Source organism: Palaemon carinicauda, unplaced genomic scaffold (genome assembly GCF_036898095.1).
Source record: "Palaemon carinicauda isolate YSFRI2023 unplaced genomic scaffold, ASM3689809v2 scaffold175, whole genome shotgun sequence".
In the NCBI taxonomy this organism is placed as follows: domain Eukaryota; kingdom Metazoa; phylum Arthropoda; class Malacostraca; order Decapoda; family Palaemonidae; genus Palaemon; species Palaemon carinicauda.
The window spans coordinates 7,501-67,500 of NW_027169314.1; the positions used below are offsets into that span (position 1 = coordinate 7,501).

At 37.6% G+C, this 60,000-nt stretch overlaps 1 protein-coding gene across 2 annotated transcripts; it reads right to left on the reverse strand.

Moving 5' to 3' along the window:
• Positions 1–35,828: 35,828 nt before the first annotated feature.
• Positions 35,829–52,758, reverse strand: Cipc (Clock interacting protein circadian). 2 transcript variants are annotated; one of them, XR_011042780.1, is made up of 5 exons: positions 52,236–52,758; positions 41,421–41,792; positions 40,227–40,415; positions 39,561–39,871; positions 35,829–39,500 (listed from the first exon to the last, which is right to left on the reverse strand). XR_011042780.1 is itself a non-coding variant. In XM_068368231.1 (4 exons), the coding sequence occupies exons 1-4, from the start codon at positions 52,308–52,310 to the stop codon at positions 39,620–39,622; spliced, it is 888 nt and encodes a 295-aa protein (XP_068224332.1). In that variant the 5' UTR covers positions 52,311–52,758; the 3' UTR covers positions 35,829–39,619. The 2 variants fall into 2 exon arrangements, 1 of the variants encoding a protein (XP_068224332.1); XM_068368231.1 differs by having other exon boundaries at positions 35,829–39,871.
• Positions 52,759–60,000: the final 7,242 nt, after the last annotated feature.

The following is a 60,000-nucleotide window of genomic DNA, read 5'->3' on the forward strand; positions in this document are numbered from 1 at the left end:
TATCCCATAGAAAGCTATAGAAAGCCATAGGATGGCACCAATAGCTGTAGTATATTCTAAGTGCCTTGATCACGCCACAGAGCAGTAAATGGCCATTACTTCAGATTTTACCAATACACTTGGCAACTATCCAGTGACTGGATTCGTAGGAGTCCTGGAAGGATGACCGTGACCCTGAGGGGGATAAGGAGGGGGGCCATACCCCATAGAAAGCTATAGAAAGCCTTAGGATAGCATCAATAGCTGTAGTATACTCTAAGAGCCTTGATCAATCCAGAGAACAGAGAATGATCATCCCTTAAGATTTAACCAATATACTTGGCGACTTTCCAGTGACTGGATACGTGGGAGTCCTGGAAAGGATCGGCGTGACCCAGAGGAGGATATGGAAGGGGGGGGGGTATAGGGAAAAAAGAGAGAAGGACGTATCCTAACCTAAAGGGATAGGAACGGGGTCACGGTTGCATATACTGTACTATGTCCTATGGAAGCGAATGGCAAATCTGGAATATGGAAAGGCTGAGAAAAATAAGATCAATACAAATGTTAGACCAAAGAGTACACAAAGAAAGGAAGGAGAGAGAGAGAGAGAGAGAGAGAGAGAGAGAGAGAGCCAGGGGTATTGATCCATACAACGCTGCCAAACATTCACCTCACTCGGCCACGTCCTTGGGCCAAAAACTTTTGAATCTGGATTCAGTCAGTCCGGATGCAGAACGGAGAATGAGGGGGAGGGGGGGAAGGAAGACAATTTAAACAGGAGTTATTACATGCTACATCGGCAACGGATCACTTAATATAAATGTAAAACACCGCAATAGAGCAAAACGTATTCCATAGGTTCCATCGCAGCTCGTTCCAGAAGTTTTCCAGTGGCTGGAAGACCTCCATGGCTCAACCAGGGCTTCCTCCCAACCCCCCTTTCCCCATAGACTTTACCATAGGGTCACCCCTATATGCGGGACATCTATGGCTTCCCTCTTATTCTTAATCCTTAAACACATTTCTTCGTAGTCTTGTCGATTCATTTGGCCTCTCTCTCTCTCTCTCTCTCTCTCTCTCTCTCTCTCTCTCACATAAATCTAGCTAAGGATAATGCAAAACCCGACCAACTAGAGCCCTAGTTGGAAAAGCAGGATGCTATAACCCCAAGGGCTCCAACAGGGAAAAATAGCCCAGTGAGGTAAAATATGGAAAATAAACATATGAGAAATAATAAAAATGCAAAAATACAAAACTATAATAAAATCCATAAATACGCCAATTACTAGATTTCGAGCATAGCAACTATATGAACGAGGAGCATACCCATCTGCCATATCTTCAAGACTGCTCAAAGGCCTCTTCTATATTCTATCAACTCGAGAACCTTCAACAATGATACGTCAGTCCAGAGTCAGTCCATATATCGATTCATCGTACATTTAAAGTAAAAGTTATCTAACAATAGACACGATCTACCAAATCGATCGACAGATTGATTTGAACCGCGTCGAAAAGAGAGAGAGAGAGAGAGAGAGAGAGAGAGAGAGAGAGAATTGTTTTGATTTTGAAAAATCAATATTAACTTAAATGTAAAGAAGGAAATTTATCTAAAGAAATACAAAATTTAATGAGAGAGAGAGAGAGAGAGAGAGAGAGAGAGAGGGAGGGAGCGCTTACTGCATTACTAAAGATAATAAGACCTCAAGCATGAGCCGGGATTCGTGATAGCCAATTTACCTGCAATGGGGAATGCAGACGATATGGACTTATTGTATACATGAATATGTAATGAGGAACTCTCTCTCTCTCTCTCTCTCTCTCTCTCTCTCTCTCTCTCTTTGGATTTATGAATTTTGGGTATGTAACGTGGAGTTGGGGTCCGTGAGGCTATTCAATGCACAGGTGTAAATGAGGAAAAAACATAAAGCAATAAAGATGAAAGCCATAAGAGGTAAAGGGAGAGAGAGAGAGAGAGAGAGAGAGAGAGAGAGAGTCCAGGAAAATGTATACCATCTTATTATAACTAAAGACTGGAAAGTCTCTATTGGATTTTCCCTACCTCGAACGGATTGAAGCCATCTAAAGGATTCTCTCTCTCTCTCTCTCTCTCTCTCTCTCTCTCTCTCTCTCTCCCTAAACTCCCTAATTAACTGTTGCATATCAGAGTCACTATCAAGACCCCCTCCTCCACCCACCTCCCAGCTGATGATGATGAGGGCAACTTGATCCAGGCCTAAGTTCCTGCAAACTTAAACATCCACCCCACAACCCTGATCACTCAACTTACTTTCTGACATATGGTAAAAGTAGCCGATTCTTTACATAGTTGGAATCTGGGTTTGACTTTGGGTGAGAGAGAGAGAGAGAGAGAGAGAGAGAGAGAGAGATTTTCAACCCTAACATTGACTTCAGCTGTCACACTTCAAACTTCAAATGATTCCAGTTTGATATTTTGGCTTCAAAACTTCAGTATTTTTTTTTTTTTTTTAGAGAGAGAGAGAGAGAGAGAGAGAGAGAGAGAGAGAGAGGGGATGTGTTTCCATCGCACATTGACTTCAGCTCTCAAACTTCAAATGATTCCATTTTCAGCCTCGGAGTGGCTCCGGCTTCATTTGATATTTTGGCTCCAAAACTTCAGCATTTTTAGAGAGAGAGAGAGAGAGAGAGAGAGAGAGAGAGAGATATTTTCTACCCTCACATTGACTTCAGCTCTCAAACTTCAATTCTGACTTCAAACGATTCCAGTTTCAGCTTCAGATTGGCTCTGGATACATTTGACATTTTGGCTCCAAAACTTCAGCATTTTCAGCTGTAATTTTTGAGAGAGAGAGAGAGAGAGAGAGAGAGAGAGAGAGAGAGATACTAACTTCAACTTCGAATAATTCCAGTTTCAGCTTCGAGTTGTCTCCGGCTCCAATTGCTATTTTGACTCCAAAACTTCAGCATTTTCAGCTGTAATTTTTGAGAGAGAGAGAGAGAGAGAGAGAGAGAGAGAGAGAGAGAGAGACTAACTTCAACTTCGAATAATTCCAGTTTCAGCTTCGAGTTGTCTCCGGCTCCAATTGTTATTTTGACTCCAAAACTTCAGCATTTTCAGCTGTAATTTTTGAGAGAGAGAGAGAGAGAGAGAGAGAGAGAGAGAGAGACTAACTTCAACTTCGAATAATTCCAGTTTCAGCTTCGAGTTGTCTCCGGCTCCAATTGTTATTTTGACTCCAAAACTTCAGCATTTTCAGCTGTAATTTTTGAGAGAGAGAGAGAGAGAGAGAGAGAGAGAGAGAGAGAGAGACTAACTTCAACTTCGAATAATTCCAGTTTCAGCTTCGAGTTGTCTCCGGCTCCAATTGTTATTTTGACTCCAAAACTTCAGCATTTTCAGCTGTAATTTTTGAGAGAGAGAGAGAGAGAGAGAGAGAGAGAGAGAGAGAGAGACTAACTTCAACTTCGAATAATTCCAGTTTCAGCTTCGAGTTGTCTCCGGCTCCATTTGTTATTTTGGCTTCAAAACTTCAGCATTTTTTTCTAGAGAGAGAGAGAGAGAGAGAGAGAGAGAGAGAGAGATACACTCATATCCATATGAGGTAAATTTAAACCAAAAAATCGAAAGGAATGTATAAGAATAATAAATTTCTGACAAAATAGCAATGAGTCATTTGCCATTTTAGTGACCTTTTCCAGCCTATCCAACGTCATTTTACCACCCTTGACCTTAGCCTATTTATGAGGGAACTTTTCTCAGCGCAAATTCCGAAGTGATAACATTCCTTGATGGTGAGATAACATTTTTGATGGTGAGATAACATTTTTTATGATAAGACAACATTCCTTGATGGTGAGATAAAATTTTTGATGGTGAGATAACATTTTTTATGATAAGACAACATTCCTTGATGGTGAGATAAAATTTTTTATGATAAGACAACATTCCATGATGGTAAGATAACATTTTTGATGGTGAAATAACATTTTTTTATGGTGAGATAACAATATTTGTGATGAGATGACATTTTTTATGGAGAAAATTTTTTTTTTGATGGTGAGATAACAATGTTGATGGTGAGATAACATTTTTAAAGGTGATAACATTTTATGAGGGTGAGATAACAGTTTTGATGAGATAACCTTTCTTGATAGCGAAACAAAAAAAAAATGAGGGCGAGGTAATACAGTATCTTCAACGTGAAGATAAATTAACATCATAATGAAATGAATTCAATTGAGATAATTCATCTTTATGGTGACCAAAATAATTAATTGTGTTTGGGCGGCTTATGGTAGACCCTTGTTCCCCGCCCCCCCCCCCCCACCCCCCACCCACCCCCAGCCCCTAGACCGGCTAATGAAATAAATCTGTCCCTATAGTAAAATCAATCGTACAACGAGCCCTAGCAGTCTGGTGTGAGCAGCAATGTGCTGTAATGAAGCTAGAGAGTTTATTAAAAAACAAAATACATAAATTTATTAGAATATTAGAAATAAGTTAATTTCATTCATTTTAAATACAATTTGAATTATTAATTTAACCGTGTAGTTAATAACAGGTCAAACAACAAACAAACAAATAACTCAAATAAGGCAATTTTATAAAATTTAAATGGAAGTTTGAATTAGAAATTTAAGGATATAGTTAATAACAGAATATGATAAAAATAGACTTCATTTGCATATGATTGCATGCAATTTAAATTAATCCACATTTGCATGTGCCAAAAGCATTCGTGCAAGCATTGAAATCACCCTAACCACATTAAAAACAACCTAAAGTGCTTTAATTACCGTACAGTAAACACCAAAAGTCACACCATATATTTGAAGGAAAGTCCCACCCCTTTTCCTGACCCCTTACCTCTGACAAATTCGGCCAGGCTTCCATGACCTCCATGAGGTTCTTGGCCTCGCCACTCCTATGCAGCAGGAGGACTCCTGCCAGGAGTAGGAGTTTCCTAGACATTTCTGTCTTTCCAAAGATAAAGCCTGAGAGAGACAGACAGAAGCGACCTATGCGTTCTCTCACCGCCACCGTCTCATCACAAACTGCCGGGGATAGAGCGAGGAGTTAGCTCTCACTCTCACACACTCTCTCTCTACGTTCGATCGAGTGTACGAGAGACCCAGGACTCTCTTGTGCTATCTGGGTGAGGCTAAAGGATCTGGCTCTACCACGAGACAGTACAGAGTTCCTGACTGTAAGCGTTTCATGCATATTACTGAGTATTGAGCGGCTAGGGTTAGGCTAAAGGATTTGGCTCTACCACGAGACAGTATTATTATTATTATTATTATTATTATTATTATTATTATTATTAAATGCTAAGCTACAACCCTAGTTTAAAAAGTAGGATGCTATAAGCCCAGGGGCCCCAACAGGGAAAATAGCCCAGTGAGGAAAGGAAACAAGGTAAAATAAAATATTTCAAGAAGAGTAAATACGTTGAAATAAATATTCCTAAATAAACTATAAAAAACTTTAACAAAACAAGAGAAAGAGCAATTAGATAGAATAGTGTGCCTGAGTGTACCCTCAAGCAAGAGAACTCTAACCCAAGACAGTGGAAGACCATGGTACAGAGGCTGTGGCACTACCCAAGATTAGAGAACAGTGGTTTAATTTTAGAGTGTCCTTCTCCTAGAAGAGCTGCTTACCATAGCTAAAGAGCCTCTTCTACCCTTACAGAGGTCTTGACTGTAATTCTTGCATATTACTGATAATTGAGTGGACGGGGTTAGGCTATAGATTTAGTTTTTGCATGAGACAGAACAGAGTTCTTGATTATCGAGTTGTCACGAGTTTAGGGTTATTTTTAGCTGATAGGGAAGATGGGAATAGCAGGAATAGAACAGGCTACTTGTTCTATTGTTCATTCCATCGATTGATCTTAATAGATAGATTTTATCAATATAACTGGTAGAATGATTAACTTTAAAAAAATAAATTTATCCAAAAAATAAACAGATGTCCATTTATGAAAAAATGAGGTATTAAAAAAAATCCCCTAAAAATAAATGTTAATTTATAAAAAAAAAATGTCAATTTATGAAGAACAGAAATAAAAAAGTTTTTTCCTAAAAATAAATGTTAATTTAAAAAAAAAAAAAAGGAAATAATCTATTAAAAAATCCCTAAAAACAAATATCAATTCATGAAAACAGAAAAAAATGCATCAAAAAATTTCATAAAAATTTTAAATTCTCAAAACAAAAGAAATAAGGCATTTAAATACAATAGATCACAAATAGATAAAACATAGATTAAATAGCAAAACTGAATAGACATTATAGCTAAATACTGAATAGATATATTGCAATATTTTCAATAGGGAAACCAAGTATGACCTTCAAAGTGCCAATATACTAATGCTATAAGAAACTATATGTACACTCAACTTTCCTTATATTACAATATATGCCACATTAACAATATCAACAAATTTTTAAGGTCACTATCAAACAGACTTTTAAGGTCACTATCCAGAAGACTTCTATGTTCACTATCAAACACTGATAAAATAATTATCAACCGGACTTCTAGGGTCATCCAAACAAACTTCTAAGGTCAGTATCAAACAGACCTTAAAGGTCGCTATCAAACAAACTTCTAAGGTCATTATCAAACAGGCTTCTCAGTAAGGACACTAACAAATAAAGTTCTAAGCAAGGTCTGTATCTAACAGACCTTAAAGGTTACTATCAAACAAACTTTGGAGGTCAATATCAAACAGATATTAAAGGTCACTATCAAACAAACTTTGGAGGTCAATATCAAACAGACATTAAAGGTCACTATCAAACAAACTTTGGAGGTCAATATCAAACAGACATTAAAGGTCATTATCAAACCAACTTCTAAGGTCACAATCAAACCAACTTCTAAGGTCATTATCAAACAGACCTTTAAGGACACTGTCAATAGGCTTCTAAGGTCAGTATCAACCATACTTTTAAGGTCACTATCAAACCAACTTCTAAGGTCACTATCAAACAAGTTTCTAAGGTCATTATCAAACAGACCTTTAAGGACACTGTCAAATAGGCTTCTAAGGTCAGTATCAACCATACTTCTAATGTCACTATTAAATAAGCTTCTAAGGTCCCTATCAAACAGACCTTGAAGATCACTACCCAAAGACTTCTCATGTCACTATCAAACTTCTAAGGCCACTATCAAAAAAGACTTCTAACGTCACTATCAAACAAACTTCTAAGGTCACTATCAAAGAAACTTCTAAGGCCACTACCAAAAAGACTTCTAATGTCACTATCAAACAAACTTATAAGGTCACTATCAAAGAAACTTCTAAGGCCACTCCCAAAAAGACTTCCAACGTCACTATCAAACCTCTAAGGTCACTATCAAGAGAAAACACCCTGATTTACCAAATGACCTCATGAACAGCCCCCCCTCCCCCCCCCCCCCCCCCCCCCTCGGACGGTCTCACAGGCGTCCTAGCCACGTGTCGATATTTTCCGGCTTTCATCTGATCACATATTTAGAAGTAACGATTTTCTTAGACAGAGAATGGGAGAAAACGTATGAGGAAGGACGGACTTTTCTATATGAGGAATTGAATTGTTTTCTTGCATGTAGTGGGTTTTTTATGTTGTATGATTATGTTGTAAAGTTAAAAATTAAAATAGTTTAATTGTTTAAACTGTGTGCATATACAAACACACACACACACACACCACACATATATATATATATATATATATAAACATATATCATACATATATATATGTATATATATATATATATATACAGTATATATATATATATATATATACAGTATATATATATAATATATATATATTTATATATATATACAGTATATATAAATATATATATATATACACACACATATATATATATATATATATGGGTGTGTTTAGGCCTGGAAAACCCAGGCCTACATGGCTGGATACTATGAAGCGTGAAGTGGGAGATGATGAATGGAGAAGTATTGATTTAAAAGTTCAAGATAAAAGACGACTGGCAAAATCTAACCGAGGCCCTTTGCGTCCATGGTGATGATGTGTGTGCGTGTGTGTTCGGACAAACCCCACACATGGATAAAGACAGGTCTGAGGCCTTTGTCCTGCACTGGACTAGAAACTTGCATTTGTTGTCGTTGTTGTTGTTGTGTATATATATATATATATATATATATATCATCTTTTCTAGAAAATTTAACTTTGAATAAATAAAATAAATATACAATAGAAATTAAAACATAAAAACAAATAAAAAACACAACAAAAACAAACCAGAAAAAAATATATATATAAAAAAAATACCTTTAAAGAACACATGAATAAAATATACCTTTGGAGACCAGCACTGACCACCCCTCCCCCCCTCCCCCCCCCCCATTTCCCAAAGGGAATTAAAGACTATTCACATGACCTTTCTTTGACCTTCTCTCTACCTTTGGGGGGCGTGTCATGGTACCGAGACCTTAGTGTTTTATTCTATGCATTTTCCCTCTGGGTGAGGAATACATGAATGCATTGGTTAGGGTGTGTTAATAGCGTGGGTTAATTGTGTATTTAATGTGTTTATATAAATACAAGTACATAGTATATATGTATGTGTATATATGTATATATATATATATTATATATAAATAAATCAAAATACAGGTATAAGTTCGAATCCTGAACCAGGCACTTACTTTAAACAAGTCCTCGTTAAATATGATATTTCAAAGGTAGAGAGAATTTGGTAATAAATACTGTGTGTGTATGTATGTATATATATATATATATATATATATAAATATATATATATATATATATATATTTGTATGTATGTATGCATATATATAACATACATACATATATATATATACATATATATATATATATATATATATAAATGAAATCCCACTGCAGAACAAAGTCCTCATATATATCCTAAATCATGTCTGGTGGTCATGGATATTTTCTATGCCACTCCGGCTAACAGCGGATTGGTGAAAGTGGGAGACTATGGTCTGATCGCTCACAACAAACCAACCTAGTATGGGTGTACCTGAGTAGTACAGCTTTGCTAATCATGGCTGTAGGCAAACCCTTTTACTACGTTGAGGTATCCCTATTCAGAAAAGTATATATATATATATATATACTGCATACACACACGCACACACACACACATTTATATATATATATATATATATATACACAACTCTACGAATGTAATTCCCAAGGTAGAATGAATTTTACATAAGCTACCATATACTGTAGAGAGAGAGAGAGAGAGAGAGAGAGAGAGAGAGAGTTCCAGACAATGCACTAATTTTACTTGTTAAAACTCTACGGGTTTTGCACACCGCCATTGCCTGCAGTTCACTCGTACAATTTATTTCGTTCGCAAATAAAAAGCCGGCAGATCGTTTCCCTATATCCCTAGCCATGATTTTAAATAGCATTATTAATAGTAATATAACAACAACTATATAATGAAATGGCCCCCTCCCACATTCAGCGATCTACTTTGAATTCGCAGATGAACCACCACGTGCAGGAAACTTACATTACAATTTCTGAGTTCAGATGCACTGCATAATAAAATCATCTATAAACCTATTTATATGACAACAGCACCTTCATTCATATAGTAGTATAAGGATTACTAGTACTGAATATATATATATATATATATATATATACCGCCATCTCTACTCCAATGCAGGACAAAACCCTCAGACATGTCCTTATTCATATCTAGGGGGTTGGTCAGTTTTCCTCCCCACGCTGATCATTCCGGATTGGTGATGATGCAACACTATGGGCTGATCACTCACAGCAAACCAACCTAGTACGGGTGGCCCTGACTAGCACAGCTTTGCTGATCATGGCGATGCACAAGGTATCCCGACTCAGAAAGTGTATATATTATATATATATATATACATTGACCCTCCTCTCCGTGGAAAAGGAATATTGATGTGTATTGGTCGATACATGGTTATTGACTTTATTCCCTTCAGTTTTTGTTATAGCCGTTTTTACAAAAGTATATTAAACCATTAGTTTATGGTTATAAGCAGGGTACTATATCTAATATTATATGCTTTTAATGACATAAAAACACACACACACACACACACACATATATATATTATTTAGTATATATATATATATATATATATAGGCCTATTTATACATATGGGGCCTCTACAGTATACATAAATGTATATATGCATATATAGGTCTACAAATAAACATATATAGCCCATATATACATATGTGTCCAATACTTTATGTATATAGCATATATTGGTCTATAGATAACATATACAGCCTATATGATAACGACTAAATATACAGTGTGCATATATATATATATATATATATATGCCTGCTCATTTTTTCCTAATTCTGAACATTCTTTGCATTCAGATCTTCCCCATACTAGGCCTATAGTCCACCATACTCCACCTAGTACTAGGCAAGTTGTTATTTCTAAGAATATCCCATTTTCTTACATAAGGTTCAATACAAAACAGTATTTTACTAATTTAAATTCAACGGTGACTCTCTCTCTCTCTCTCTCTCTCCTCTCTCTCTCTCTCTCTCTCTCAGAATGTAAATTTTAACATACAATAGCCACTAGACATGCTCCGGGTACTAGATTTGACAAGACTAACAAACATACGAACATATACACACTCAAAATGCCTTTATCGGTTTTACCTTAAACAAACAAACAAACGTAAAACATCTTATAATTGGATACTGACAACAGGAAATATCGTCACCCTTCAATTTCTCCAACAAAATCAAATACCTTTCAGCTACACGCTCAAAATATATAACAATAACCCCCATAGGCCTATGAATACGGGTGTAATTAAAACTGAAAGAGCGTGAGAACAATAGGAGCATGGCAAGGGCTGTCAACCTACGTCAAAACAATGGCTATTTCGTAAGAAGGAGCGTATGTGAGCGTGTGTGGCTTGGTCTTCCTGTGTATTGAAATGCATTGAAGTCACCTGTGCGGAGCATATTAGGAAGTAAACAGCGCCTATTTAACGTATTTGAAACGTTTTTAATATCCTAATCTAAAAGAACGTTTTACTATAACGTAAACAAGCAATTTCATCTTCACGAAAACGTTTCCTTTGATACGTTTCTCGCCCCCTTAAAGAAAACATTTCTTCTCGAAACTTACCTCTGATAACATTGGCATCTCTTCCATGACCTCCAGGATGGTCTTGCCCTGGGCATGACTGCTGTACAGGAGGAGGACGCCCAACAGAAGGAGCTTTTGCGACATTTTGGCCTGGAGAATTTGTTTGTAAAAAATAATTTACACCAACGAATCGAAAAATGGGGGGTGGGAAACAAGACAGACAGACGAGTCGCTACTACCTTCACCTACACCGTCTCATCACAAACTGCGCTACAAACTCCCTCCTGCTCTCCCAGTGGCCAGCCTCGTCCCCACCCAAAGGGGCGTGGATGCCAGACGCCGCTGGAAATGTCTTTTCAACTTTAATATTTCCGATTCGATCGCGCTGCGGAAATCTAACCTACTTATTAGAAATCACTACTTACGTATTTATATAAATATAAATACACAAATACGTTTAAACGCCAAATACACTCGGTTAGTTAACCGTTAAAGAAGCATTTACGTTGCCCTGGAATGACGTCATGGGTGATTACGTCACTCTTGTTAGCCAATAATCGTACCCTGTATGACCGCAGCCCTGTGACGTCATGAATGACTAATAGAAAACGGAGACAAAAAAGTGTATGGAATACTAATCCATATAACAATAAAACAATCGATTTCATTAACCTTATAATATTTAAGAGCCACAACTATGGAACGAAATTTTGTTGATCCATTTATCAAACGAAATATTGTGTAAACATTTACGTATATATGTAAAACAGTCAATTTAAGTATACCACATGTCTCTTGGATAATCATATATATATATATATATATAATCACATGTCTTTTGGATAATGCATATATATATATATATATATATATGTATATATATATATATATATATTATATATATATATATATATGTATATAATATATATATATATATATATATACATATATAAATACACACACACACACACACACACATATATATATATATATATATGGGCGGAAAGTATTTTGTTTAAGACATTTAAAAAAATCGTTTTATCTGTTTAAAAGGTTTAAAGGCAACGGACAGTGACAATGCCTTAGAGACTGATCATCGCCCAAGCCCACTCTCCATCGAACTAGGACCAGGGAGGGCCAGGCAATGGCTGCTGATGACTCAACAGAAATAGACCTATAGGTATGCCAAGCCACCAATCCCTGGCTCACAAGGATGGTGAGGTTGAAGACTCTAAAAGAAACTAAAATTAACGAAAAGTTGTTTCAAACTTAGAAATTTAAAAAGTTTATTAAGTTTAACTTTACTGTGAATATTCAAAGTAATATTAAACTAAATAAAAATCTATACTAATCTATAAATTTTACTTTTAAAAAACTATTATAGAATTTGAAACACTAAAAACGATATAAATGCAAAAAAAAAATCTTATTTAATTTCCAAAAATTTCTAAAAACAAAAAAGCAAGACTGGTTTAAAGGCCGCTCATGAATGGCAAAGGCAAGGGACAGTGAAAATTCCCTATCAGGACAATGCCCTAGAAATTGACCTTATATACATATGATCAGCGCCCAAGACCCCTCTCCACCCAATCTAGGACCAAGGAGGGCAAGGCAAAGGCTGCTGATGACTCACCAGGTAGACATATAGGCTTCCCCAAAACCTCCCATCCTTAACTCATAAGAATGGTGAGGTTGCAGACACTGCAAGAAACTATTGACTCTGAGCGGGACTCGAACCCCAGTCTGGCGGTCGCCAGGCAGGTGACGTTACCAATAGTCTATGGATATTTTAGAATTTCCCGTAAATTATAAATGTGAAAATATATATATACATATATATATATATATATATATATATATATATTTATATATAACATGATAAAGATACAAAGTATTAATCCATTGGAAAATTATAAAGAAAAAAGAAAGAAAAAAATATGACAATGAAAAACTTGAAAAATTACCAGAATAAAAAAAAATTTTAATGATTAAGATATAAATCATCAAAAAAATAAAAACAAAAAAAGAAAATCTCATGTTTGTCTTAAAACAACGACCTATCTGATTAATCCATGAAAATAAAACTTATAAAAAATCAATAATATTTAATAATAAAAACAACTTATGAAAAATTACCAGAATAAAAATAAAATAGATAAAAATCATACTATAATTAAAAAAGATGAAACTGCCTTAAAACAATATCATCCTGAAATTGTCTTAAAACAACATCCTGAAATTGTCTTAAAACATCATCCTGAAATTGTTTTAAAATAACTTCCTGAAATTGTCTTAAAACAACGACATCCTGAAATTGTCTTAAAACGACATCTCGACATAGGCTTAAAACAACGACATTCCGAAATATTCTTAAAACAACATCCCAAAATTGTCTTAAAAGTCCTGAAATTATCTTAAAACAATGACATCCTGAAATTGTCTTAAAATGCATCCTGATATTGTCTTAAAACAGCATCATCTAGAAATTGTCTTGAAACATCATTATCCTGAAAATGTCTTAAAACAACAACATCCGGAAATTGTTTTAAAACAACATCCTGTAATTGTCTTAAAATAACAACATCCTGAATTTGTCTTAAAAACAACATCCTGAATTTGTCTTAAAATGACATCTTGAAATTGTCTTGAAACAACAACATCTAGAAATTTTCTTAATACAACAATACTAAAATTGTCTTAAAACAACATCCTGAAATTGTCTTGAAACAATGACATCCTTTAATTTGTTTCAAAACAACATCCTGAAATTGTCTTAAAACAACAACATCCTGAATTTGTCTTAAAAACATCCTGAAATTGTCTTAAAATTACGACATCTTGAATTTATCTTAAAATGACGACATCTTGGAATTGTCTTAAAACAACAACATCCAGAAATTGTCTTAATACAACAATACTAAAATTGTCTTAAAACAACATCCTGAAATTGTCTCAAAACAACGACATCCTTAAATTGGCTTACAACAACATCATCTGGAAATCGTCTTAAAACAACAATATCCTGAAATTGTCTTAAAACAACATCTTGAAATTGTCTTAAAACAACATCTTGAAATTGTCTTAAAACAATAACTTCCTGAAATTGTCTTAAAACAACATCCTGAAATTGTCTTGAAACAATGACATCCTTTAATTTGTTTCAAAACAACATGCTGAAATTGTCTTAAAAGAACATCCTGCAATTGTCTTGAAACAATGGCATCCTTAATTTGTTTCAAAACAACATCCTGAAATTGTCTTAGAACAACATCTTGAAATTGTCTTAAAACAACAACATCCGCGCCTTCGTCCAGGAAACCAATTAAATAAACGAATCCAATAATGCAACTAGTCACGAACTAGTCACTGCGGTTCACTGACCAGCAGCTGTTGGTTCCAGCGTTCCAGCATTCCAGGATTCCAGCATTCCCTTTTTACCAGGAATGGAATCGATATGAGACGTCTGGCTGAGGTCAAAATTGACTTGTCTGGAGTCTGTGGTAGAAAATTGCATTAAAGTTTAAAGGTCTCTCGTGAGTGGCAGTGGCAAGGGACAGGGCAATGCTCTAGAGACTGACCAGAGACTGGTTATATATACATAATGATCAGCATCCAAGACCCATTCTCCATCTACGTTAGGACCAGGGAGTGCCAGGCAATGGACAGTGACAGTGGCCTAGAGACTGACCATATATACATATAATCAGCGCCCAAGCCCCTCTCCACCTATGCTAGGACCAGGGAGGGTCAGGAAATAGCTGCTAATGACTCAGAAGCTAGACCTATAGGATCCCCAAAACCCACCATCATTAGCTCACAAGGATAGTGAGGTTGCAGACACTACAAGAAACTATAAAGCTTGGGCGTGTCTCGAACTCCATTCCAGCAGATTACCAGGTAGGAACGTTTCCAGTAGGGTACCAGTTGTGTTGGTACGCTGGTAAGTGTCTCCATGTATGATAAGAGTATCAATGGATTGTGGCTTAATCCTGGTCAGAAGCATTCGAGTTAGATTTGCACTGGATAGAAGCCTTTGAGTTAGGAATTATTCAGAGATTTCTTAGTAAGATTTGTAGTGCATAGAGGATTTGCAGATAAGACATGTATTACCAAAAGGCCTTTTGAGTTTAAAGTTATTCAGAGGTTTATGAGTTAAACTTGCATTGCATAGAGGCCTTTCAGCTAGGACGTGTATTGCTCACAGGATTTAAAGTTAGGACTTGCATTGCAGAGAGGCCTTTCAGCTAGGACGTGTATTGCTCACAGGACTTAAAGTTAGGACTTGCATTGCAGAGAGGCCTTTCAGCTAGGACGTGTATTGCTCACAGGACTTAAAGTTAGGACTTGCATTGCAGAGAGGCCTTTCAGCTAGGACGTGTATTGCTCACAGGACTTCGAGTTAGGACTTGCACTGTTCTGAGGTTTCAAAGCTAGGACTTACACTGTTCAAAGGCCTTGACCTAAGCGTTCTACAATTGATAAATTGTATTCCATATATACCTTCAGATAGAACTTATATATTCAAAAGGATTTCAAATTAGGCCTCTAATTTCTCATGAGGCCTTTGAGTAAGATCTTATATATTTCAGAGGCCTAGAGGCCTACTAAATAGACAACATCACCAGAAGATAGATGTTGGCGCAGGCCACTACTTTGTCTATTTGACAAAGATGAATAAACAGAAGCACCATTAACCAATATGTTTGGATAATTAATCTTCTTGTACACTTGTTGACCTACACGTTGAATCATGTACGTGGTAGTCACCCGACTGTGGGGGTCATACAGAATTGAAGTTAGACAGAAGCTTACAGACTAGTACAGAATTAAATTCTTGTTTTCAACTAAGATTTAAATAACATTTTCTTAAACAGAATAATTAATAAGATAAATGAAAGTCTGGTTTTTATTAAATTATATTGCTATGGTAAAATGATCTCGTATTAAATAGCAACCTGATTTCCCTGTTGGACCCCTTGGGCTTACATCATCCTGCTTTTCCAACTAGGGTTGCAGCTTAGCTAATAATAATAATAATAATAATAATAATAATAATAATAATAATAACGTCGACCAACCCACGCAGAGAGAGAGAGAGAGAGAGAGAGAGAGAGAGAGAATGGATGTTAAAGGACAAGATTACATAGAAGAAAAAAATGGATATATTTCAGAACAGAGAGAGAGAGAGAGAGAGAGAGAGAGAGTGGATATTAAATAACAATATTATATAGAAAGGAAAAATGGATATATTTCAGAACAGAGAGAGAGAGAGAGAGAGAGAGAGAGAGAGAGATTCTTTTTTCGCTATATATGAAACTTTGCAATTACATTCAGTAAGTTATAAATGGTATTCATGGTAGCATAATGCATCGTTGGATAAATTACTTTGAATTTACCGAATTTCAAATAACAATGAACAATTAATGTGTGTATGTATGTGTGTGTGTGTGGTGTGTGTGTGTAAATCACGAAAGCTAACATGTGAATATGATGAACACAAAGTTTGTATTACAGCCACAACTCCAATAGTCTTTTCACTTTATATATATATATATATATATATACATATATACATATATATATATATGTGTGTATATATATATATATATATATGTATATATGTATATATATGCATATATATATATATATATATATGTATATATATACATATATATATATGTATATATATATATACATACATATATACATATATACATATATATATATATATATATATATACATGTGTATATATACATATATATATGTATATATATATACACACACACATATATATATATATATATATCCATTCTAAGTGCAGGTACCTTAATGTGGAAAAAAGGTTTGTGTATTGCCATGATCAGCAAAGCTGTACTAGTCAAAGCCACCCATACTAGGATGGTTTGCTGTGAGCGATCACAATTAAGTCTCCCACCATCACCAGTCATTACTGGCCAAACCCCAGACATGAATAACGACATGTAGTAGGTAGTAGGTTGGCCAGGGCACCAGCCACCCGTTGAGATACTACCGCTAGATAGTTCTTGGGTCCATTAACTGGCCAGACAGTACTACATTGGATCCCTCTCTCTGATTACGGCTCATTTTTCTTCGCCAAAGGGGTTTAACTACTGCAATGTCATTGTTCAGTGGCTACTTTCCTCTTGGTAAGGGTAGAAGAGACTCTTTAGCAATGGTAAGCAGCTCTTCTACGAGGACACTCCAAAATCAAACAATTGTTCTCTAACCTTGGGTAGTGCCATAGCCTCTGCACCATGGCCTTCCAATGTCTTGGGTTAGAGTTCTCTTGCTTGAGGGTACACGTGGGCACTATCATTATTATTATTATTGTTGTTATTATTAATATTATTATTATTATTATTATTTACTTGCTAAGCTGCAACCCTAGTTGGAAAAGCAGGATGATGTAAGCTCAGGGGCCCCAATAGGGAAAATAGCTAAGTGAGGAAAGGAAACAAGGAAAAATATTAATACAAATATTTCCTATATAAACTATACATAACTTTAATAAAACAAGAGGAAGAGAAATAAGATAGAATATTGTGGCCGAGTGTATCCTCAATCAAGAGAACTCTAACCCAAGACAGTGGAAGACCATGGTACAGGGGCTATGGCACTACCCAAGACTAGAGAACAATGGTTTGATTTTGGAGTGTCCTCCTAGAAGAGCTGCTAAAGAGTCTCTTCTACCCTTACCAAGAGGAAAGTAGCCACTGAACAATTGCAGTGCAGTAGGTTAACCTCCTTTGGAATGGAAAAAGAATTGTTCTATCTTATTTCTCTTCCTCCTTTTTGTTTTATGTTTTTATAGGTTATATACAAATGATCTAATTTAATGTTGTTATTGTTAAAATATTTCATTTTGATTATTATTACTTCATCTTGTAGCTAATCTATTTCCTTATTAAGCCCTTGGACTTACATCATCCTGCTTTTCCAACTAGGGTTGTAGCTTACCAAATAATAATAATAATAATAATAATAATAATAATAATAATAATAATGTCTGAGGTTTTTCCCTATAGTAGCCTAGAAACGGCTGCATTTGTTGTATAACACCTAAATTCGTTATGCATGAGAGAGAGAGAGAGAGAGAGAGAGAGAGAGAGAGGATTGCTGCGCTTCCTGTAAAAGAAAACGGACACAGCGAGCAACAAAGAAAATTGTAATTTTATGGATAACTTCACTATTTTATGAGACAGCCAAGTTTCCTTTTTTTTTCTTTTTTACACGACACGAACCCCTACAGACACAGACCACTGCCACACTAAACCTATAAAATGTTTCAGAAATAATCTAAGTATATCCTTCTATATATCCAACACTATAAAATTCCATTTCAATAATAATTAGGAAGTGTACGAACTCAAACTTATCGACACCCAAACTGAAAATATTAAGGTTTTCAAGAAGAAACTGAAGACTTACTTGTTTTCCAGATGCTTCGATAATGTAGATTTGTCAATTAACACTGGGTATGTTTTGCGATACTCTATCTAACTAAGAATGTATATCATAAACAGATCTTGTAGGTCCTGCGAGATAGAAAACAGCCCTTAAAGTAAAGGTAAGTAAAGTCGAAAGTAAAAAACACGTACAATAAAGATTGCAAAATACAGTTACCACAAGAACTAACACAATTGAACAGAGACCAATGCTATACTTTAAATTTTGTTATTAAATTTATTGTGGTTATTATTATTTGAAATGAAAATGTTAGTAAGGAAAGGGCCCATAAGGAAATGAAGCACACATAAACACACACACACACACAAACACACACAGAGAGAGAGAGAGAGAGAGAGAGAGAGAGAGAGAGAGAGAGAGATTTTCTCAATTTCATCCACAATCATAAACCTGATTTGCAAATATTCCAACAAGATATTCGAATAATTAAAGATACTAGGGCTTTCAAAAGGAAACTGGAGAGGAAGACCTCCTTATTCTGCGAGTGTTTTGACAGTAATGATCAAACAGTAAGTGAACAATACGCATTGTGAAATGTTAATTGCTCCCGAATGAACATCATTAAACAACAATAGAGGTCCTGTAGAGAGTAGGGTTCCTTTGCTGTACAGGACCAGATAAGCAGCCCTTAAAGGAAAAAGGAGAGGAAAATGTGTAACTAGATTTCCAGTACCTAAAACATTCAAAGTGGCATTTGACCCCCAAAAAATAGAATGCTCAAATGTTAAGGTTTAAACGCCGCTCATGAATGGCAGAGGCAAAGGAGAGGGACAATGCCCTAGAGATTGACTATATATACATATGATTAACACAAAAATCCCCTCTCCATAAAGTTAGGACCACGGAAGGCCAGGCAATGGCTGTTGTTGACTAAGCAGGTAGACCTATAGGCTCCCCAAAACCACCATGATCCTTTCCTCGCAAGGATGGTAAGATTGCAGACACTACAATTAATTATAGCACTTGACCGGGACTCCAACCAGAGTCTTGCCGAGCACCAGGCCAGGACGTTTCCTTTAGGCTACCACAGGAAGACACAGAGAAGAAGAAATGGCAAAGGAATACATTCCCAGGTAAGGTATCAATGGGAGGCCTTCAAGTGTGCATTTGCGTGCCCTAATTGAAGAGAGGATTTAAATGAATATGGGCTTGCAGGTAAAATGGAGTTTTTATGATAAAACTAAGTTTTATGAATACTTACCTGGCAGTTATATATATATATATATATATATTCGAAGCTATATATATATAATATATATATAACTGCCAGGTAAGTACTATTCATAAAAATGGAGTTTTTATGATAAAACAAAGTTTTATGAATACTTACCTGGCAGTTATATATATATATATATATATATATAGCTTCGAATATATATATAACTGCAAGGTAAGTACTATTCATAAAAATTGTGAGTGGCAAACGGAATCAAAAGTTAAAACAAAACATTCTAAAAACACTTTGAAAAGAACAATTCAGTGAGTGCAATCATGGCAAAGCACGAGGCATTCGAGGAGGCAGTATGGGAATGCGGGGACCCCGGACAAAGAGGGGAGTGAAGAGAGTTCAGCAAGGCAGACATCGAGTGGGAGGAGGAATTGGCGCTTCCACTGGAAGAAATAGCGGCAGCAAAAACGAATTATCAGAAAAAGAAGGAAGATGTGGCAAAATCGAGGTCCAAGGCAAGAGTGAAATGAGAGTTTAGAGGGATTGCACACCCAAGGGGCGTCACCAATTGCCCTGTTGGCGCTGCGGAATGTTTTCACTGCATAAAAACAGGACACTTTGAGAATTGTTGCTATGGGAGCATGGATCGTACGCCTAGGAAGGGCACATCGGATGGTAAGATTAGCACCATTGCTGCGAGCAGAATCTGTGGCAGATGAAATGATATACTGAAAATGTCAGCGGATGGTGGGTCTGATTGAGATGCACAAAATGTTGATGCTGCATCATGCATGCAACCGACCGTGGATGTTAGGGTCTCATGTGTTTTAAGTAATAAAAGTTGCAAATTAGAAGCTGTAGCTGATACCGGGACCGAGGTATGCCTTGCTGGGTCAGTCCCGGCAGGGGACCTGGGAATTGATGTAAAAAATCTAAATAAAGTGGAACTAAAGCTACAACACGCAGCAGGAGGTCTAATAAGTGTAATGGGGTATTTTCAGGTTAACATCAAGTACAGTGGTATGTCAATAAGCGAGCATATGTATTTTGTCAATGGGACACGTAAGCTATCTCTATCATTAAGTGCATGCCAATCTTTAGGGTTGGTGGATCATAATTCCCAGAATCACACAGCTTTGAATATTCATGGGAATGAAATTGTTAACATAAGGGGATTAATGAGAGACCCAACGAGCTGACATAATATCCCACAGAGAAGAATGTCCCCTTATTCAAGCATTGGCTGCAAACCGCACCACATACACCTACTGCCAGGTGCGGTGCCGCACGCTTACCATATATACACAAATTACTATCCCTTAACTTAGGGAGAAATAGGTCAAGAAGCAGATAGACGTGGATATTTTAGAAGGTATCTTGCAACCTGTGCCTACTGGGGAGGTAAATGAGTGGTGTGCCCCCCATGGTGGTGGAAGACAAAAGAGATGGCACTCCAAGAAGGATCGTTGAATTTCAAAAAGTCAATGCATGCAGTAAAAGGGAAACGAATCATACATTTGCACCGTTTGAGATGGTGTAAGTGTCCCAGTGCATACTTTTAAGACTACGGTCAATGCATACTGGGGATTCCAACAGGTAGTGTTGGACGACTTACGACTTATTGCCCCTTGGGGGAGGTATCAGTATTGTCGCATACCCATAAGGCAATACGCTGCCTGACATATACACCAAAATATTTGATGATGTAATTGTGGATATACCAAGGAGATTTCAATGTATTGATATATAATACTGTATGATTCTAGCATGTAAGAAGCTTTTTGGCATACTTTTGATTTATTGTTAGCATGTAAGAGGAATGGTGTAACTCTAAACCCACATAAATTCCAGTTTTGTCAGAGGGCCGTGAATTTTTGGGGGCTATAATGCTGGATGGGACAAATATCTGCCTCCGGAGGACAAACTGGTTTTTATAAAGAAGTTCCTAATGCCTGATCGGCCCACCATATTCGATAGTCAGTCGTGGTTTGGGCTGGTCAATCAGTTGGCTCCCTTCATTGCAATGGCCCGTTATGGCACCATTTTGGGAATTATGCAAAAGGGGGTCAGTAAATAGGTGCATTTGGATGAAATTTTGATGTCTAAATCTGAACATGCCAAAACTTTAGTTGTGTAGATTAATATCTGAGGGTCTGTATAAAACAAGAACAACCATTGTTATGACTAACTGGAGAAAAGAGGGGATGGGCTTTGTTGTATTACAGCAATATTATTCTTGCATATATAATGATGTACCTTTCTACTGTCATTAGGGTTGGAAGCTAGCCTTGTGTAGCAGCATTCACCTTTCAAAAGAGGAATTGAACTACACCCCTATCAAGGGGGTGAAGGCAGCTGTGGTCTGGTATCTGATAAAAGCTTGTGTCGTTTTGCTGGGCTGTCCTAACCTACTTCTGGTAACGGACCATCACCCGTTGGTTAAGTTGTTTGGCGATCAAGAGTTGGAGCACATTGAGAATGCAAAGAAGAAAAGCCCCTTCAGTATAAATTTGCAGTCAAATATGTGGCAGGTAAAAGAAATACTGCCGCTGATACCTTGTCTTGGTACCCAAGTCTGAAGGCAAAACAAAACGAGATCGATATTGAGGATGCAGAAGACTTCAGGACCAAGGTGCAGTCGTGGGCAGAGTTTGAACCACTGTCTAGATTCAAGTCTCCTCCCGAATTGAGAAGAGATTTCAGTTCCTTCTGACAAGTGAGGCTTACGCTCTTTCAAAATAATCCTTCTTGTGATATATCTGTGATATTATTATTGTATATTAACCAAGATTATAAATTTTCTAAATCACACATACAGTAATAGGACATTTTATACAACTATTTTCAACATTTATTAGAGTCACGTCAAGTCCCCATTTAAGTGTTAAATAACTTGCTTATTTTATAAGAAAATGGATCGATAAAAAACTGACTCTCACAAAATCATAAACATTAATAGTATGAACACAAGAGTCACTGAAAGCTCACCAACCTACAGGGATGTCTGTTGTTCAAGGGAGGAAGGTCATACAGGAAGGTTCTCCGCCCTTGAGAACCTAACACACTACGCTGTCACGCAAATAACTACATTCACTGTAAAGAAAGATCAAAATATATATAAAAACAAAATGATATTTTGATTATAAAATAAATTTTTGAATATACTTACCCGGTGAATATATAATAGCTGACGTCTCCGACGGCTCGACAGATTCCAAAAACTCACGAGCAATCGCCGTGAAGGTTGCGGGTGTGCCCACCAGCGCCGACTATCGGCCAGATACCGCATATACTTCTCAACCACTCCAGTTCTTCTCAGTACGCTGGGTCTCTATCGGGGAGGAAGGGAGGGCCTTTAATTTATATATTCACCGGGTAAGTATATTCAAAAATTTATTTTATAATCAAAATATCATTTTTAAATATTAAACTTAGCCGGTGAATATATAATAGCTGATTCACACCCATGGTGGTGGGTAGAGACCAGTATTAATACAATAAAGGCGTATATGCTCAAGAGTTTTTTGACAATTATTTCATAAAAAACCAACTTAAGTATAGGTACCTGGCAAGGAAGCTGACTCTGACGATTACTCTGCCTCATTAGTCCGCTTTCCTCACGAAGCCCAGCCATCCTCTCAGGATGCTGAAAGACTCCCAGGAGCTGTTATATCCAGGGCGAACACCCCTATAACAGGACCTCATCAATACCCTTAATCTGGGCGCTCTCAAGAAACAACATTTGACCACCCGCCAAATCAAAAAGGATGCGAAAGACTTCCTAGTCTTCCGTACAACCCAAGACAAGATTAAAAACATTTCAAGAGAAGATTAAAAGGATATTGGGATTAAGGGAATGTAGTGGTAGAACCCTCACCCACTACTGCACTCGCTGCAACGAATGGACCCAGGGTGTAGCAGTCCTCATAAAGAGTCTGGACGTCTTTTAAGTAAAATGAAGCGAACACCGACTTGCTCCTCCAAAAGGTCGCGTCCATAATACTTCGAAGAGACCTGTTTTGCTTAAAAGCCACCGAAGTTGCTATCGCTCTCACTTCGTGCGTCTTGACCTTAAGCAAACAACGATCTTTCTCATTTAAATGAGAATGTGCCTCCCGGATTAAAAGTCTAATAAAGTACGATAACGCATTTTTAGACATGGGCAATGAGGGCTTCTTAACGGAGCACCATAAGGCCTCAGAACCACCTCGTGATGGTTTAGTTCGAGCTAAGTAAAACTTAAGAGCTCTAACGGGGCACAGCACTCTTTCAACTTCGTTACCTACGATTTCTGACAGACTAGGTATTTCAAAAGATTTAGGCCAAGGACGAGAAGGCAGTTCGTTCTTGGCCAAAAAACCAAGTTGAAGCGAACATGTAGCTTTATTTGTAGAGAAGCCGATGTTCTTACTAAAAGCATGGATCTCACTGACCCTTTTAGCCGAAGCCAAGCACACCAAAAAAAGCGTCTTGAGGGTGAGATCCTTCAGGGAGGCTGAATGCAATGGCTCAAACCTGTCTGACATTAGGAGCCTTAGGACCACGTCTAAATTCCAAGCGGGAGTTGACATACGACGCTCCTTAGAGGTCTCGAAGGACTTAAGGAGATCTTGGAGATCTTTGTTATTTGACAGATCCAAGCCTCTATGTCTGAAAACAGACGCCAACATGCTCCTGTAACCTTTAATAGTGGGAGCAGAGAGGGAGCGAACATTTCTCAGATGCAGGAGAAAGTCCGCAATTTGGGCTACAGAGGTACTGGAAGAGGAAATAGAGGAGGACTTGCACCACTCTCTAAAGACCTCCCACTTCGACTGGTAGACCTTGATAGTAGATGATCTCCTAGCCCTCGCGATCGCTCTGGCTGCCTCCTTCGAAAATCCTCGAGCTCTTGAGAGTCTTTCGATAGTCTGAAGGCAGTCAGACGAAGCGCGGGGAGGCTTTGATGAAGACTCCTTACGTGGGGCTGCCGTAAGAGATCCATCCGTAAAGGCAGACTCCTTGGGACGTCTACCAGCCATTGAAGTACCTCTGTGAACCACTCTCTCGCGGGCCAGAGGGGAGCAACCAACGTCAACCTTGTCCCTTCGTGAGAGGCGAACTTCTGCAAAACCTTGTTGATGATCTTGAACGGCGGAAATGCGTAAGCGTCCATGTGAGACCAGTCCAAGAGAAAGGCATCTATGTGGGCCGCCTCTGGATCTGGGACTGGAGAGCAATAGGTCGGGAGCCTTTTGGTCAGTGAGGTCGCAAAGAGGTCTATGGTGGGCTGACCCCAAGTCATCCAAAGACTCTTGCACACGTCCTTGTGGAGGGTCCATTCTGTAGGGATCACCTGACCTCTCCGACTGAGACAGTCCGCCAAGACGTTCAATTTCCCCTGGACGAACCTCGTCAACAGTGAGATGCCTCGATCTTTTGACCAGATGAGGAGGTCCCTTGCGATGACGAACAGAGTGTGGGAGTGAGTGCCTCCTTGCTTGGAGATGTACGCCAAGGCTGTGGTGTTGTCCGCATTCACTTCTACCACCTTGTTTCGAAGAAGACTCTCGAAACTCGTCAAGGCCAAGTGAACAGCCAACAGCTCCTTGCAGTTGATGTGAAGGCTCCTCTGGTCTGTCGTCCAAAGACCCGAACATTCCAGACCGTCCAGAGTCGCTCCCCAACCCAAAACCGACGTGTCTGAAAATAACACGTGGTTTGGGTTCTTGACTGCCAGGGACAGACCCTCTCGAAGACCTATATTGCTGTCCCACCAGTTCAGGCACGTCTTTACTGGTTCGGAGATCGGGATCGAGACCGCCTCCAAAGTCTTGTTCTTGTTCCAATGGGAGTCTAGATGGAACTGGAGAGGGCGAAGGTGAAGTCTCCCTAGAGAGATAAATTGTTCCAGGGATGACAGCGTCCCTAGGAGGCTCATCCAACTTCTCACAGAGCAATGGTCTTTCCTCAGCATGAGGCGGACATTAAGCAAGGCTTGCTCTATCCTGGTGGCAGATGGAAAAGCCCGAAAAGCTAGACTGTGAATCTCCATCCCCAAATAGAGAATCGTTTGGGAGGGAGTCAGCTGAGACTTCTCTATGTTCACCAACAGTCCCAACTCCTTTGCAAGATCCAACGTCCATTGAAGGTCCTGCAGACAGCGATGACGGGACGACGCCCTGAGCAGCCAGTCGTCCAGGTACAGGGAGGCTCGAATCCCCGATAAATGTAGAAATTTTGCCACATTTCTCATGAGCCTCGTAAAAACAAGAGGAGCAGGGCTGAGGCCGAAGCACAGTGCTCGGAATTGGTACACCACATTCCTGTATACAAACCTCACACACGGTTGAGAATCCGGGTGTATAGAAATGTGGAAGTACGCATCCTGCAGGTCGAGAGAGACCATCCAGTCTCCCTCTCTGACCACTGCTAGAACGGATTTGGTGGTCTCCATCGTAAATTTTGTTTTGACAACAAAAACGTTGAGCGCACTGACATCCAGCACCGGCCTCCAACCTCCTGTATGCTTTGGTACTAGGAAGAGACGGTTGTAAAATCCCGGTGATTGAAGGTCCGAGACTTTCACCACCGCTCCCTTCTCTAGCAACTGAGACACCTGCAGCTGTAGTGCCTGTCTCCTTGACTCCTCTCGATACCTGGGAGAGAGGTCTATAGGGACTTTTACCAGAGGAGGTCTCCGTACAAAAGGTATTTTGTACCCCTCCTTTAGCAACAAAACAGACTCCCGGTCTGCACCCCTCTTCTCCCAGGCCTGCCAGAAGTTGTTCAGTCTGGCCCCTACCGCTGTCTGAGGACGTGGGCAGTCAGACTCTGCCACGGGAGGACTTAGATCCTCTCCTCTTGCCTCTCTTACTATCGGCACGAGCGCCTCCCTTACTGGGGGCTCTGCCACGAAAGGGCGGGATAAACCTCGTTGCTGGAGTATGGAGCTTAGGTCTAACGACATAAGATGATGAAGGAGCAGCCTTACGTGCTGACGTAGCCATCAAGTCGTGGGTATCCTTCTGCACCAGAGAAGCTGCAATATCCTTAATCAACTGCTGAGGGAACAAGGCAGATGACAATGGAGCAAAGAGAAGCTCTGACGTTTGACAGGGAGTTACTCCTGCAGAAAGGAACGAACAAAGAGTCTCCCTCTTCTTAAGGACTCCTGCCGTAAAGGTAGCAGCGAGCTCATTAGAGCCATCACGGATAGCTTTGTCCATGCACGACATAATTAGCACGGATACATCACGGTCGGCCGAAGAGATCTTCCTGCTCAAGGCTCCCAGCGACCAATCCAAGAAGTTAAAAACTTCGAAGGCCCTGTAAACCCCTTTGAGGAGATGATCAAGGTCCGAAGAGGACCAGCAAACTTTTGAGCGTCTCATGGCCAGGCGACGGGGAGAGTCTACGAGGCTTGAGAAGTCTCCCTGGGCAGAGGCAGGAACTCCCAAGCCGAGAACTTCTCCCGTGTCATACCAGACGCTCGCTCTAGAAGCCAGTTTAAAAGGGGGGAAAGCAAAGGCTGTCTTCCCCAAACTCCTCCTGGTGATCAACCAGTCGCCTAGTAAACGCAAAGCTCTCTTAGAAGAGCGAGAGAGCACTAGCTTAGTAAACGACGGCGTCGAAGTAGCTAGGCCTAGCGTAAACTCTGATGGAGGCGAACGAGGAGCAGCAGTCACAAAATGGTCAGGAAACAGTTCCTTAAAAATCAGCATGATCTTTTTAAAATCAAGAGAGGGCTGAGCAACTCTAGGCTCCCCTCCATCTGACAAAGTCCCCAAAGGTATATCAGTTGGAAGGGGATCAGCGACTTCCTCATCCGACGGAACTTCATCCGACAACTGCCGAGTCTCATGATACGGAGAGACATGCCGAGGAGGCAACGCTTGACAGGCAATGTCAACAAGCAACGGAGCAGCAGCAGCAGAAGAGGAAACGACGTCACGTCGCTGCTGAAAGGACTGAAAGTCTTGTGACTGACCAACAACAACAGCTGAAGTCGATTGACGCTCGACATCACGTCGGACCTGCATTGACTGCAGAGTCTGAGTAGGCAAAACAACTTCCGACTGCGGTGACCGACGCTCAACGTCACGTCGAGGCAACAGAGCCGGTCGGCGAACGTCAGTGCAGGGCTGCGGCGGGCAGCAGCTGAACGTCAGTCTGAGACTGTAGCAAAGGGGGATCTATGTCACGTGAATGACTAGGCACATGACTAGCATCGCGTTTCAAAGCACTAGAAACGTTAGCACTAACGTCAAACGGACGAGAAAACACTCGTTTAGGCGGCTGAAGGCCAGAGTCACGTTCAGCGCACTGGCGACCCGCAAGCAAAGGATCATCGAAAACCTGATCATAGTCATACTCTTCCATAAGGGAGGCAAGCTTAGACTGCATGTCCCGCAGGACAACCCACTTCGGATCAACGGGAGTCGTAACGGGCCGGGACGTCGGGTAACGTCTGCGTTGGCAAAACATTGCCTCTACCGAGACCCTCGGACCCCGTGTTACGCTTTCGCTTAACAGGCGAACAGTCATCCGACGACTGCAAATGGTCAGAGCTGCCCCAATGGCTACAGCCAGGCCGCTGGACCTGTCCTGAAGGGACTGACTTTCGCTTTAAGGGTCTAGATACCTTGCGCCAAGGTTTCTTGTGCTATAAGTCTTCGGAGGACGAGGAGAACTTAGTCTCACCCGTCTTATGGTAAGGACGATCTTGACGAGAAACGTCCTATACCAAAGAGGGAACGTCTGTACGTTGGTTTACGCCTCACGCCCCCTTAAGTCCTACGACATTACTTCTCCCTGGTGCAGGGGAGCCTGAAAGAGGTCTCGGACTAGGGGAGCGACAAGCACGAACAGACGAACCCTGGGTCGCAACAGTAAACACATTTTGCGCACTTATCACTTTATCACTTAGATTTTCTGTTTTACCACTCTGACACTTCAACAACTTAACATCTGACATAAGTTGGTTTCTGTCCGATGCTAAGGACTCAACTTTTTCGCCTAAAGCTTGAATCGCTAAAAACATATCCCGCATGGACGGTTCATGAGTGCTAGTAGGGGGTTCAGGAACAACTACTACAGGGGAAGGATTAGGGAGGGGAAGATGAAGAAAGGAAAGCAAGACATTCTTCTCATTCATCCCAGTCTTAACCCAGGTAACCAATGCCCTCAACCAACTGCTACTTGTCCATCAAGGAGCCTGGGGTATCTTAAACTACTTGTTGAGCAACCACCACAGGACCAAAGTGAATGTTTCGAGCCTCCTGTAGGTTATTGTCTTTTAAATAATGGCCTGTGAAGGTGGTCTGTCTCTTCCACATGCCTGCTTGAAGTACTTGCAACACAGAGAAGTTGCATTTGAATGTCAGGGAAGTGCTGATTCCCCTGACATCATAGGTTCTAGGTCGATGAGCTTGATTAGGATCGGGAGCCAAGACTCTTTCAATTACTTGGTGGATCCAGGAGGAAACCGTGTTTTTGGTGATCCTCCTCTATACTCTCCCAGAGCTAACAAACAGAGGCGTTAGTCGGGGCCGTGTTGCTGCTGTGCGTTTAAGATAGTATTTCAAACTCCTCACTGGGCATAGTAACAACTGATTTGGGTCATTGGTTACAGAACGAAGACTCACAATCTGAAAGGACCCGAATCTATGGTCCAGGACCCCCGGATTTTGAGCCTTAGAAATAAACTCAGGGACAAAGCCGAGTGTTACTCTCCCCCATCCCCTTGAATAGGCTATGTCATACGAGAGGCCATGTAGTTCACTGACTCTTTTTGCAGAGGCTACAACGAGCAGGAATGCCGTCTTCAAAGTGAAGTTTCAGTCAATTGCATGGCGTAATGGTTTGTAGGGAGGTCCTTTTAAGGAGCTCAAGATGCGAAAAACGTTCCAAGGAGGACTAATCCCTGACCTGGGGCAAGATATCTTATAACTCCAGTTGAGTAAAGTAAGCTCCAACGAAGAGGAAATATCCACTCCCTTCAGCTTAAAGGCAAAGGCTTAAGGCTGAGCGATAACCTTTCGCCGCCGAGACTGAAAGGAGCTTTTTCTCCTGAAGGTATGCAAGGAACTCCGAAATTACTGGAATAGTGGCACTTAGGGGAGAGATATTCCTTCCACGACACCAACCACAGAATACTCTCCATTTTGCCTGGTAGACCAAGGCTAAGGACCTACGCAAGTATCCGGACATTCGTTCTGCAACTTGTCGTGGAAAGCCCTTCTGAGAGAGGAAACACTGAATAGTCTCCACGCGTGAAGTTGAAGTGACTGCACGGTCTTGTGGAAGATGTTCGCATGTGGCTGTTTGAGTAGATCTGGTCATCGAGGGAGCTCTCTCGGTAGATTATTATTGTTATTATTACTTGCTAGGCTACAACCCTAGTTGGAAAAGCAGAATGCTCTAAGCCCAGGGGCTCCAAGAAGGAAATTAGCCCAGTGATTAAAGGAAACAAGGAAAAATAAAGTATCTTACGAACAGTAACAACATTGAAATAAATATTTCTTAAATAAACTATAAAAACTTTAACAAAGCCAGAGGAAGAGAAATAAGATAGAATAGTGTGCTCGAGTGTACCCTCAAGCAAGAGATCTCTAACCCAAGACAATGGAAGACTATGGTACAGAGGTTATGGCACTACCCAAGACTAGAGAACAATGGTTTGATTTCGGAGTGGCCTTCTCCTAGAAGAGCTGCTGACCATACCCAAAGAGTTTCTTCTACCCTTACCAGGAGAAAGTAGCCACTGAACAATTACAGTGCAGTACTTGGGCGAAGAAGAATTGTTTGATAATCACGGTGTTGTCAGGTGTATGAGGACAGAGGAGAATCTGTAAGGAATAGGCCAGACTATTCAGTGTATGTGTAGGCAAAGGGAAAATGAACCATAACCGGAAAGAAGGATCCAATGTACTACTGTCTGACCAGTCAGAGGATCCTGTATCTCTATAGCGGTAGTATCTAAATGGGCAGCCGGTGCTCTAGCCAACCTACTAGAAGTTACAGGAGGTCCGGAAACCACTCTGCAAGATGCCATAGTGGAGCTACAAGGGTCATCATTAGATCTTTGAATGCTCTTGTTGAGCAGTCTTCTCATCAGACAAAACGGGGGATGACTGGCCAAAACAAGAAATTCTAAAATACCTGTAGGTTATTTAAATATCATATAACTAGGCTAGTACACTGTGAATTTTAAGGCATTACAAATGTAATTGACGATGATACCTAGCGCAAAGCAATAGCTTTTTCAGTTACGGTAGTCGACTCAACATAACTAGGTTATACTGTATGTACTTCGTTGGGATGGGCGCACAAAAATTTTTGTGCGGAAAATGTTGATTATCTTGGTCTGAAATACGAAAATATGAGGCAGGTTTTCCAACAATAAGGGTAAGCTAGAGATGCAGCAGTTTAATGTGGGGGGAGGGCGGGGGAAGATGCAAGAGGGCGTATCCCTTCTATTACTTAAGTCTGTAAGGATATGGCTCCTAGGTTAGGTTAGGTAGGGAACCTTAAATTAAGTGGCGTTCCTGTGTTTGTTTACCTTTTAAAATGTGTTTTTTCACTCAAACTTATTAAATTTTACACACGGTCTATCTCAACTAACTATAAAGGGTCTCATAATTCCAAAACTATGGATTTCTGCCAAAAATCATTGTCAAAAACGTTCAAAACAGCAAAATATACTTCAAACCAGAGGAACACTTAGTACAGCACAGACCTTTGCCGTAGCATTTATTTCTCGACATTTTGCTTGACCTTGACCTTTACCTTTGACCTGACATGTATTAAATGGCATGGATTTTCATACACTCAAATATGAACCAAGTCTGAAGTCTCTGTGTCAACGATGTCCAAACTTATGGCTGATTACGTGAATTGGACATTTTGCTTGACCGTGACCTTGACCCTTGACACTGACCTTCAAAAATTTAATCATTTCCATCTTTTTACATGAAAGTTAATTCCTGCAAGTTTCATTACTCGACGATTAAAATTGTGGCCAGGAAGCTGTTTACAGACACACACACACAAAATACAGTAAAAACACAAACAGGGTCAAAATCATAACCTCCTTCCAACTTCGTTGGCGGAGGGTAACAAGTGTTTTATTTTCTACAAATTTTATTCTACTATTCTATAATTTTACCTTAATTATCACGAACTTATAACTCTAACCCCTAATGAAATTAAATACCTAGCCTACCAAATAGGCCTACCATGACCCAGAGTTTCATAATTGCATAATAAAAACAATAAAAAATTTTATGATTATTTCCTCGTACGCCAAACACAAATAAAAGTTGTATAGAGTTATTTTAATTTTTTTCTTTTTTTATACTACCGTAAATTTTATTTAGATACCGGTTAGAATAGGACTATATTAAAACTTTTAAATTCAAGGCATATGACTACTATAGGGTGTAATAAAGTAACATAACTTCTAAAACGGTTTAAAACTTACTTATTTCGTATAAGTAGACACATTCGTAAATTATAATTCGTTGTTATATCACAATCACATTAGCCACCTACGGCAACATGGCTGTCAGTGGCTTCCCGAAGATGAAACTTTCCATAATTTAAGGCAAAATGAGGACAGTTGGCCATGAATATTACAATGTTTGCAAACTGAATCACATTCCTGTTTTAAATACATCTGGATATATATATATATATATATATATACATATATATATATATATATATATATTAACCATATAAATTTACGATAATAAAAGGCGAATTACAATAGCAAGGATCCAAACATGGCGACCAATGTTGACAGGAGTGACAGTAACAGTTGATCAGGGTTGCCAGGTTTTCTAAATGAGAAAAGGCCAACTTCTAAATTCTAATCAAAAGAAGCCTTAAAAGGCTAAACCATTAGTAGAAAAAAGGCCAAATATATAGTATTTAAGACCCGCCTTTTTTCATATCACTAAAGGCCAAACAATTTAAAATAAAAGGCCCGATTTGAGGTTTTTGTCCTGAAAAAAGGCCAAACTGGCAACCCTACAGCTGATGATGATGAAGGCTGTGACGTCACTGGATCATGTCGTGGCAAAGACAGTAAAGAATAAATAATCAAAATAAAACCTTTCAAAAACAGTAACAACATTAAAATAAATCTTTCATACATAAACTATATAAACTTCAAGTTTTACTCAAGTTTTTTTTCTATAGTTTATATAGGAAATATTTATATTACTAGTGTTACTGTTCTTAGTATATTTTATTTTTCCTTATTTCCTTTCCTCACTGGGCTATTTTCCCTGTTGGAGCCCCTGGGCTTATAGCATCCTGCTTTTCCAACTAGGATTGTAGCTTAGCAAGTAATAATAATAATAATAATAATAATAGTGTGTCTGAGTGTGCCCTCAAGCAAGAGAACCCTACCCTAAGACAGTGGAAGACCTTCGCAAAAGCTATGGCAATACCCAAGGCTAGAGAACAATAGTTTGATTTTTGGAGTATTGATACTTGAGGTCAGTTAAATGATTCTGGCAAGTTGGCAGAGTGAAATGTGAACAGTATTATTAGAGAGAGAGAGAGAGAGAGAGAGAGAGAGAGAGAGAGAGAGAGAGCAACATATATAGAAGCTATGTTCATTAGAAATTGATTTATAATTCAGATTGTCATGGAAGAAGAAGAAGAAGAAGAAGAAGAGAGAGAGAGAGAGAGAGAGAGAGAGAGAGAGAGAGAGCAACATATATAAAAGCTATGTTCATTAGAAATTAATTTATAATTCAGATTGTCATGGAAGAAGAAGAAGAAGAGAGAGAGAGAGAGAGAGAGAGAGAGAGAGAACAACATATATAGAAACTATGTTCATTAGAAATTAATTTATAAATCAGATTGTCATGGAAGAAGAAGAAGAAGAAGAAGAAGAAGAAGAAGAGAGAGAGAGAGAGAGAGAGAGAGAGAGAGAGAAGCTATGTTCATTAGTAATTATTTTATAATTCAGATTGTCATGGAAGAAGAAGAAGAAGAAGAAGAATGAAAGAGAGAGAGAGAGAGAGAGAGAGAGAGAGAGAGAGAGAGAATATAGGCCTACTGTATAATATATGAATGCCAGAGAAGTATGCCCTAGAATAGACTGACAAGATAAACAGGTGGCAGGATGCATAAGATTGATAAAAGTCTAAAATTGATAGATGCTGTTCTTAGAATATTTTTTATTTTTATTTTTTTATCACTTCTCTTGTATATTTATTTCCTTATTTCTTTTCCTCACTGGGCTATTTTTACTTATTGGATCCCTTGGGCTTATAGCATCTTGCTATTCCAACTAGGGTTATAGCTTAGCGTATAATTATAATACTAATAACATGATTACTCCACGAACTGTGTCTACATTTTACCACATGTTTTTTTGTTTACATAATTCTGGTAAAGGTTCGAGTATAAGATACTCTCTTTGCAACGGCTCCTCATTCATGCGTTTATTCTTAAATTTTGTCTGTTTCATCCTCTTATTAAGGGATGAAATCTATTAATGGGTGAATTGTTAATGAATTTTCATCACTTTCTTTTCATATACTAAGATAAATTCAGAACATTTATAAAGTTTGTATTTTTAACTAATATTGTTAAAGATCCGAATGTTTTTATTTTTTTCCATTTCAGTGGGTTGTGGACAGTGAATGTAATATTAATATCTATTTAGTACCAGAGAGATATTAGAATTAGCTTTTTTTAACTTACAGAAATGAAAATCTAAAACAACTTTGACCAATTCTTTGCCTGAATAGTTTTGTCCAACATCATTTAGTTTATGAAGCATTCAGATTTTCATTATTTCGAACATTGTCCATTTTAATTGTCAAAGTGTTTATGAGTCAAATATGAATTTGCATTTTATATCTAATGGCAAATGTAAAATTTCTCCAGTCTCTTATCTTTGCAATGTGAATATTTAAGTTTTGTTTTTTTCTGCAAGATATGTTATGAAAAAATTGGCATATTTAGGCCTATCTTTAAGCCTACTATGGAAGGAGGCTACTATCCCCCTTAGCAATTGTAATACCTTGAAATTTAAATTTTTTTTCAAAGCAACAGCTGTAATATTTTACAAATTTTACCTAAATAACCACATACTTGACCACTCTGAGGACAGTCAGTGCCATAGTTAAAAGAACTAATGTAACACATACAATAGATAAAGTTTTAAGCGTTACAATTGTCAAGGTCATAATTGGATTCAATATGAGTGGCACTCACTCCATGTAGGCTACAGGTCCTCAACCTATAATCTTAATTAGTTCCAAGAGGCTGTTTGTAAGACCAATTTTGTTCAATTTTGACCTATTGTAGGCCTAATCTGAATCCCATACCTATGATTTCCGCCTACAAAAATCAACAAACAGTTGGGATTCACATGAAATAGATATCAGGTTTTTATAAATGTTGTTTTGCTTACTGTATTAAATGATAAAGTATTGTTTTATTACAGTATTTGCATGTTTGTAAGTTGAATGTTTGTAAGTCGAATGTTTGCAAGTAGAATGGTTGTAGCCTACGTTGAATGTTTGTAAGTCGACTGATTGTAAGTCGAAGTTTTAAGTTGAATGATTGTAAGTTGAATGTTTGTAAGTCGAATGTTTGTAAGTCGAATGATTGCAAGTCGAATGATTGCAAGTCGAATGTTTGTAAGTCGAATGTTTGTGAATCGAATGTTTGTAAGTCGAATATTTGTAAGTCGACTGATTGTAAGTCGAATGTTTGCAAGTCGACTGATTGTAAGTTGCATGTTTGTAAGTCGAATGTTTGTAAGTCAAATTGTAGGTTGCATGTTTGTAAGTCGAATTGTAGGTTGAATTTTGTAAGTCGAATTGTAGGTTGAATTTTGTAAGTTGAATGTTTGCAAGTTGAATGGTTGTAAGTCAAATTGTAGGTTGAATTTTGTAAGTCAAATGTTAGGAAGTCAAATGTTTGTAAGTCGAATGTTTGTAGGTCGAATGTTCGTAAGTTGAGTACCTTCTGTAACACATAACCTTTAATAATTAAACCCATCTCTTTTAATAAACATCAGGCGAAATAATACCAATTCATAAGTTTACTGCTTTATTCACTTCTTTTGTGCATTTAAAAAAAATTCAATATGAAATCTATGCAAAAAAGACTATAAAAATATACAAGCAATTATGAAAAGAGATTTTCTTTTTATAATTAATGTCAGGAGAAACGGGCCGACTGTAACTCGCGGAACAATTTTTTCGTCGGGTTAGGTTTTCCTTCCTGCTGACTCAGCACGCGTCGGCAATCAAATAAAGAAAACGACGAACGCCAGATTCACGATATCTACAAAATAGAATTTTCATATCTATTCACTTTGTAATAATAATAATGATAATAATAATAATAATACATTAATTATATTAAAGTCTGAGAATCACAATAGATTTTCGTAATCCTAACGTAACACCCAACAAGCTAAAACAGTTGAAGAGCGAATCTATATACATTGTATTTTTTTTTTTTTTTTTTTATATTCATAAGAATGTCAGCACCTTGCAAAGAGGAATATTTTAATCACTGGAGAGGAAATAATAATAATAATAACTTCATTACAGCAACAACATTAATAACAGTTAGATAAAATAACTCGGAAAAACAATTTTTCAAACAGAAACACAAAAGTAGATTGATTAAAATATCGAGCAATACTCAAATTGTTAGAATACACTAGCAGTGAATCTGATCTTTCGATGTATTATACAAGAGTTTTCCACGAATGCGTCAGTATATAGGTAAGTCTCGCTGGATTACTGAATGCATATGAACATTTACATCGTATCGAATAAGCACACGTGATAGAAATAACTCTAAGCCGTATACATTTTACAATGAATGGATGTATACGTATGCAAAACCAGTTTTATAATGAACGTATTTTGTACTGAATTACTGTACAGCATGTGGAAAACATATTTACTCAACAAGAGATTTATACAATATTGAACTATTTGGGAATGGGCCATTTGAGTATTGCTACTATAAGAAAAAAAAATATTATGAAAACCTCTCAGTGACTAAAAAGAAGATTAACATAAGTCATTATCATTACACATTTCTTTTTGTTTTAAACATGGCATAGTTTATGTCGGACACGAAGCGAGTACGTGCGTACTCCGAAGGAAAGAGAACAGTATTCAAACAACCTGTTTCATAAAGACAACCGAGGAACAAGGCAGAAGCTTTGCAAAAATGACGAATTGACAATGGCCTCCCACCTCCACACATGAGAGAAGATGTTGCATGCAAAGGGCCCACTATGGTAATAAATGATTCTCTGGGAATATTACTGTAGTTAAATATACCCTAGGAAGCTACTGAAGGAACCTTCCATCAGGATGACATAAGCTGAGCCCAAAAATGAACTCTGGAATTTAGCTTGCAAGCTACGGATGTGTTTCAAGTTAGTTGATTTGGTATCATATTTTGAAAAACGTATAGTACGCAAGTACGTTGCATTTGTTAAATTGAGTTTGTCTCTCATATATTGAAAAACGTATAGTACGCAAGTACGTTGCACTTGTTTAATTGAGTTTATCTCTCATATTTTGAAAAACATATAGTACGGAAGTACGTTGCAATTGTTTAATTGATTTTGTCTCTCATATATTGAAAAACCTATAGTACACAAGTACGTTGCATTTGTACGCTCTAGTAAATGGCTTATGGAAATCAATTATGAGTAATATTTGCTCTGCAAATATGACAAATATTGGAAAACAAAATGGTTAAAGACGAGCTTCAGAAATAGAAATACAATTTGATAATCAATATCTTTTTTGTTTCTTTAAATGGGCCTTATATTCCATTACTAGATTCACATATATCCATTGAATATGAAGTTCACTAGAGTCATATGAAATAGAAATATAGCAGGGTACAGTACTCATGAAATTGGAAAAATCCAAGTTCAAGTTTACAAAACCCAAAAATTTATACTTGGTATACTTTTCATTTATGGCGGGGGCATATTAACATAGATCTCTAAGAGAATAGAACAGCATTAGCTGACAGCCAATAGATTACCTAAATACACTAGAATTTTACTGGATTTTTTCCCTAAAAGAGTCCTATCTGTACACAGCAGTCAACATTTAAACATCCTTTCTATAAAACATTAGAAAAGACAATATAAATTGAAATCTTTGATCCATATTGCCAATGGAGTGTGGAGTATTTTGAATACAATAACTAGAGAAGATTAAAATAGATTAATAAATTAATTGATGAGCAAAAGACTAAAGATAAATAACAACTCAGAGACCAATGGAGCTATACCACTGTCGTATCGTCAGAATCGCCAGCAAAGGCCTTTGTTTACATTTACCATCCTACAACTTCTTCTTCTTCAACAATTAACACTAGAATGTAAGAAGTTTATCCTTGCCACAGAATCTAGAGAGGCGAAGGCTCACTACCTTGGTACTTTACCTACAACTAATATGGAAAAAGACTCAACTATGGTGAGTATATGGTACCACTCACTCACTCACTGTCACACTCTCCCTTTCTGTCACTCTTTGGTTTCTAGGAAGCTCTCACTCCCTCTGGGTAGAACGAGAAGCGAAGAGGGTGAAGATGAGTTCACAATTCTTCATTCGCGTGATTGCATGAACATTTCAGATACAATGTACAGTAATTTTTCAACCGCACGTTAGGTGCAGGGAAAACTGTGCCTATACACAAATAAATAAATAAGTAACATATACAAAGAAAAGGAATATTCTCATATAAGGGCTCTCTTTGGTGGTTTAAAATCTTTGACTGCCCGTTGGAAAACCGATATAGCTGTATAGTTACTGCTTACGTACATATTAATATGTACATATATGTATGTATAAAAAAACATTGTATATACTAAACATAAACAAGAGTCAAAATACATACATACATCATACATATGTACATATTCAAGTGTGTACAAATATGTATGTATTCAAAAACATTGTATACACTAAACATAAACAAGAGTTAAAATACATACATACATCATACACACATATTTTGGGATTGTATAAAAAAATCCTCATCCAAGTTAAAAGGGACTTGATAAAGTATGCACATAATTCTGATGATTAAACCTTACATTAAGGGTGCCATAAAAAGGTACATCCTTAAACAGATTCAATTTAATTTTAAGAACTTAAAAAGAAAATTGGCCCCCAAATTCTACACGATCAGCTGACACACATTCTACCATCCATGAATGTTAAAAGTTAATGTCACATTTCGTGTAGCTGGCTACAAATAAAAGAAATGGAAATAAAAAAAGAAAACAGTATTGCTTCTAGGGTTTTTGATCCGTGAAATAATTTAAAATGTACAAAAATAAAAAGATATCACAATGAACAGGATCTAACCCCGTTGTGTTTTCGTATCATTTACATTTCTTAAAAAAAAAATCAGTCGAAGAGTATCCAAGGGAAAACGACACATGTGGTTCTAAAAAAAAAAATTTACATTTTGAACATCATGCAAAGAGCAAATGCCTTAAAATAAAGTTGTTTATATTTTCAAGCACCGTTTCCATATTTGTTTGCTCATTGTGCTTGCCTGCACGCGCACGCAAACTGCATTTCGGTCGCCTCCCTGCTCGTGGGCAATCTCAAGACATAGCGTTCTTGCCAAGCACAGAAGGACCACTCGAAGGACCTCCTACTGTTCTCAAGACGCGTTCTTGCCAAGCACAGAAGGACCACTCGAAGGACCTCCTATTGTTCTCAAGACGCGTTCTTGCCAAGCACAGAAGGACCACTCGATCAAAGGACCTCCTACTGTTCTCAAGACGCGTTCTTGCCAAGCACAGGAGGACCACTCAAAGGAACTCCTACTGTTTGAAACTCGCGGTCCCTCTCATGGGCGTGAGGTTTTCCTTCTCAGAGTCCGAATCCTCCGACAGGGAGGAGGTGCCGTCGGATTCGGTAGGGGCCGGGGAAGGCGAGGACACGTTGCCAGTGTCGTTGGAGGCTAGGCTGTCCTCTTCCTCCGACGGGAGGTTGTTCCCGCAGGGGATCTTGTACTCCGGCAAGGAAGAGGAGGACGAGACGGACATGATCCCTTGGGAACCGGGTACCACAACCTGCAAGGTAAAAGACATTCGTTAGTATTATTATTATGAGTATTATTATTATTACTATTGTTAACATTATTATTTTTATTATTATTATTATCATTACTATTATTATCATAATCATTATAATTATTATTGTTATAATTATTACTACTATTATTATTAGCCAAGCTACAACCCTAGTTGGAAAAGCAAGATGCGATAAGCCCCAACAGGGAAAAATAGCCCAGTGAGGAAAAGATATAAGGGATAAGTGTTTGATATAAGAAGCCCATAAGGGCTCCAACAGGGAAAAAGGACGACATGCCTCGAAGACCCCCCTAACCCCCCCCCCCCAAAAAAAAAAAAAAAACTCCGGACTCACCTCATAGAGTTGAGCCTGGGAGCGAATGTTGTCCAAAACGGGTCTGTTTTCGGGATTGGTGAGAACGGAGAGTACGAACGATCTAGTCTCCTTCTGCAGGTTCTCGATCTCCTTCTGGAGGTCCTGGTTCTTCCTCAGGAGTTCGGCCGTCTTCATGGTGATGTCTAGAAGGCCCGAATGTCTCAGTGCCTGGAAGAGAGACGGAATTGGTTAGGTTTAAGGTGCAAAGGTTACAAAGTGTATCTACAGATAAGTAGTTAAAGGTTTCTCTTCATTATAAATATAAACAAAAATGAATTATTTTATAGTATATTTCATTCACTTCATTTTTTATGTATTTCGATGTATTTGTTATAATTCTTATCTAATTAACTGAATTTCATTGATTTAACGTAATTATATGCATTGATTTATGTTTTATGTTAATTTTTTAGCTCCGATGATAGAAAATATTCCCGAAAGCTTAGCAAATAAAATGTCAAAAAGCTGAAGTATCTACTTTCTTTCGCCCTTCTACTAAACATGAATTTCCAATTTATCACTTATTTAATTCTGTCTCATTGTTTGTATGCTTTGAAAGCAAATTCTGAAGGATCATTTAAAAAATTAATTAATTGATAATTCTGAGAACTAAACATTTTGGTTCAAATTCAATACCATCATTGCTTTCAATAAATTTCATCCAGAAAATATATAGAAAGTATTTTCTATTGTGTGTTCAATCCATTGTGTGTCTGTGTGTTTTTAATAAATACAATGATCTCGTGTGTGTTTTTTATAAACACAGTGATCTTATGCGTTTATTAAACACAATCATCATGTGTTTAATACACACGATGATCTTGTATGTCTATTAGATAGAATGATGTTGTGTGTTTAATAAACGCAATGATTTTGTGTGCGTGTACGTGTGTTTAATAAACATAACAATCCCGTGTAATTTTAATAAACAAAATGATATTGTGTGTTTCACAAGCACATTGATTTCGCTTATATTTAATAAGCACAATGGATCATGCATTTTTGTCTAATAAATACAATGATATTGTATGTTTAATAAGCACAATGATACTGATCGTGTGTATTTAATAAACAAAATGACCATGGTTGTGTATGTTAAATAAACACAATGCTACTAGACCTCTTTTAAGCCCCTCCCACTCTATTTTCAGGACTCAAAGGACCCTAACTCACCTCAGCAGTCCTCAGGAACCTCTTCCTCCTATGCTCATAGGATTCCCGAATCTTCGCCGTCGAAGACGAGGCTGAAGACGAAGATCCTGAAGACGAAGAAGTGCCATGGAGACGAGTCCTTTTGACGATTTCCTCATCCTCCGTGTCTGACGTGCTGGCGTAGACGCTGGGCGTGGCGGGAAACCTGTTATTATTACTACTGCTGCTACTCCTTTCGGTTGAAGAAGCCGCTGACGAGCTGAGCCTTTCGCTCCGCTGGGTTTTGGAGCTCCTGAGGGACCAAGGGCTCCGGGGACGTCCGCTGTCCTCGCTGGCGACTGATATGCGGCGCTTCATTCGCCGGCAGGTGGTGGGAGGGGGTTCAACTGGTTCCTGCAGAAGGGAGAACAGTGTTAGTGATAGTTTTTTAAAGATTAATCTACAAAATACAGTTAATAGACGAAATGTGGCGGTGAAACACCGTAGACTTATCTGACACCGTGAAAACATATGGTGAAATCCCGTAGACTTTTTCATCTCAACTATATTCAAGTAGCCCCCATAGATTTCTTTTTTAACCCATCTGTTTGCCACCCTTCACGTGCAATGACTAACACGTGGAAGGGAAGTGAGATGCAGGTGATACGGGAGGGGTGGTTGGAAGGGAATCATTGGAGGGAAGGTTTTCCTTTAGTCCCTCCCTTACCCTTCGAAGGGTCACTGTACCCATAATGATTATAATCTTTTTTTTTATTTCAGGTCCGTTACCCTTTATTTTTTTCTCGTCTCCTCCCCCATTCACTCTCAACCTTTGAGAGAGAGAGAGAGAGAGAGAGAGAGAGAGAGAGAGAGACATTCTTAAGATTTAACATTTTCATCCATTCCAGTAAGAGAGAGAGAGAATTACACAACATTCCCATTCATAAAATCCGTTACTATCTACAACTACTTTCCCCAATAACCTTCTACAACTCACTAGTCCATTCATACATAGTATTTTATCTTTCTTATTCACAGAGCAAAAATCTCTCTCTCTCTCTCTCTCTCTCTCTCTCTCCCCGTGAGAAAGTGATGTCAAAGCTCTCTCTAACGCTGCAATCCACGTGACATCCATTTTGCCATCGGCAAACGTACACACACACACACACACACAATCTCTCTCCCTAATATGGCCGTCTTTTAATGTATAAAGGCTTCTTCTCCAAGCTTAGATCACAGCATAGTAGATGGAGTGTCACATGAAAGCTACAGAATTCCACTTACATACATACATACACACGTGTATATATATATATATATATATATGTAACATGAAAACCTAAAATCCGTAATATTATAGAAATTATACAATAATCATGACAAATTACCGCATTATTATTATTATTATTACTTGCTAAGCTATAACCCTAGTTGGAAAAGTAGGATACTATAAGCCCAAGGGGTCCAACAGGGAAAATAGCCCTGTGAGGAAAAGTAAAATGGAAAAATAAATTATTTTAAGAGCAGCAACAATAAAATAAATATTTCCTATTTATTTATTATTATTACTATTAGTATTATTATTATCAACAATAACAACAACAAAAACAACAAAATAAACAGAACCAAACGTAAAATGAACGTCGAAGTCTTGACCAACCAAATCTCCTTAGAACCAACACATTTTCTAACAGGTGCGGTATTTGTAAACACGGGGTCTGTTCGTTCGTACGTACGTGTGTGTTCGCTGCTCCACCAACGTGATAGGGGGAGTCGTTATACTAAGAAGTCGAGGGGGGGGGGGTAGGAGGAGGTGTGGATTTTCATATTCTTGCTTTGGATAGTTTTAATAATAATAATAATAATAATAATAATAATAACTTGAGCTTAATATCAATAGTTCTATGGAAATATCAATTTATTGAATTTAATAATTGGATTATAATTGTGTATTTCTTGTAGATATACCTACACATACACTATCATTATTATCATTATAATTATTAGTATTAGTATTAGCTAAGCTACAACCCTAGTTGGAAAAGCAGGATGCTATAAGCCCGAGGGCTTCAACAGGGCAAAAATAGCCCAGTGAGGAAAGAAAATAAACTACAAAGAAATAAGGCACTTTTAAAAATAACTTTTAGGAACGGCATATTTATATATACAGTATATATATATATATATATATATACACTACGATCATTTTGAAAAATTTGACATTTTAAAAAATGCCCAGCCATTATGAAAAAAGACCAAATTCGTTGCCAATTTGCAAAATGACCTAAACATCTCCACATTTTACAAAAGGGCCAAGATTTTTAGTCCATTTACAAAATCATCACTATCATCGTTGGTAAGGATACAAAATTTCCAATCATCATAGTAGGTTAGGTTAGGTTAGGTTAGCTATTTGCTGATATAAGATTTTGCAACCTTACTAACGATGCTACTGATGATTTTGCAAATGGACCATAATCTGGTGGTATGGTTGGTAGAGACCTGGCCTTTCATTTGAAGGGGCTAGGGTTCGATCCCAGCATGAGATAGAAATTTATTTCTATTTTAGCATGATATTGTGTTGATTTTCAGCCATATATATATATATATATATATAATTTATATGCATATATATACCCATATATATACACACACACACACACACACATATATATATATATATATATAGTCCAGCGCAGGACAAACCCCTCAGACAAGTCCTTACTCATATTTGGCGTTTGGTCATATTAAACCCCACGATGACCAACTACGGATTGGTGATGGTCGAGACTTTAGCCTGATCTTCACAGCAAACCAACCTAGTATGGGTGCCCATGACCAGCACAGCTTTGCTGATCACATCAATACACAAACCCTTTCATCACTTTCTCTCTCTCTCATAACAGCATTGTTGTTGTCAAGACAAGGCCTAGACAAGCAGCATCAGCTGTCACTAGCAACCCCGGTTGCTATGGCAACGGGATAGCGTCTCTCCTGAAAAGGTTTGCCAAGGTTTTCCAAATGAGAAAAGGCCAACGTATGATCAACTACAGCTTTAAAAGGCCAACGTAATAGTATAAAAAGGCCGAGAATATAGCATTAAAGGCTAATATTTCAAAAAGGCCAAATTTAAGTATCTAGCACGAAAAAATGCCAAATTTTGAGGGTTTTTTTGGGGCCAGAAAAAAGACAAATTGGCAACCCTGCTTCTGACCACCAATGGCTGTGGATGTCAATTCGTTACAAAAAGATGTCGAGAGAGTATTATAAACATCACGACGTCACCCGCTTACGTTTGGGCGTTATTTAGCCTTCTCAAGTCACGTGGGAACGGGAGAGAGAGAGAGAGAGAGAGAGAGAGAGAGAGAGAGAATCTTCTATACTCTTTAATATGTCGATTTTCTAATAAGGACGTGTTATTGTTATCATTATTATTATTACTAGCTAAACTATAACCCTAGTTGGAAAAGCAGGATGCTATAAGCCCAAGGGTTCGAGCAGGAGAAAATAGTCCAGCGAGGAAAGGAAATAAGGAAATAAATATACAAGAGAAGTAATTAACAATTAAATAAAGCAGTAACAATATAATAAAGCTTATATATAAAATCAAAACTAAAAAACATGAGGAAAAGAAATAAGATAGAATAGTGTGCCTAAATGTACCCTCAAGCAAGAGAACTCAAATCCAAGATTGTAGAAGATCATGATACAGACGCTATGGCACTACCCAAGACTAGAGAACAATGGTTATCAACAATATCACTCTTGAAAAATCAAAAGAACACAACAGCAGATGGAGAGTTCCGGAGTTCATTCAGAGAGAGAGAGAGAGAGAGAGAGAGAGAGAGAGAGAGAGAGATATGACGTCACATCCGTTTCCGCTGTACGGTATACAAACATTCCATCTGTTCTTAGCGCGGAAACATATTTCCTTCTGCGGCCGTAGATCGCCTGCTTTCTGAGAGAGAGAGAGAGAGAGAGAGAGAGAGAGAGAGAGAAAGATCCGATCACGTGATGGAGCCACGTGGTAAAATCGATTCCACTGAATGCCCCTCCCCCCCTCTCTCTCTCTCTCTCTCTCTCTCTCTAGGAAATAGGGGTTAATCCATTTACGTTTGTTCCCATTATATGTTCATGTTTGTTTAGTTATCCAGGTTACAAACATGTATAAAATGAGAGAGAGAGAGAGAGAGAGAGAGAGAGAGAGACCTTTTAACAAAGTTAAGCCTCGTCTATAGACATGCCTTAGGCCTAAACATAATCCCGCGACGTTAGGCTTATTCAAGAACAACCGTGTATCCAGTGACACCCCTTATTTGTCTGACCTATAGGCCTACGAAGCAGGCGATTGAGGGGAATAGATAGGCCTAAAAGTTAGTCTCTTAGGCCTCTTGGTCTGTAGTTACTGATTAAGAATGTGATTAAGAATGAAGTAATAGTCTTATGGCTAAGGTGAAATGATGTAATGTCATCTGGACTATCGGTGTTATAATTCTGATGGATGGTGCAAATACTATAGTGTATACTACACTCTAATTACACTAGTGACTACACCATGGAGACACAGACTCAGCCTTGGCTACACTGGGTGTATCACACCCCGTGCAAGACCTTGAACGACAACATTATCAATTCATTTCCGAGCTTCCATTTGTTTGCCTGCATCAGGCAAATGGCACCGTCTGGCTTTTGTTTTTTGAAGCGGAGATATATTGACAGGGACAGTTCCGTGATAATGGTGTTCTAATACTATTATTATTATTAGTAGCTAAGCTACAACCCTTGTTGGAAAAGCAGGATGCTATAAGCCCGAGGGGGCAAATAGAGAAAAATAGCTCAGTGAGGAAAGGAAACAAGGAATGAAATATACAAGAGAAGGAATAAGGAATATTTTTAAGAACAGCAACATTAAATTATATCCTTCATATATAAATACCTTAACGTGGTGAAAGGGTTTGCGTATAGCCACGATCAGAAAAGCTGTACTAGTCACGGCTACCCATAACTAGGTTGGTTTGCTTTGAGCGACCAGACAAAAGTTAAAACATTAAGTTTTTTTTTTTAGATGTATAACGTTACAAATATTTTTATTGTTATAATTATATCATTATTAAATGAATAAATTACTATATTTAGGGAAAAACATCTTCATATTACAATATGTTATTTAGTTATAAGATAATTATTTACTAAAATTTATTTCATATTATACCGGTATACATCTTTAATAGAGAGATTAAAAAGCTTGTGAAAGATCTCTCTCTCTCTCTCACTTTTAAATCCAACATTATGAAATAATCACTGAAGCCTTCAAATAGATTGACAACAACGAGGTAACTGCTTATAAATCAACAAAATATATTCCCTTAACTAGTCAGGGCCACCCACACTAGGTTGGTTTGCTGTAAGCGATCAGACGAAAGTCTCCCACCATCACCAATCCGCAATGGCCAGCATGGTGATGAAAACTGGCATGTCTGAGGCTTTTCACTTGTAGTGGACCAGAAACAGCTGCATATATATATATATATATATATGCCTGGACATTTAACCTGTTGGTGACATCTGAGTCCCGGTCAAAGTCGTTAGTTTCTTTAATCGCTGCAACCTAACCATCCTTGGGAGCTAAGGATGGAAGATTTGGGGGAGCATATACTGTAGGTCTATCTGCTATGTCATCAGCAACCATTGCCTGGCCCTCCTTAATCCCAGCTTAGGTGGAAACGGGGAGTGGCGCTAATCATATATATATATATATATATATATACATACATTATTAACTTGTACTAGCATAAAAAATGAATGTAAGAGTAACTGCGTAATTAAATATATAAATAAATATACAAACAACTACAACAGCTCAGAAATGTCTGCTCAAGGCTACTGCGGTGTGAAGCAGCCTCGTGGTGATGTGCTTTTGGGGAGAGAGAGAGAGAGAGAGAGAGAGAGAGAGAGAGAGAGAATGCAATTCATGTCACTAGTCACATGGCACTAGTGTTTAAAACCTCTACAATATACAATTTACTGGGGTAAGCCCCTCTTTCTACGTTCTACATAATAACCAACAATATTCTCTCTCTCTCTCTCTCTCTCTCTCTCTCTCTCTCTCTCTCTTCATTTGTCCCCTAAATTCAACGTGATAATGGATGTCACATTGCGTTGCCCTTCTTAAAACATTTTGGCAACTGCTCACACTTGACTCTGTGGTTGCTTGTGCCTTACCAGGTAAGGAGGGAAAGGGGGGGAGGGGGAGACGGAGGGTCATTCTGTAGGGTAAAGCTACATATATTTCACTGTTCTTAACGTACAAACATTCAACATTTCTAATCTACCTATCTGCGCATTCAAACATAGCCTAAATATTCATACATTCATGTCCTCTCTCTCTCTCTCTGCCCACACCCTTCTCACAGACGGTTGGAAGCCGGTCCTTTTTTAGGGTGTGTGGGGTGTATGTGTATGCGTGCGTGCGTGCATGTGTGTGTGTAAGGGCTCAGACAAGTGTTGCTTGCTTGATCACTGCTTGGCTGGCGGTGTAGACTTTCTAGGAAGTCGAAGTCATTTTGGCTCCTACGTCTGGCAGCGTTTTCTATGCTTTTTTTTTTTAAGTTGGGAGATTGTAATTATGTATACCATCTCTCTCTCTCTCTCTCTCTTACTTTAAGCAATGTGATACATTAGACCAATAATCAATGTACAGGAATGTTCCACATGACTAAATGGGAGAGAGTGAGAGGTTGGAGTGAGAGGAAGGAGTAAATCAAACCCAGGGAGAGTCGAGAAGGGCAAACGTAAAGGAGAGAGAGAGAGAGAGAGAGAGAGAGAGAGATTTAAAAAGCTTGTGAAAGACCTCTCTCTCTCTCATCACAGTCATCTTTCACAATATCAACTTTAAAAAAGGCACGTGTCCTAACCAAGACGAGAGAGAGAGAGAGAGAGAGAGAGAGAGAGAGAGAGCAACGAATACAATCTGTATCCCCCTTGATAACGTCGCAAGGCTATGAGCTTTATGTATTCGCAACTTCGCTTGCATGCAAGCAGTCTCTCTCTCTCTCTCTCTCTCTCTCTCTCTCAACAAGGGTCTGCTGTACTTGCCAATCCGCCTCTCCTGGTAATCGAACTCCAAGCAAGATAAAGATAATCAAATCAAGCAAGCACGCAAAAACCCCTAAGCCAAGAACGCAAGCAAAAATCTAACACAGACCACCGCATTGAAGGCAAAACTTCAAAACCGGAAATACCATGATAGTGACAGACATCCCTGGGTTAAACCCCTTCAAAGACCCCTTTGAGGAGCTGGGAGTGATATGCCCCTAGCTCACCCCCTTTCCCCTGCAAAGGAAGGGGGTGGGCACCAGTCTAGGGCACCCCAGGAGTCCCTTTTCACGTGGCTTGGACCAGCACAGCTAATAAACCAAAAGGTCAACAAGTATTAAAGCGAGTACCAGTTCATGTTCAACTCGCGAGCACGCGAAAGTTCATTGGATAGAACAAGGGGTTCACTGCACGTTCACGTGAACTAACACGTGGCGTCGGAGAGAACAGACGCGTAGGCCTACACATATGGCTAGGTTTAAATATAAGAAAAGAATGAGTTTACAAATGGCTCGATTTAAATTTAAATAAAAGAACAGTGAGAATATAACAGCTAGAGACGGACCAGGTGGAGGACATGGCACCTAGACATAGATAGATATAGATAGATAGATAAGAGAAGCATAGGCCTACATATGGCTCGATTTAAATATAAGAAAAATGTGGCCTACACATGACTAAATATAAGAGAAGTATAGACCTATAGGTCGGTTTGAATATAAGAAAAGCATAGGCCTACATATGGCTTGATTTAAATATACGGAAAACGTAGGCCTACACATGGCAGTTTTAAATATAAGAAAAGTATGTCCACACTTGACTATTCAAATATAAGAGAAGCATATGCTTATAGCTCGGTTTAAATATAAGAGAAGCATAGGCCAACAAATGGCTGGTTTTATTAAAAAACGAAGGCCTACACATAACTGGTTTTAAATATAAGACAAGTATAGGCCTACACAAGTCTGTTTTTAAATATAAGAAAAGCATAAGCATATACATGGGTGAGTTATTACTTGGCGGTTTCAGTCGACTGATGATGGTCGCAGAATCGTTATCAGCGCCAGATATATTCAACAGCAAGTTTGAATATGAGAGTGACAGCTGTTTTGTCTTTATTAAGAAGCCATCCTAGGATATGGAAACCTCTCTCTCTCTCTCTCTCTCTCTCTCTCTATATATATATATATATATCTGCCTCTCTCTCTCTCTCTCTCTCTCTCTATATATATATATATATATCTGCCTCTCTCTCTCTCTCTCTCTATATATATATATATATATAGAGAGAGAGAGAGAGAGAGAGAGAGAGAATTCTGTAACCCAACCTTCATCATAGACTTAAAAGCGCACGGCAACCTCAACGTGACCGATTTTAGGCTTAAGACAGGCCCTAGGATACAGGTCCTCTTAGCCAAGACCTAACACGTGACTAAGAAAACGTATAGGCCTAAATTATTTAGAACAGGTTATACACAATCTTATAATTAGATCTACCCCTTGAGATATTTCTTAGGATATTGTAGATAATTTTAAACTCACATAGGCCTAATAATAAATTAGGTTCTACTATTTGTAGGTATTGTAGAAGTTTTAGACCTATTACTAAAATACTTTCCTCGCAATATGCTAATAGGCCTGTTTCTAAAACTATTCAGTACTATTCTCTAGTATAATTATTATTACTTCTTAAGCTACAACCCTAGTTGAAAAAGCAGGATGCTATAAGCCCACAGAAAATAGCCCAGTGAGGAAAGGATAAAATATTTTAAGAACAGTAACAATATTAAAATAAATATTTCCTATAAACACTATAAAATTTTTAACGAAACAAGAAGAGAAATTAGATAGAATAGTGTGACCGAGTATACCCTCAAGCAAGAGAACTCTAACCCAAGACAGTGGAAGACCATGGTACAGAGGCTATGGCACTACCCAAGATTAAAGGACAATGGTTTGATTTTGGAGTGTCCTCCTAGAAGAGCTGCTTACCGTAGCTAAAGAGTCTCTTCTACCGTTACCAAGAGGAAAGTAGCCACTGAACAATTACAGTGCAGTAGTTAACCCCTTGGGTGAAGAACTGTTTGGTAATCTCAGTGTTGCCAGGTGTATGAGGACAGAGGAGAATATGTGAAGAATATGCCAGACTATTCAGTGTGTATGTAGGCAAAGGTAAAATGAACCTTAACCAGAGAGAAGGATCCATTGAAGTACTGTCTGCCCCGTCAAAAGACCCGGTAACTCTCCAGCGATAGCATCTCAACGGGTGGCTGGTGCCCTGGCCATCCAATCTTTCTCTTGATTAAATGTAATCTTTCACAGATGGTTCAATTCCTTATAAAATATTCACAAGATTATATTACGTTGACATTCCCACTCCAAGCTGACCCTAAGCTGTAATTTAAAGCCTTTATAAGCATCCACAGATGGTGCTTCAAAGAACTGAAGGCCCACAGAAAGAGAGAGAGAGAGAGAGAGAGAGAGAGAGAGAGAGACTGTAAGCTCAAGGAAAGGGCTGCACACCTTTAAGAATATATTTGCAATATTTAATATAATTACGTCTCTCTCTCTCTCTCTCTCTCTCTCTCTCTCTCTCTCTCTCCTACAATACACAGAACACAAATCAATCAATATACGATAAAATTAAAAACAACTCTCTCTCTCATCCATGCAAATTCTGAGAAAACCAAAGCAATGACGTCAACAACAATAAATAAACGGGAAAAAAAAACATCACAACGGCTCATTCGCCGAAACTATTCACAAGTGTAAAGAAAAATGACTGCAAGCGGCGAACAGTCCCCAACACGTGACTGCTGATCTACTTTTTCGGGTGAGGGGCCGAATGATTGCGTGCGCGCGAGCACACTCGCCTCACGAATGGACCGGAGCAACAGCTTTTCGTCAGAGAGAGAGAGAGAGAGAGACAGAGAGAGAGAGAGAGAATCTATGAATAGGAAAGACGTAAACAAATTGGTAAATGTAAAAATTTGAATAAAATAAATAAAGAATTGTAAATGAATAGACATGAAGAAAATGAGGATGCTAAACAGAAGAAAAATATAAGAATAAAGAATATGTGAGCGAGAGAGAGAGAGAGAGAGAGAGAGAGAGAGAGAGAGACTCTACGAAGGTCGGAATAAGTTAATGAATTAAAATCACGAAAATTTACGGACTGTGAATATAAATAAATAAATATATATGTTAAGTTTGAAAAAAAAATGTATTAACAAGAAGCAGTTAAATAATAAACATGGAAAATATATTGCAAGAATTTATACACCTATTTATAGTAACAAATATGTTACTATTTCTCTACGTCACAAGGTTAGTTACAACATCTTTAGTAATACTCAGTAATCGAAAGGTCTTGAGAAATAATGGGAGAGGTGTGTGGAAAATATATATATATATATATATATATACATATATACATATATATATTATATATATATATATATATATATATTAGCTACTCCTATTAGCTGTCATAGGACGAATAATGTAGCTTATCTTAGCTAGTAATAATAATAATAATAATAATAACTTAAAAATAATAATAATAACAATAATTCAAGAATAATTATTTACAGTAGAACATAGCAAAATATACTAACACATATACGCACGAATTAACAAACCATTTAAAGGAATCAACAATAAAATAAAATAATTTCTAGCAGGGAGAATACATAAAATATTCCTTAACTCATCATAATAAAAATTAATCTATAATATAATATAATTGTAAAATATTCTTACCTTCGGCAGGATAGTTTGAGTATCACAAACACTATTAGCGTACATTTCGATCATGTCCAAAACTCCAATACCCATTTTAAAACCCGGTAACGGGGGAATGGCGTTAGTTACTCTTATTTGAGAATTCAATAACGTTATTAATAATGTTTATAAGTTCATTATTTAAATGTTCGATGTACTGGTATTAAAGGGAGAGTGATCCTCTTTATCCGGACGCTGGCAATAAGATATTCTTATCCGGACGTTTTAAGAAATATTATCCGGACACTTTTTTTCAAAGATTTGGTGTCAGACAAATCCTTGATATCAAATTGTTATAGATTTTTCAATTTCTAAATTCACGGTAATTTGAATTAGAAAGCTGCAAGCACTTTTATATCCGTACACTCACTTGCTGTTTAATATTATTGGAATCACGCACACTTATGTATTTCCGTAAATATAGGGAAAATATGCGTAAACAGATGTGATGTAGGAGCGTAGAGACGTACACCTTTGCAATACGGTAACGTTGCACTAACTGGTTGACGGAACCGTGAAATGCCTAAAGATAAGACAGTCGTCTCTCCACGTTCACGGGGAAAAAATGTCGTACGGTATGGATGTTGTTTGGCCAGTAAAACATACCAGAGGATTTATACAATTTTTATCATATGGAAATAAAATATATATAAAATCACATTTACAGATTATTTATTATGTATATAAAATATTGCCTTTACTATCGACTGATTAAATATGAGAGTCGTGCGTCAGGCAGTGGCATCGTCCCTCCCATCTCACGGGTACACACGTTGAACAGCAAAAATTATATACTGTATGTATAAAATTCCATTGCCGGATTAATAAACACGAAAACAATATATTTTTAGGAATTAGTCAATTACGGATACTTAAACACAATTACAAACAACACAAACTTAGAAAATTACTGGAACAAACCAGTTTGTCTCAAACTTTGGCATAGCGAATACATGATTCATACATGAGGTTACTGGGTACAATATGTCTACACATGTATATATTACTGCCATGTTTGAATCTACTTTATTATTAAAAATGTATTTAATCCTTCAATAAATATACCCGTCTAAAAATTACAATATATTAGCTTTAAATACTAGGTCTGTAGATATATATATATATATATATATACCAAACCTTAATCCCAATATGATATATTTTCTAAACATGAAATACATTCTAAACTAATAAGATAAACTAAGATAGGCCTATGCATGTATTTTGATAATTATCTACATGTTAAATAGGCCTATAATAAGCATGTTTCTACCAGTGAGCTTAAAACTCTCTCTCTCTCTCTCTCTCTCTCTCTCTCTCTCTCTCTCTCTGTTGTCCCAGAATCGTATTAATTGTTATATAAGCCAACAAATACAGGATTACGTATTATGTAAATAGCTATCATTAGGGCTTATAAGTCATTACACATAATACAGCCATTTCCTGTTAAGTAATGAATGAAAATATAAAACTACAAAATCATTTTGTAGTTTGTGATCTGTGTATATTTTTTTTCGATGATAATGGTATTATTATTATTATTATTATTATTATTATTATTATTATTATTATTATTATTATTAACTACAATCCTAATTGAAACAGCAGGAACTATTCTGTGGAGATTTTCTTTTTAAATTCGGGTTTTCTTAATATTTCAATGAATTATATTTCAAAATCTATCAATATTATATAAATTACTTGAAAATTTTCTAAGTATTTCAATCTCCGTGATAATAATATTTATTCCTACATCTAAATTATTATCTAATAATCAAATCTTTGAATATAGGCCTACACTTATATGATATTTAAATTCTCCAGATAGTTGAATATAGGCCTACAGTTAAATGAATAGATTAATTTTTTCAACACTGAATATTATTATTATTATTATTAGCCAAGCTACAACCCTAGTTGGAAAAGCAAGATGCTATAAGCCCAAAGGCTCCAATAGGGAAAAATAGCCCAGTGAGGAAAAGAAATAAGGAAATAAAAAATGATGTGAACAAATTAAAATAAATCATTCTAAAAACAGTAACAACGTCAAAATAGATATGTCATACATAAACTATTAACAACGTCAAAAACAGATATGTCATACATAAACTATAAAAAGACTCATGTCAGCCTGGTCAACATAAAAACATTTGCTATTAAAGCTATTAAGAAAAAGAGAAAGTGAATTCTCTTATATAAATGCCCTTGGAATGTTGGCCCATAGTAACCCCTGTTCGTAGGCCTAACTCCGATCACATAAGCCTAACACATTTCCTGCAACGTGAGGAGAGTTTTATAGGCGGTGGGTTGCCAAATATTGTTTATGGGTGGATTTTACACACGCACACAAACACACACACACACACACACTAATGTATATACATACAAATATCATTGTAGTTTTTGCATAGGAATTTATCATGGAGAAATTAAAATTGTAAATAAATATCTTAATATTGTTTGAATAAACTGTATTTATAACAGTTGGTTGAGAGAGAGAGAGAGAGAGAGAGAGAGAGAGAGAGAGAGAGATGATTCACACAGTAAGTAATTTTTATCGAATATCGGTTAGTGTTTTACACTTGAGTAATCTCCATTTTCTGATTTAATTAGTACTGTTTCTAAGTGACAATTTAGATTGGTTGTCGAGTACGGTACTTTTTATATGAACGGTACGATGTTTCGACTCCTCGAGTTGCCACTTATACATTTAATTATTATTATTATTATTATTATTATTATTATTATTATTATTATTATTATTATTATCATTAGCCAATCTACACCCATAATTGGAAAAACAGGATGCTGTAAGGCCAAGGACTCCAACATGAGAAAATAGCTCAGTGAGGAAAAGAAATAAGTAAATAAATATGCCATTTGAGAGTATGAAATATTTGAAACACATATAGGCCTATGAAATAGGTACCATTATATGTAATTTAGTTTAGGCCCCGAACAATTTGTAAATCTTTTAAGGTACTATTACTTAAATATAGTGAATGGTAATCTATATACAATGTCCAATGTGACACAGATACCTGTATTAAGCCTGAGCTATTTTTAGATATTGTTAAAGAACTAGGCCTACTGTACGTAACTTCATTGCCAGTAGGCCTATCCGTTTAATATCATCGATTTAATATTTTTTAAATGGGGTCAAGATGCAGCCAACAAAAGTATATATGAAAACAGTTGTATGAAGGTGTGTGTGTGTGTGTGTGTGTGTGTAAAACTTTGTCTATGTTCTCTGTTCTATTGTTCAATATTCATAGTTTTTTGTGCTTTGTTCTCTCGTTTTATTACATATTTCTTTATTTTGCTAACGTTTTTAATCGTTATATTTGTAGATCATTAATAACAAAATATCTTGGTGGATTTTGTACATTTTCTACAACTAGTACGATTGCTATTATTACTACTACTGCTATAACTGCTATATAGTAGTAGTAGCAGTAGTACTACTATTACTACTACTACTACTACTACTACTACTACTACTAGTAGTAGTAGTAGTAGTAGTAGTAGTAGTAAGTTTTACTGATTATAATTGTTATTATTATAATTATTATTATTATTATTATTTGAAGTTTCAATGAGACACACCATTTTAAAAGTGAATTTTATTAATCATATTAATGTTATTTATAAAGTAATATGATCTTTTAAAACTGAATTTTTATACATCTATAATGAGATATTTATATTTATATAGAAGAAATTAGCTCTATATATATAACTATATCAACCATCTTAAAAAAGATGAGAGAGAGAGAGAGAGAGAGAGAGAGAGAGAGAGAGAGAGACTCATTCATTGATACACATGTTCTGAAACTTGCCAACACGGATGTCTTCTTCCCACGAGGAATATCAAGACTTATCCCTCAGGCGATTTTAAAATTCATTGATCTCTCTCTCTCTCTCTCTCTCTCTCTCTCTCTCTCCAGACAATTCAGCTTTCATGTTTATTATGAGCGTGTGAGCCTATTATATAAGTAGGCCTATGCAAGTCGAATTCTTCAGTGGTGTTTTAGTCATCTCTCTCTCTCTCTCTCTCTCTCTCTCTCTCTCTCTCTCTCTCCAGATAACTCTCATCAGACAGTTCAGCTTTGCTGTTTATTATGATTTTTTGAGCCTATTATATAAGTAGGCCTATGTAAGCCGAGTTCTTTAATGGTGTTTTAGTCTCTCTCTCTCTCTCTCTCTCTCTCTCTCTCTCTCTCAAGCCAGATAACTCTCATCAGACAATTCAGCTTTGATGTTTATTATGAGTTTTTGAGCCTATTATATAAGTAGGCCTATGCAAGCCGAGTTTTCTAGTGGTGTTTTAGGCAATTTCTCTCTCTCTCTCTCTCTCTCTCTCTCTCTCTCTCTCTCTATAACTCACATTAGACAATTCAGCTCTGATATTTAATATGAGTTTTTGAGCCTATCCTATAGGTAGGCCTATGCAAGCCGAGTTTTCTAGTGGTGTTTTAGGCAATTTCTCTCTCTCTCTCTCTCTCTCTCTCTCTCTCTCTCTCAAGCCAGATAACTCACATTAGACAATTCAGCTTTGATGTTTATTATGAGTTTTTGAGCCTATTATAGGAGTAGGCCTATGCAAGTCGAGTTCTTTAGTGGTGTTTTAGTCAATCTCTCTCTCTCTCTCTCTCTCTCTCTCTCTCTCTCAAGCCATATAACTCACATCAGACTATTCAGCTTTGATGTTTATTATGATTTTGTGAGCCTATCATATAAGTAGGCCTATGCAAGCCGAGTTTTTTAGTGGTGTTTTAGGCCTATCCTTTTGGCAAATAGTTCTGCAGTGAATTTTACAAATAACAATATTATAGAAAATGTAGATTACTTTATAGACATCAATGAATTAAAATGTATATTTGAATTGATTAAGAAATTCATTAAGATTATTTTAAAGTAAGCCATGGGCTTAACAGGTTAAGATTATCGTAAATTTAATTTGGAAAATAAAATATGCAGAGAAAAATGAACTTATTTGGAATAAATGAATAAACATAATCACTCTCTCTCTCTCTCTCTCTCTCTCTCTCTCTCTCTCTCTCTCTTAGATTGTCTGTGTTAATTATTTATCCATAATTTCAAATTAAAAAGATCCTTAATTAGATTTACCACATGTTCATACCCTAGTCTTCGTCTAATGTAAAACAAAAAAAAAAAAAAGTTTTTTTTGATAAGTACGTTCGTGTGTATGTGTGTGTTTATATACACTGTATGTATATATTAACAAATATATATATATATATATATATATATATATGTATTATGTAAATATCAACCACAATGGCATTTAATACCGAATTCTATATTTGAGAATGTATATCCACTGGAATTCCATTAAAATGATAACTTCTGACTGGGCAGAGATTCGAACCTATGCCTCTTTCCTGAATGCATGACTACGAGGAATTGTTTCGGCTAAAAGGCATAGGTTCGAATCTCTGCCCAGCCAGAAGCTGTTAGCATAAATGAATTCAAGTGGATATTATTATTATTATTATTATTTTTATTATTATTATTACTAGCTAAGCTATAGCCATAGTTGGCAAAGCAGAATGCTATAAGCCCAAGGGCTCCAACAGGGAAAAAATAGCCCAGTCAAGAAAGGAAATAAGAAATTAAATAAACGATAGAAGTAATATATATATATATATATATATATACTGTATATATATATATATATATATAGAGAGAGAGAGAGAGAGAGAGAGAGAGAGATCATTTGAAAAAAAACAACGAAAGAGAGCGAATGTAGAGAAGCAAAGACGAGAACAGACCCATACGCTTATTTGATCATATTACATTAAGCTGTTTAAAAGTCTACTGTGAATATCTCTCTCTCTCTCTCTCTCTCTCTCTCTCTCAATCTTGGCACATACGAAGAGGTCAGTGAATCTGTGTACATATTATAAAACCTACATCCACATAGGCCTAATCCCTTATACACTTTAGGCCTAAGTCTAAGCTTAGACCTAAGCTATTGTGTTGAGTCATGGTTTTATTCTAATCTAGTGCCTTATTCAATAATAAATGTAGCATTTATCAACCAATTAGTCTGTTTATTTATTCCAAAAAGTAATTATAAAATCGCGCCTGAATAACTTCGAAAGTTCAGGTCATCGGCCTCTGCTCAGTCACACCGTGATGCGCGTGCTGTGTGACGTGACTCTGCTTCCAAACTCTCTTCCCCCTCCCCCCCTCCTCCTTTTCAGTGGGTGGTCCTACCCCCTCCCTCTTGGTTACTCCCTACCAGATACACTACATCCTTATACTACACCCTTAACACTAACGAATCATCATCAGGAAGTGTTGTAAATGCTGTTTTTAAGTATAGAATTTACCTAAATTTGAGTTCTCCAATTATTTCTGGTTAAAAGTCTAATAATTATCTATGGTTACTAGCTCTGCCGATTATCTCCAGCATTTAGCTCCAGAAATAATCAATTATATTATTGTTATTTTTATTTACCATTAGTTAAGCTACAACCCTAGTTGGAAAAGCAGGGTACCATCAGCCCAAGGGCCCCAGCAGAGAAAAATAGCCCAGTGAGGTAAGGATATTAGGAAACAGTGTGCTAGAGTGTACCGTCAAGCAATAGAACTCTAACCAAAGACAGTAGATCATGGTACAGAGGCTATGGGACTACACAAAACAGTGGAAGATCATGACACAGAGACCATAGAAATACCCAGACAGTGGAAGACCATGGTACAGATGTTTCGGCATTACCCAAGACAGTGGAAAACCATGGTACAGAAACCATGGTCCTACACAAAACAGTGAAAGACCATAGCACAGAAGCTATGGCACTACCTAGACAGTGGAAGACCATGATACAGAGGCTATGGCACTACCCAGACAGTGGAAGACCATGGTACAGAGGCTATGGCACTACCCAGACAGTGGAAGACCATGGTACAGAGGCTATGGCACTGCCCAGCCAGTGGAAGACCATGGTACAGAGGTTATGGCACTACCCAGACAGTGGAAGACCATGGTACAGAGGTTATATTACTACCTAGACATTGGAAGACCATGGTACAGAGGCTATGGCACTACCCAGACAGTGGAAGACCATGGTACAGAGACTATGGCACTACCCAGACGGTGGAAGACCATGGTACAGAGGTTATGGCACTACCCAGACAGTGGAAGACCATGGTACAGGCTTTGGCACTACCCAGATAGTGGAAGACCATGGTACACAGGCTATGGCACTACCCAGACATTGGAAGACCATGGTACAGAGGTTATGGCACTACCCAGATAGTGGAAGACCATGGTAAAGAGGTTATGGCACTACCCAGACAGTGGAAGACCATGGTGCAGAGGCTATGGCACTACCCAGACAGTGGAAGACTATGGTACAGAGGCTATGGCACTACCCAGACAGTGGAAAACCATGGTACAGAGGCTATGGCACTACCCAGACAGTGGAAGACCATGGTACAGAGGCCATGGCACTACCCAGACAGTGGAAGACTATGGCATAGAGGCTATGGTACTACCCAAACAGTGGAAAACCATGGTACAGAGGGTATGGAACTACCCAAAACAGTAGGATATCATGGTATATAGGCTATGACATTACCTAAGACTAGAGAACAATAGTTAGTTTTTGGAGTGTTAATTGTTTGTTGACATTATCAAATGATTAGAAAACCTATGATTAGAGTTTCCAATCAATTGGTTTAACTAGAGATTCGTGTAATCATTAACAGGCTG

What these genes read in the sequence shown, in the direction of transcription:
- Cipc (XM_068368231.1), bottom strand. Translation starts at nt 52,310, where the DNA reads ATGGGTATTGGAGTTTTGGACATGATCGAAATGTACGCTAATAGTGTT. An exon ending in CTCAAACTATCCTGCCGAAG is followed by an intron (nt 41,793 to 52,235) that starts GTAAGAATATTT and finishes TCCCTTCTGCAG; the next exon opens with GAACCAGTTGAACCCCCTCC. An exon ending in GGTTCCTGAGGACTGCTGAG is followed by an intron (nt 40,416 to 41,420) that starts GTGAGTTAGGGT and finishes TCTCTCTTCCAG; the next exon opens with GCACTGAGACATTCGGGCCT.